Source organism: Neomonachus schauinslandi, chromosome 2 (assembly GCF_002201575.2).
Source record: "Neomonachus schauinslandi chromosome 2, ASM220157v2, whole genome shotgun sequence".
In the NCBI taxonomy this organism is placed as follows: domain Eukaryota; kingdom Metazoa; phylum Chordata; class Mammalia; order Carnivora; family Phocidae; genus Neomonachus; species Neomonachus schauinslandi.
In genome coordinates, this window is record NC_058404.1 from 139993564 (window position 1) to 140065652 (window position 72089).

A 72089-nucleotide genomic window follows, 5' to 3' on the forward strand; every position below is an offset into this window, starting at 1 on the left:
AAGAACATATGGTCCATATATACAATGGAATATTACTCAGCCATCAGAAAGGATGAATACCCAACTTTTACATCAATGTGGATGGAACTGGAGGAGATTATGCTAAGTGAGATAAGTCAAGCAGAGAAAGTCAATTATCACATTTACTCCTTTAATAATGGTTTCCATTTTAGTGTAAACAGACTACTACCCCAATAGTGAAAGACAGAGTTAGCCAAGTCTATGAGCGCATAAGAAGACATAAGTAGAGCTACTTTTAGGTAATATTTCTTCTTTTAAAATTTCTTTACAGAAGTTTAAAGGATATCAGTACTATTATTCTCAAGACGAGTGTTTTCCTTTAACTTCTTGTAGCGGTCACTACAGTATTAAGTCAATCAGCATTAACTGATAAAACAGTGGTAAGACTTTCTACCACACCAGTTTGAGTCCTGACCTTTAGCCTAAGACAAATCTGGCAGGCATTCCACCTTGAAAGCCAGTTCGCATCAAGATAGCTCTTTTTCCTGTTCTTCTATGAATGTGTTTCTAGGAGTGAAGTCACTGAGAAAGATCCATGTGTAGTCCCTAAAACACTAGGCCAGATCAAACCCCAAAATTAATCAGTACAAATTGATGTGAGAAACTTAAGAGCTGAAAGGAAGTGTCATGTTTAAATTAGATAAAGCCATTTATTCAGGGCTAATCCCGTAGAGAGGACCTGTGCTGGGCTCAGGGTTGGGGGCCTGGGGGAGGTTAGTCATTTGTATGTCATTGCCTGAAGGACTGTCAAGTTGGACTCCACAACATTGTGCCAACTATATAACTCTTACATAAGTGACTACTTAATAGATTTTCCTCACTTCCAAACCCTAATTTGTTCTTCTTCCTATGTCTTTTATGATTAACCATGGTTTTATTTTCATTTTTGTTCATTATCAATTTCATCACTGAAGATTGTCCATATTTCTTTAATGTTGTGACAGGAATTCTTTGCTGAAGCTAAAAAAAAAACAAACAAGAATGAAACAAGCTAAGAGAATAACACTGTATTCCATTTTTCCATTTAAAATATGTTACAAAACAGCTTTCAGTTTAAAAATTTTTGACAGTGTATATTCAATTCTTCAACTAACAGATGCATGCACATAAAATTATATGATTGAAATTCAGTGTCAGGGGCTTTAGTCATTTAATTTGGGCAAACTCAAGACATTGGTTTGTAATATAGCTATTGAAATATCTCTATTTAATAATGAGAGTGGGATTTCTAGAAAATGGTGATATGGAAGTGTTTATTGAATTTAAAATGGTAGTTTATGTGAATATTTTAAAAAGAAAATTAATATAATTTATTTCTTAAATCAAAAACTATTTTCTTTGTTTTTTGTTTGTTTGTTTGTAAGAAATCAATTTATGAGGAAATTGAGTGAACAATATATGTCTATTCAGTGAAAGAAGAAACCAAGCCTTGTATTAGGACTTCTGGTCCAGAGTTCTTCATCCTAAAATTTCAACAATTGATAATGTTTTTACTAATTCAGAAATATTAGAACCATTAGCTAATACTTAATGAAAACAATGAAGACACTGAGAACTACTGCTAAGGTATGCTTCATGTTCTTATCGAGATTTTGAGAAATATAGAGACTAAATGATCTTAATAAAAGGCAAGAGATACATGTTTTAGCAAAGACAATCCAGTAAGGAAAAGAGTTTTCAATTGTGAAGTCTAGCTTGAAAGTGGTCCAACGCAGTCTTACTCAAAGTGCAAGTCGGAGAATATAAATCAACTTTATCAGAAGCACAGTTTTCGATTCAGCTACTTTTTTTTTTTTTTTTTCACTACAAGACATTCTCAATAAAGGAAGCAATGTGATGATTTCCATTCAGAGTCCGGCTCCCTAGTGCATGATGGACTAGAATGTTTAGATACTGTCACCAGTTGCCTAACCACACTTTATGTAGCATTTGTCCAAGAAAAGATGATTTCAATGCATTGTCACTGTTAAATATTTGTTTCTAGTCAAGATTTTAAAATCACGTGTGAATAAAGTAGGGCTTTAAAATGGGAAAGTGATTTTTCTCAAACCAATTCTATTTGTACATACATAAGTAACTACAGGAGAGTTTTAAAAATATATACTACTGTTAAGAGAAAACTGTAGGAAAATAAAATTTAGGAAATGAACAACAAAAGATCAGAAGTTCACATGTACTGTTTTCAGTAATCTTCCCATAACTGACAGGCACAGGGTAGGGGTAATATTTATTTTCTCTTTTATTGTAGATTGAACCATTTTATTTGTATGTTTATTTATTTATTTATTTTAAAGATTTTATTTGACAGAGAGAGAGCACAAGCAGGGGGAGCAGCAGGCAGAGGGAGAAGCAGGCTCTCCACTGAGCAGGGAGCCCGATGCGGGCTCGATCCCAGGACCCCAGGATCATGAACCTGAGCTGAATGCAGATGCTTAACTGACTGAGCCACCCAGGTGCCCCTTAGATTGAACCATTTTATACCTGGGGTTACAGGTCAAGGAGTGTTGGCCATTTTCCACTTAGGAATGAGGAACTTTAGCTTGTAAGCACCTGCTTATATTAGCTTAGGCTTTCTTAATGACATCTGTCTTACTCAGTTTGGGATGCTGTAACAGAATACCATGAAATGAATGGCTCAAATAAGAAACACTTCTCTCTCACAGTCCTGGGGTCTAAGCCCAAGATCAAGATCCTGGCAAGTTCAGCATCTCATGAGAGTCATTTTTCTGGTTTCCAGGCAGCTTCCTTCTTCTCTCTGTGTCCTCAGAGAGGGAGGGCCTCTGGTCTCTTCTTATAAGGACACTAATTCCATCATGAGGAATCCAACCTCAAGACCTCATCTAAACTTAATTATCTCCCCAAGGCCCCACCTCCAAATACCATCACATTAGGGTGTTAACATATAAATTTTGTGGGGAAACAGCCCATAACAATAAAGTGAATGTCATTTAAATATAGTGCTCTCCAGATAAGACCAAAAATGTGTTTAAAATATTTTTGAAATAGAGATAGGTTAGGGTAACTCTAGAATGGAAATGCAATCTTCCTACAGGGAAACACAGACTATCCATTGTTCTGGTAATTTAGTAGGATAATTGAGAGTGTGCCACAGAAACCAAACACTCCTCGCATTCTCTTATCCTTTTGACTGACAGAAAAAAATAGGTACATCATTTATATAATAACTGGGATCATTCCAAAAGATAGCAATTTGGGACGTTCAGATCACTTCAATACAGAACAGTAACTAGGCGCCCAGAATCAGATGCCCTCGGTCCATGGCTCATCATGAGAGCTCCAACACTGATTGGGTAACCTTAGGCAAGTTACTTGGTCTTTCTCTGTCCAGTTTACCAATTTATAAAGCAGAGATAATCACAGGATTTATCTCTAGAGTCAGGATTATATGAGATAACCAAGTAAAGAGCTTAGCACAGCAACAGTGGTAAGCACTCAAGAGACACTACTATTGCTATTTAGATATGGTGATTTCACATAACCCAGGAGGCTTGGTTTTACAAATGTGTCAAGGTTAACTTAGATTCCAGTGTCCTAAGTGGTAGCAGGCATTATTATTTTTAAGGATGTATTGAGCTTAAGGAAATATGTTTTCCCTACAGACCCAACATGACCACTAAAAATTCCACAAGTATAATATTTTTAAAGAAAAAAAATATTTTACCCTTAGCTTCTGGACCTTTTGTTCAAGATAAGGCTCTATCAGAAACAATTGCTGTGTTATAAGACATTTTATTCTAGGAAAGGTGGTTTTGAATATTCAGTAGGGCTCCAGGCTAGTGATTTTGTGGTTAGGTTTCTTGTCTTCCAGGAAGCCCTTGACAAAGGTCACAAACAATTTGCTCGCTCTTCTTATTAAAATAAAGATGGAAAGCATTGATGATAACTCTGCCCAGCAGCTAACTTCATCATCTGTAGCGCTTTCAACATATGCTTGTGAGATAATGAAAAATATAGCATTAAATACGCTGGCAGATTGAATCTTGTTTCAGGGTAAATATAGTAAGTCATTTTTTTCCCTCTTCATTTCCTCAGAACCTGTTTAGCATTAGACTGTTAATATCATCACTGATACATGACAAAACCATTGCATAATATACTGCGTTTCAGACCAACCCCCACATAAGAGAGCAAGGAAAAACCATGAACATTAATCGGGCATTCAAAATAATGAAGTGCTTCAAGCCAACCCTCTTCTAAAGCCTTCTACTCCTAGTTTCGCAGGAACAAATAGTTTTATAAATGTGACATGCTTTTCTGGTCCCATTTTAATATTATGAAAATGTCATTTTTCTGAGCTACAGTCAATATTAGAAGTTTTTAAAGATACATTTTATAGCCAATAGTAAAAACATTCTGTGCAATCTTTATGATGTGATCTTTTTTAAGAAGCAAGTTTAGAATCTAAAAAACAAGTTTGTCAATATTGGGAAGGAAGGAAGGATTATTTACAGTTTAATCTTAAAAAACTAGGAAAATACACATAATAATTTTCAGCCACCAACATTTTGTCATGGTACATGGTCGCCAGGGGAAATTATAGCTATGTGAAGACTATATATATATTTTTACCTAATACAAATTTTAAATTATCAATAATAAAAAACACATAACTATTAATTTCAGAGAAACATCAAATAAGTTAACATTGATTGAATTTGTGATTGTATTAAGGAGCGTATCTCAGGAAAATTTTCTGCACACACACCCACAATTCCAAAAAAATATTTCATATTAAATTAAAATATGACTTGGAGCACCTGGATGGCTCAGTTGGTTAAGCCTCCAACTCTTGATTTTGGCTCCGGTCATGATTTCAGGCTAGTGGGATTGAGATCCACATCAGGCTCCATGCTTAGCAAGGAGTCTCCTTGGGATTATCTTTTTCTTTCCCTCTGCCGCTCCCCCCTCCCCGCCCCACGTGTGTGCACGTGCATGCGCACACTTGCGCGCTCTCTCTCTCTCAAATAAATAAATAAAATCTTCAAAAAATAAAAAATGATTTAAGAATGAAAGTATTTACTCATTTTATTAAGATAAAAACTGAATTAGAAGTTGACATTTTACTGATTTTTATCCTTTGGTTGGTACCTCTAGTAAAATCTGGGTCCTTCCTGCTTTTATGTCACAAGTACATTTCTATTGCCCATCCCCAGGCCCTTGCTCCTAGATGATGACCATGCTGCCTCTGTTCAGTTGTTTCTATTACACCAGAGGTCAGTCTAAGTTGCTCACTCTGAGTTGTCCCATCTATGCTGTTGCCACTATATGGCAACCTTTCAAAAGTAACGTCAGGACAAACATCTTCCCTCTATTGGCTCTGGTTTACAGAAGCAATAAATGGCTCAGCTGTAGCTATTGCTTCACGATCCAATTAAAACAAGAAATTGCAGATGCTGTGGATTTTTTTTATGCCTAATGATACAAACAACTGCATGGAGCACATATGTTCATTTCTATTCTCTGACAAAGACTACAGAGAACCTGAACTTGCAACAAGCATGGGATGTGGTATGTTCTTAAGTGTTATTCAAGGTCAAATGTTCTTAGAGGTAAAAACAGCAACAATTAACCAAGTGATTTCATGTATTGTAGTCTAAGATTTAATGTCCCATTTTATTTAAAGCCTGAAATCTATCAGAATATATCTAGCCCAAATCCACTTGGAATTATGCCTACATAGTCTTTCTTAAGGGAGTATTTTCCATGTGTTTATTTTAGACAGATTTCCATTTTCTTTTAACTATATTTTTGATATGAACTGAAGTATACATATAATATACATGAAAGCTATAAAGCAGAATAACAAAGAAAACACCTATGAACCCACCACCCAATTTAACAATGTTAACGTGACAAATATCATTGACATGTCTATTTTTTTAAGTTTTGCCATATTCAGTTCAAAATACTATCTAACTGCCTTTGTGATTTCTTCTTTGACCCTCCAGGATATTTAGAAATACACTGCATAGTCTCCAAGTACTTGGGTATTTTCTATTATCTTCTGTTACTCATTTCTAATTTAATTCCATTATCGTCAGAGCACATACATTGTATGACTTAAATCCTTTTAAGGGGCGCCTGGGTGGCTCAGTTGGTTAAGTGACTGCCCTCGGCTCAGGTCATGATCCTGGAGTCCCGGGATGGAGTCCCACATCGGGCTCCCTGCTCGGCGGGGGGTCTGCTTCTCCCTCTGACCCTCTTCCCTCTCGTGCTCTCTGTCTCTCATTCTCTCTCTCAAATAAATAAATAAAATCTTAAAAAAAAAATAAAAAATAAATAAAAAAAATTAAAAAAAATAAATCCTTTTAAATTTATTGACTTGTTTTATGGCCCAGAATATGTTCTATATTGGTAACTTTGTCATGTGCACTGTAGCTTCTGCTGTTCTATAAATTCAACTAGGTAAAATTAGTTGATAGCATTGTTTAAGTGTTCTGTATACTTACTGATCTGCTGTCTGCTTGTTCTATCAGTTATTGAGAGCAAAATATTGAAATTTCTGGCTATAATTTAAGATTTGTCTATTTCAGTTCTATCAGTTTTTACTTCATGTATTTTTTTTTTTTTTTTAAAGATTTTATTTATTTATTTGACAGAGAGAGACACAGCGAGAGCAGGAACACAAGCAGGGGGAGTGGGAGAGGGAGAAGCAGGCTTCCTGCCGAGCAGGGAGCCCGATGTGGGACTCGATCCCAGGACCCTGGGATCATGACCTGAGCTGAAGGCAGACGCTTAACGACTGAGCCACCCAGGCGCCCTACTTCATGTATTTTGAAGCTCTCTTACTAAGTCAAAAATCTTTCAAATTGTTCTGTCCTGTTGAATCTTTTATCATTATGAAAAGACCATCTTTATCATTGACAGCAAGTTTTGACATCTGGTAGATCATGTCCCCACATATTTTTCTTTTTCTTCAGTGGTATCTTGGTTATTATAAGCCCTTTGCTCTTTGATATACATTTTTTTCATATACATTTAAAAATCATCTTGTAAAGTTTCCCAAAGTCCCTAGTGAGGTTTTGTTAGAATTTCTTTGAAATTTTACATCAATTTGTGAAGCCAGGGACAAGAACCTGATAAAGGATATCTACCCAGAATATATAGTAAGCTCTATATTCAACAGCTAAACATTAAAAACTTCACCCCTGAAGTCAGAAAGTGGTTAAAGATAATGCTTATTACTACTTCTACTCAATATTGTACTGAAGGACCTAGCCAGCTCAGTAAGACATAAAAAGGCAATATCAAATATAAGAGTAGAAAAGGGGAAAAAGTTGTCATTATTAATTAAATGATGCATTTTTCCACATAGAAAATCCAAAAAGAAAAAAAAAAGAAAGAAAAACAAAAATCTACAAATAAATTACTAAAAATAATAAGATAATTTAGTGAGTTCACCGAATGTAAGATTAATATACAAAAGTTTTCAGAAATATTTAGTAAACTTAAAACTTACAATACCAATAAAAAGTAAAAAATCTAGGAATAAGTCTAATAAACAATGAATAAAACTTCAATGAAGAAATTATAGAAATTGGGGCACCGGGGCACCTGGGTGGCTCAGATGGTTAAGGTCTGCCTTCGGCTCAGGTCGTGATCCCAGGGTCCTGGGATCGAGTCCCACATTGGGCTCCCAGCTCAGCGGGGAGCCTGCTTCTCCCTCTGTCCCTCTCCCCTCTCATGCTGTTTCTCTCTCACTCACTCTCTAAAAAATAAATAAAATCTTTAAAAAAAAATTAAAAAAAAAAGAAATTGGGGCACCTGGGTGGCTCAGGTCATGATCCTGGAATCCCGGGATCGAGTTCCGCATCAGGCTCCCTGTTCAGCGGGAGGCCTGCTTCTCCCTCTCCCACTCCCCCTGCTTGTGTTTCTTCTCTCACTGTTTAAAAAAAAAAAGAAATTATAAAAATTAATTGAAATACAAATTCTAGTTATGGTGAGGATGTATACAAGAGAAATTATTTTATCTTAATGGTGGCTATGAATGGTACAACCATTTGAAAAAATTCAGCCAAACAGTACTGAGTTGGAAAACATAAAAAGAATTCCTGAAATTGCAAAAAAAAATAAACAAAAGACATATCCAAAAATATTTATTTATAGAAATGTTAATGTGGTAAGCAGAATTCTAAAATGGCCCCTAAGATTTCTACCCTCTAGTATATATACCCTGTAAAATGCCCTCACCTTGAGTGTGAGCAGGACTTGTGAACCTGATGAGATATCACCTCCATGATTATTTTAGATTCTGTGGCAGAAAAGATTTTGTGGAAGTAATTAAGATCTGTGATTAGTTGACTTTGAGTTAATCAAAAGAAATACCACTCTTGGTGGGCCTGACCTAATCAGGGGACCATGAAAAGAAGAAGACATTCAAAGCTAAACATATTTCTTTTGCTGGCTTTGAATAAGCAAACTGCCATGTTGCTGAATAGTTCATATTCCAGGGAAAGGTCAGTGGCCCCTGAAACTGAGAAAGTCTGCAGTTGGCAGGCAGGAAGAAAGTAGAGACCTCAGTCTAACACTACAAAAAACTAAATTCCACCAACGGCTTGGAAGAGGGCCCTGAGCCTCTGAAGAGACTCTGACCAACATCTTTATTTTGGCCTTATGAGATCCTCAGTAAAGAAAGCCATGCTGTGCCCAGACTCCTGACCCACAAAACTATAAAATAACTAATTTGTGATGTTTTAAGCCTCTAAGTTTGTGGTAAGTTGTTATGCAGCAATAGAAAAACAACAATTTGTAATGGCAAAACAAAAAACAGAAAACAAAAAACAAAACAAAATGAAGCCAAGAATAACCCACCTGTCTATGAGTGGCAAATGAATTAATGAATTATTTCATTATAGTCATAAAATGGGCTAAACCCTGATAAAATTCTTAAATAAACTATACCAACATGAATGGATCTCAAAAACCTTTTGGGCAAAACCATGCAAATCATAAAAGTATGCACACTATGACTCAATTTATATAATTATTAAAACAGGAAAAATTAAATGATACAGGATTTAGAGACACGTATCAATGAGAAATAGTTAATATACAATGTCAAGACTGAGATTACCTTTGGTGGAGGAAGATATTTGAGAGGGTTATAAAAGTGGCTTCAAAGATATTGTTGCTAGCCTCCTTCTGAGGCTCAGTGGTGAGTGTGTAGGGGTTTATTATTTTTAAAATTCTGCATATATGTTATAAATGGTCTTTGATATATGGAAGATTTACCATTAAGAGTATATAATCCTGTTACCAAAAAAAGTCCCCAAACTCTAGAAAGTTAATTTCTTGTCTTCCTAGATTAGAAATCGAGTAATAAGTTCATCAAGTGGAAAAAAATTATGTATGGCTCTCCAAGTGCATTGAAATACGGTAACAGTAGTAGCAGCCCCGGTAGTAGTCATCCCTTCACCCTAATTATTGATGGCAGTTGAGGCAGATTAGCAAAGTGAGCCAGGAGACTGGTGACCCAGGTGTCATCTTTCTTCTTCTGTGTTGTATGCTTTGCATGTTCAATCTGTGCTGTGTTGGGAAAGTGAAGCCAAGAGAAAACCCAAGCACTAATAACGGGGAGAGAGAAAAAGAGAAAGAGAAAGGCACAGAGGCTGAAAACAGGGAGAGAAAAATTTTAAAATATGCTTCACATTTTTTGGATTAATTAGAGTGTGAATCATAAACCAGTGTTTAACTGGCAACATGACTGTGGGTGAATTATTTATTCAGTTGAAACACACATCCTATGTTCACAATATTGAACTGTTCTGCTTATACATCTTGAATGGTGAATGAGGGGAATTATCTTAGGAAGGGCCCTGAGAAATTCCATGACACTTGAGCTCGTGAATCTTCCTGATGAAATCTTGAAAGGCCAGCCAGTTCTCTGCTTTTATTTTTTATTTTTTTTAAAGATTTTATTTATTTATTTGAGAGAGAGAGAGTGAGCGAGCGAGCGAGAGAGAGAGTGAGGGAGAGAGCAGGAGTGGGGGGAGGGATAGAGGGAGAAGGAGAAGCAGACTCCCTGCTGAACAGGGAGACTGATAGGGGGCTCGATCCCAGAACTCCAGGATCACGACCTGAGCCGAAGGCAGACACTTAATGCCACCCAGGCGCTCCTAGTTCTCTGTTTTTACACTAAGTTTCCAAATCGAATTCTACTTCCTTAATAGTAGTTTTGAATCTGATGACCACTGTGGGTAAGTATGTTATCTGACCTAGATGTGTGTCAGGAACACCTTGCAATAAGACTTTGTTTAGATGTACCGAATGTTTCTTGAACTCTCATCACTTATAACAAAGTGATGTTAATTCAGATTTCACAAAGCTTAATTCTTACAACCAGCTAGCAAGGATCACCGTGTATCTCTAAACTACTGGGCACTTTTAACACATTCTACTTTGCAAACTAATTCTAGCCTGGAACAATAGGAATGGGAATAAATAGGGTGGTACTGTACATACATGTTATTGCTGTGGCTTAAAAAAGAGCGACTGATTGATTTACTATAAAAAATAATCACTAACAATAAGGAAAAGAGAATCCACCAATTTTCCCCTTTTAGCATAAAAAAGTTTTAATAATCATTTGCTGTTAGGTTAGAGGAAATGATTTTCATTTAGTGAATTCCAACTTAATATTTAAGTATTATGACACCTCATCATCCCTGTCCTCTTTGACTCCCAGGAGCTCACGCCAACAATAAAATTCATCTGCGCTAGACTAACAGTCACAGAGTTTTAGAACCAGAGAAGATTCAAGATATGTTGTTCAACTGAACAATAACACTATATTTGACATGGTAGTTAAACAAAATTTCTTCTTGAAAGAAACACTAGAAAAATAAAACTGAATTTTTCCCATATACCATCACTGAGAAGGTTTATTAGCTCCCTGAGTTTGAGAAAGAATTCACTTTAAACAGCTGGATTTTGGCATACGTTCCCAGAATAATAATAATTAAGTCAACTATTTTCAAGGCGGACAGGACCTTGCAGCATGGAGATTATAAAGGAACAACATTTATAAATGTTGGCAACCAGTTGTACACCAGGAAAGCAAAAGCAATTTATGTAGGAGTTTGGCATCCTAAATTCTCTCTAAAATCTATGACTAATTTCTCAAGTGGTTTCATTTCTCATACTTAATCACTCTACTTCCTACTTCAAAATATAGATGAGAGCATTTGGTTGCATCCAATGCTCCAAAGGGATCATGGAATAAAAGGCTGGTTGTATAATTAGCAATGGAAAAACTTACAAGATTTAATGAAAAAATGTGAGATAAATCCGTTTTCTCTTCTTGTATCCTTTCAAAAGGATACTATTTCAAAAGACTATTATTCTCTTGCCTTTTTGTCATTCCAGGACTACTTTTATTTTTTTATTTTTTTTAAAGATTTTATTTATTTATTTGAGAGAGAGAATGAGCGGGGGAGGGGGTGGAGGAGAGTGACAAGCAGACTCCCCACTGAGCAGGGAGCCCAACTCAGGGAAGGATCCCAGGATCCCAAGATCATGACCTGAGGCAAAGTCAGATGCTTAACTGACTGAGCCACCTAAGCACCCCAGGACTACTTTTCTTAATCTAATTATTTTGGAACCCATTCATGATTTCTGCTATTCTGCACCTGCTGTATTGCCTTTGCCCCCAGTTTTTCTTATCAACTATACCTACCAGTCAGCCCCTTCAGGGTTTCAAGTTAACTTCTTCCATAGAAAAAATACATTTGATAATAATAATAATCTTTGCATGAAGCTCTAATATACATTATCCCACTTCATTCTCAAAACAAAGTAGCAGGGTTGATATATAGATTTCCATCCTGTAGAGGAGAAAAGAGAAAGCTCAGAAAAGTGAAGTGGCCTGCCCAACATCACAGCTAAATAAATGACTGAACAGGAATAGAAGTGAAGTTTCTTCTCACAATGCCCAGCATGATTTCCTAAAGCCACCTCTTCTCTTCAGATGCATCAGCTTGTCCCTGCTCATCACTCCTTCTCTCTTCTCACTCTTCACTCCCTCATCTATTTCCATGCAATAATGTTTATGAGCCTTCATCCAAACTGCTGTGGACACAATACTAATTACAAGGGACTTCTGGCAATCTCCAAAGGCCTTGTGGCGCCTGAATTCTAACTGGCACCGAGTACCAACTAAGACACTTACGTGGAAAGAGTATGGAGCTGATGCAACAGGTTTCTGGTGCTTTTGCTAGTAGTGAGTCTGTAAATTTAAAGAGGTTCTCCCTTCCTTTCTGAAAACAGTGAATCCACGACTGTCTCTAAATATTTTGCCTTGTTATCATTCCTTAGCGGCTGGAGTATTTACGTTCTATATGTCAGTCTGGGAAAATCATATACAATTTAAATTTACATTAAAAATATAGTCAGGGGCGCCTGGGTGGCTCAGTCATTAAGTGTCTGCCTTTGGCTCAGGTCATGATCCCAAGGTTCTGGGATCGAGCCCCGCATTGGGCTCCCTCCTCTGCAGGAAGCCTGCTTCTCCCTCTCCCACTCCCCCTGCTTGTGTTCCCTCTCTCGCTGTGTCTCTCTCTGTCAAATAAATAAATAAAATCTTTAAAAAAAATATATATATATATATATACTCAATTACTATCATTCCTCTCACTCAGGGAACAGCCAGGCAATTACTATCGGTAAGTTAAATTGAGGAAATTTAATACATAAGTAATGAGTGATGGAATTGCTGAGAAGCCAGTAGGGGATGGTGAAGCAATTGCAAGAAGGTACTACCACTTCTGGCACTTGAAGGACAAAGGGGAAAAATCTTATTATCAGAGACTGGACACCATGACTGGTGGGGAACACTAGAACTCAGCAAAGGCTGTCTAGTGAGGAGAATAAAAAACCACAGAGGACACCAGCCATTGCAGGAAGATGCCACCCAACGATAAGCTAGTAGAGGAGAAATATCCTGGCTTCTCTCATCCTTCTTCTCTCCCGTCTCCACTTCAACACCAGGCCTTGCATATACCAAATTTATCTAAAAGCCACTTGGCAAGTTAAGTCTGAAAAACATTTTGTGGGTGAAGGGTCAAAAATGAATATTAGTGGGCGCCTGGGTGGCTCAGTCGTTAAGCGTCTGCCTTCGGCTCAGGTCATGGTCCCAGGGTCCTGGGATCGAGTCCCGCATTGGGCTCCCTGCTCGGCGGGAAGCCTGCTTCTCCCTCTCCCAATCCCCCTGCTTGTGTTCCTGCTCTCACTGTGTCTCTCTCTGTCAAATAAATAAATAAAATCTTTAAGAAAAAAAAAAAAAAAAAAAAAATGAATATTAGTAAACAGACAATGACCAACCCACTTCCCAAGGCATAAGAGAGAAATTCAAAGCTGCAAACTGATTGCTAAATTATGTTCAATTTACTTTTCTTTTATATAATAAAAATCATCTGCAAATCTCTGAGTAGCCTAGACATTGTAGCATTTGGTACATAATGCAGTTGGTTAGTGAAAATCAGGCAAAATGTAGAAAGTGATGTAGCATAAGTACCATTATATTTTCTCATTTTATACTTTAAGCAACAATAATGGATATCATTACACAAAAATATGTACTATAATCATACAATTTATTTGGACTGTATAAAGAAAGGATTTACTTAGCCTGTCAATATATTTATACCTCCAATTACATATTCATTGTATAAGCATTCACTCAAGACCTACTATGTGGTACACAATTTGCTAGTCCCTAGAAAAGCAAGTCTTTTTATCAGACTGGGTCATGTCCTCAAAAAATAGAGGATAGGAATTAAGAATAAAGTAAATAATATACATACTACATAGATAGATACATAGAGAAGAGCACACAAATAAGGAAATAATTCGTTTTTCCAGGGGAAAAGGAGTCAAAGAAGACTACACAGAAGAGAGGATCTTTGAACCTAATCTGAAAATATAGGAAAAATCAAAGCAAATGCTATGTCTCTCTGAAGCCTTCCCACACACAAAATAATCTTACAATGATTGCTTGTAAACCACCCTCTGTATATAATGCTGTATCATCTGAATTATAATGCTGAATCATCTGCTTACTTCAAGAAAATGCATGAAAATAACCCCTCACATTTCTATCCACTTGGAAATGCAAGAAACCTAGCAGAGATATTCATAATTTTAAAGGTCTTTAAGCAGTACATGCTACAGCATGAACTCCTTTTTCTGTCATTCAAACCCTGTCCCCTTGCTATCCTGCTTCCTACATACTACCGAATATTTTACAGCAGTGGATCTTTGTTGTAACTTGTTTTCTTTCCCAGTACAACCCGAGTCATACAGATCTGCAATTCACATTGACCCAAATTCCTTGAGGCTGTAATGAAAGATTTTTTTTGTTCTCCACATTTGGAAAGGGATTCAGATAACATTTTGTATACTGGAAACTCTACACAAGACATTGATGAACTTGTTAGCCACTCTCTTACTGGAGGATGTGATACCTAAATCTTACTGTTTGTGTAGACCCTCTGTGTTACAAAGACTCTAAAACTATATGGTGATGTGTATCTCAGATTGATTACTTGGGACACTACATACCTATACTGCCAGGAGTGAGGTCATTTTCTGGGATAAAAACCAGTATCAAATTTCACAAATGTTTACCCTCTTGGGTACAGCTAGCTGTTGCATACATAGCATATTTCATAGCATAGCTTCTAATCCAAAGTTTCTATTGCATCCAATTTAAACTAACCTTCCAGATCCATGACCTTCGTCACAAGAAGCCAAAGAGGCTTTGTTCTCCTTTAAACCAACAACAACAAAAACCTTGTAGAGAATCTCAGCCTGAAATCTTCTTGGTAATCGTAAGCCCATATGTTTTTGTGCTACGAGGAAAAAGAGACCAGTTTAAGTGTGAACACAGATTCATGAAGACAAAGAATGGCCCATTGCTTAATGCGAGTCAGTTCTGCCCTGACTCGGTTCTTGTCTGCAGCTGCTATTCTGATTGAGGCTTCCTCTACTTTGGTCTAAAGCACCTCTCTGACTCGAGCTATTCCCACATAGTCACAGAATTCCTAAAGACACAATCACATTCTAATGCCAGTCTAAAAAAAATATTTTATTTTTCTTTGCCAACAGAGAAAGCTGGGCTTATATTGAACCCAGCCTCTTTGCTTCTGCTTCAATGCAAGGGGAATTTCATGACTGTCTTATGGCCACTGCCCATTGCCCACAAACTCAATGCTAACTTCAAAAACTTTTTTTCAAAATTGTTAATCTCATATCTTATGTAGATATACACTGTCACTAGCCAGAAAAAAGGTGGGTTTGGAATATGTAGTAACATGAGAAAGTAGAACATTTTTCTTTGCTATTGATTCTTGCTCACCCATATGACTGAATCTATAATCTTTGGTGTTGTTTATGATCGTGGACAGTGGAAGAAACAATGGGAGTTTATCACCTCAGTAAGTATAAAAAATACTTATTTGTTCATTCACTGATGATCTATTATATGTCACACAATTCCTTTATAATATAGCTGTTATTAGCTGTGTTGCTCTCCAAACAACTCAGGCATGGAAATGCTTTGTTCAAACTGCAACCAAAGTAACAGCTATTTCCCCTTTCTGTGTCCAACTAGTTGCCTCTGAAGACTCTTTTTGTTATTGCCTTACTCTAAGATTAGGCCTCAGATTCAGGATTAAACAGAACAAATCAAACACACAAGACCTACTCATTAATAAGGTGCCTCTTCTTCCCAAAGGTATGAGTTCAAGGGTCTTCTTCATTTTGCTTTCCTGGCCCATGGAATGAGTAGAATAAACAAAAGAGATGACAGTACCAATGATAGATAAATAATTTATGTGTGAGTTTAATTCTGTGTGAGTTGGTCTATTTTGTCACACTTAACCCACTTGTCAAGCTTATATTTTAGGAAGTCCCGTAAAGACACAGTGTTCCTATAGAAGAACACAATGTACTCATATTTTGGTAGTTCATGCCCTTTTCAGAAGAACCTATTATAAAACAATCAACCAACTGACTCTTCTGGTTTGTTTTTAGAGCTATATCATCTCAAGGCACATATCCCTGTCCACAGAATGAGGTATAACATAAAACAGAAATTTCTGGATGGGAATAATACTGGGAAATAATGTATAGAGTTGATCAAAACATCAAGAAACTAAAATCTTATCTTAAATCTTAAAAACTTTTTAGTAAAAACAGAGCTAACTGCTAAATTACAACCAAAATAATTGCTACTCAAGCTATGTTTCACAAATCACATGGCTCTAGGAAAGACCTGTACACCTTCATTGGAAGAAATGCCACATACATATTGCAGATGAGTTAGATATAAGTAGGACCTGGCTGATGATATAAGAAAAGAGACCAAATTACAACGGAATAAACTTTGGTGTTTGAGTCCCCAAGTGGAATGATATGCTAGAAAATTGGAAAGGGAAGTTGTACAAAATATATAGATTATTCTAGGGCTTATAGCCAGCTTATGTATAAGTGGTGCTAATAAAATGTGACTTCTTTACACTATCAAAGAAATACCCCAAATCTTGCTTTATCAGGATGGCATAAAAATTTCTTAATGTATCTAGAAATGCAATTTAGGATTTATTGAAACCAGTAACCAAAAGGTTAAGGGACTAATCTCAGTTGCAGACTGCTAAACCAGATGCAACTTTTACTCAGACCTTTCCATTTGCCTTTAAATTTTCCAGATTCTCCTCCTCCTGCTCTCCAGAGAGCCAGATTTGAGGCTTGCTCTCCTGTCTCCTTATTTGTCTGCCTCTCAAATAAACCCTTTCCCTGGTACATAGCTCAATGTCACAATGATGTCTTTGCTGTGCATCTAGCAGATGAACTTGGGTTCAGTTACATTATGACAAGGGCAACAATGCAATCCAGTGGAGGAAGTATGATTTTTTTCCCCAAAATTGTGTTAGATGAACAGAATATCCATACAGCAAAAAATAGCTGAATCTCGACCTCACAAATTACACAAAAATAAATTCCAATGGACTGCATATCTAAATATAAAATGTAAAAACAGTAAGGCTTTCAGAAGAAAACATAGAAGAACATCTCTGTGGCCTTAGAATAGGCAAAGATTTCTTAAACAGGACACAAAAAGCACTAACCATAAAATCTAAAAACTGGACAAAATGGACTATATTAAAAGTCCTACTTGGTATCAAAAATCACAGTTAAGAGAGTGAAAAATCAACAATTAGAGTAGGATGCTATTCACCATAATGTATCTGACAAAGGATTCTTATCCAGAATATATATATTTAAAAACTATTAAACATAATAGCAAGTGTTGGTGAAGATATGGGGATGCAAACTGGGGCAGCCACTGTGGAAAACAGCATGGAGGTTCCTCAAAAAATTAAAAATAGAACTACCAGTAATTGATCTACTGGGTATTTACCCCCAAAATATAAAAACATTGGTATACATGCACCCCATGTTTATTTTTGTTTTTAAAGAGTTATTTATTTGAGAGAGAGAGCACGAGTGGGAGGGGCAGAAGGAGAGAGAATCTCGAGCAGACTCTGTGCTGAGCACAGAGCCTGATGCAGTGTTCGATTTCAGGACCATGAGATCACCCTGAGCCAAAACCAAGAGTTGGCTGCTTATCCAACTGCATCACCCAGGCACCCCGCATCCCTTTGTTTATAGCAGCATTATTTATGATGGCCAAATTATGGTAGCAGCCCAAGTATCCATTGACAGATTGGATAAAGAAGATGTGGTATATATACACAATGGGATATTATTCAGACATAAAAAAAGAATGAAATCTCGCAACAACATGGATGGAGATAGAGAGTGTAATACTAAGTGAAATAAGTCAGTCAGAGAAAGATAAACATCATGTGATTTTCATTCATATGTGGCATTTAAGAAACAAAACAAATGAGCAAAAAAAAAAAAATAGAGGCAAACCAAGAAACAGACTCAACTATAGAGAACAAACTGATGGTTAGCAGAGAGGAGGTCAGTGGGGGGATGGGTTAAATAGGTGTTGAGGATTAAGAGAGCATTTGTGATGAGCACAGGGTGTTGTATGGAATAGTTAAATCACTATATTGTACACCTGAGACTAATATAATACTGTATGTTAACTAACTGGAATTTAACATAAAAAAACTATTAAACATTAATGAGATAAAGACATACACCTAATAGAAACATGAACAAAAGACTTAACCATTTCACAAAAAAGAACAGAGAATGGCTAAGAAGGATGTAAAAAAAGTGTTCAACTTCTTTAGTCATTAGGGAAATGCCAAATAAAACCACTACCTACACACAAGAACGGATAAAATGAAAAAGAGGGGAAATACCAAATGCTGATGAGAATGTGGAACTAAAACCATGCCCCACTGGGTTGACAAGGTTGAAACTAGCAGGAAGTTTAAAGCTTGTTTTTCAGAGAACCGTTTCTCCCTAATCAGCTATTGTGTCTTTTCAGACTCCACTAACAAATCCACTAGCTGTCTCAGGAAGCCTGGACTCAAGGTCAACTGGGTCCAGCCTAGGAACAAGCAAGGCCCTGCATTTCTTACCTGAAATAACAAGCCCAAGACTCATCTAGTTTACAGCTGCTCTTAGAGCATGCCCATAGCCCCTTCTCCTTGTCTTAAGATAACCTCATGATCTCAGGAGCTGAATTTAGCCTCCTTCTGATGTTGTCTCCAGGCCCAAAGTGAACATGAGATATGTTACATATACGTTTGTTCAATGCACATGTTCCATCTTTCCTCCTGTTTCCCTGCCCTTTTCATCAATATGCATAAATCTTAATCCCTATGATTATAAAAAACTTGTTCTTTCCTCCCTAGGGAGGCAAATTTGAGGATTGTCCTCCCATCTCCTTATTCAGCGGCTTCTCCAATAAACTTTCCTTGCTGCATAACTGATGTCTCAGCGATTGGCTTTGCTGCACATGGGTCAGACAGATTTGGGTTCGGTCACAGAGCAACCACTTTGGAAAACTGCTTGAAAGTATTTATAAAAGTTGAACATCATAATATCTTCTGATATTATGTAATTCTAAACCTGGGTAAATATGCATGTTTCTACAAAAGGCATGTTCTAGAACATTTAGCTACACTACTCACTGTATTCCCAAACTGGAAATAATACAAACCACCACAGTAGGATGGATGAATAAATTGTGACATATTCAGGCAATAGAATATCAAACAGGAAAGAAAATGAACTCCCAACTACACACAAGGTAGCTGAAACGAATAAAGTGGGAAAAACCTCAACAGAGAAAGAGTGTATGCACCATGATTCCATTTATACAGAGACTGTTAGAAATCTGGATGATGGTTACTGGAGTAACCAGAGAAATCTAGGTGATGGGTACTGGAAGGGGATCTGAGTGGGTATTCCTGGGGTGTGTGCAATATTCTGATTCTCGGTCTACATTCTGGTTATATGGGTTTATTCAGTTCGCCAAAGTTTACCCAGATGTATCCAAATTAAGAAGTTATAATTGAAACAAAAGAATAGTGACAGCAACAGACGAAACAGTACATTTAAAACCAAGGAGATCATAATGAACTCCATGTCCCCACCCCCTAAACCTTGCGCGCGCACCCACACAATAACATGAAAACCTCATTGGCTGGGAGTAGGTGGCGCACTTCCGAAAGCCGCATCTTAGCACCGCCCCTTCCGCCTCCTGGTCGTCCCACCTTCCCGCGTCTAGAGCGTCTGGCGTCACGACTTCGGCCCCTTGGACCAAGTTCTCCAGGCAAAAAGTGACTCTTGTGCTTGGTGGCAGCCTCTTTCCCGGTCATCACCATCCGATCCCCATTTGCTACCCGCCGCCATTATGAACATCCGCAATGCTCGGCCAGATGACCTGATTAACATGCAGCACTGCAACCTTCTCTGCCTTCCTGAGAACTACCAGATGAAATACTATTTCTACCACGGCCTTTCCTGGCCCCAGCTTTCTTACATTGCTGAGGACGAGGACGGGAAGATCGTGGGCTACGTCCTGGCCAAAATGGAGGAGGACCCGGATGACGTCCCCCATGGACATATCACCTCACTGGCGGTGAAGCGTTCACACCGGCGCCTCGGCCTGGCCCAGAAGCTGATGGACCAGGCCTCCCGGGCCATGATAGAGAACTTTAACGCCAAGTACGTGTCCCTGCACGTCAGGAAGAGTAACCGAGCAGCTTTGCACCTCTATTCTAACACCCTCAACTTTCAGGTTAGTGAGGTGGAACCCAAATACTATGCAGATGGGGAAGATGCTTATGCTATGAAGCGGGATCTCTCACAGATGGCAGATGAGCTGAGAAGGCAGCTGGAGCTGAAGAAGGGCGGGTATGTGGTGCTGGGCTCCAGGGAAAACCAGGAAACCCAGGGAAGCACACTTCCTAGTTCCAAAGCGGGTGGTCAGGAGAAGAACCCCGCCGCTGATGATAGTGGCAGTGACAGCAAGGAACCCAGCGAGTCTGCGGAGAGCACCGATGTCCAGAACAGCTCAGAAGATTCAGATTCTACCTCCTAGAACCTGTTTAAGGTATTCTGTCCTGATCCAATCCCTTCCTACCCTAAATCCCTGCACCATACATTGACGTGCGCAATCCCATCTTATCCCATTCTAGTCCTTCTGGACCACTGGTGACCTTGCAGAGGAGTGTTGAGTGGGTTGGAGGAAACTCATCGCTCACTAGTGGAAGTTAATAGGACTCCCACTCATATGCTAAAAGTAGATTAAATTCAGTAAAAGAAACCTGCATTTATCCAACTTTTTTAGTGTGAATTGTATTTTAGGGTATCCATATAGTTGGTGAAAGAATTTTTTTCTTTATAGAATTACAGCTAATAAATGCAAAAGAATGATAGAACTTTAAGATCACTATTTTGCAACCCCTGATGAAATCATAGATTTAGCCAACTGTTATCAGTGGCTGATAATTACTAGATGAAAATTGAAGCACTTTGTAATTATGGATCAGATTGACAACACTTGAAGTCACTGGGCAAGAGTAACATCACCAAAAGGGAGACAAATGTCACGTGCCTCCTAATGCAATACGAAGTGCACAGTAACACCTAGAAATATCCTTGCCAAAAGAAAATTGTATGTCTGTGTGTGAAATTAATCTTGAATCCAAACAAGGCTTTAGATGAGAATTTCTACAGAACAAATGACCTGATTTCTTCAACAAACAAATAAATAAATGTCATTTTTAAAAAGGGAGGAAGTTTATTAAAATAAACTTTAGAGGGGGCGCCTGGGTGGCTCAGTTGGTTAAGCGACTGCCTTCAGCTCAGGTCATGATCCTGGAGTCCCGGGATCGAGTCCCGCATCGGGCTCCCTGCTCAGCGAGGAGCCTACTTCTCCCTCTGACCCTCCCCCCTCTCATGTACTCTCTCTCATTCTCGCTCTCTCAAATAAATAAATAAATCTTAAAAAAAATAAAAATAAAATAAACTTTAGAGGTATATTAGCCAAATGCAACCATTGTGGACATTGTTTGGGTCCTGATTTAAACTAATCAAATACAAGACATTTTGAGACAGCCAAGAAAATTTGTGAGCACCGCCTATGGAATTGTCAGTGATTTTGCTTGGTGAGCGAAATGGTATTGTATTTTTTGACGTCCTTATCTGTTAGAGATACTTACTGAAATAATTAGAGGTGCAAGAATATGAGGTCTCAGATCTACTTTAAAATATTCCAGCAAAAGAGAGGGAAAAAGTTGGGGAGCGAGAAATGTATAAAATAAGAATGGCAACAGATGAAAATTGTTGAAGTTGGCAATGGGGGGTTTCAGGTTGGAACTTGGGGGGTTCATTATGCTATTCTTTACTCTTTTGAATGTGTGAAAATTAACATGAAAAGTCAACAAAAACAATTATTACACTTCCTAATACACATTAATGCTAATACTAAGCAGCCACTAAAAAGTAGTTTTTGTTTTTTTTTTTAAGATTTTATGTATTTATTTGACAGAGAGATAGAGAGACAAGTAGGCAGAGAGGCAGGCAGAGGGAGAGGGAGAAGTAGGCTCTCTGCTGAGCAGGGAGCCCAATGCGGTGCTCGATCCCAGGACCCTGGGATCATGACCAGAGTCGAAGGCAGCCGCTTAACCGACTGAGCCACCCAGGCGCCCCTAAAAAGTAGTTTTAAAAGGCTATTTAAATACAGGACTTTCTAACACCTTAAGAATTTCAAGGATCAATGAGCTACTGTCAATTTAGAAACTTTAACTTCTAAACCTGTCACCTTACCCTTACATGTGAAAAAGGGAACTTTCTCATAACAAAGTCCAGTCATGAGTGATAGACACTGTATATAGTTAAAATAAATGCTGTTTGATTTACTCATTCTTAAAAATTTTTACTTGCCAGGCATGAGGCTTGGAGTTGGTATATAATCATGATCCGGACAGGTTGATGTTTACATTATATAATACTTAAAGATTTTATTTATTTATTTGACAGAGAGAGGTCACAAGCCGGGAAAGCAGTAGGCAGAGGGAGAGGGGGAAGCAGACTCCCCGCTGAGCAGGGAAACCGATGCGGGGCTCAAAGGACCCCAGGATCATGACCTGAGCCAAAGGCAGGTGCTTAACCAACTGAACCACCCAGGGGCCCCCATTATATAACACGTAAGAATAAATGTACTATATTTATTACACCTTTTAATGCTGAAGCCCAAACTGTACTGCACACTAACCCTATTTTATTCAAGTATAGTTCCATAGGTTATAAAAATTTAGATAGAGTAATTTCATGGAGGTTAGAAAGAGTGTAACCTCAGAGGAGTCTTTGCATCTGGTTTTTAACAACCTGAACATTTCAAAATGACTGATTCATTTAGTCAAAGGTTAAGTTAAAGGCAACAAAACAATCTAAAAGGAAGGTAAAATTAAACAAAACTTAATGTCTTAAAAGAAGTGTTGTCAAATTTATATCTGCCTTAAAAACCCTGAAGGGGGGTGGGAGTTTGGTTAAATATGTGATGGGGATTAAGGAGTGCACTTGCTGTGATGAGCACAGAGTGATGTATGGAAGTGTTGAAACTGTACGCTTGAAACCCATATAATACTGTGTGTGAACTAACTGGAATTAAATATAAATTAAATTATAATTAAATTAAAATAAATTAAATAAATATAAATCAAAATAAAAAAGCAGGAAAAAAAAAACCTTGAGAGGCTCGTCAAGACTATTTTATTTAAATCAACAAGCCTTTAAAAAAATAACCAATCTTCAAATCCCCATATAGAAGGACTTATGTAATATTGATCTCATCTTTGTGGTTACTGGCTCCTCTTCAGTTGTTACACCATAGCTAAGAAGGATCTTAAGTAGAACCGAGCTAATTGAAGATTGCTTTAAAATAATGAATAAATTATGTATATTCACATATATTTTGTTATTTATATATTTTATATTATATATATTTACATGTATGTTATATATATGTATATATACTTTGATGAATTCAAAAGCGCTTAATACCTGCTATGAGAAACAAAAATGATTGCCACCCTAATAGGGGAAGAGAAAATAATAAATAATATGAAATAAGAAAATTATTGTGTGACAGTTATAAATCTCAGAGTCCAAACTCAGGGATAATTGAAATGTTTCTTTATGTTACTATTATTGAACTTTATTTCTAAATTGAAGGAGATGATTCCTGTACTTAGCATCACTATCCTTCCAGGTCGATATCTGCCAAGTCATCTTCATTGGCCACATCTGATCTTTGGTCTCACTCTTCACTTCTGGGTCCTTTCTACCCAGAGGCCTCGTAAGGTCTCTATACTCTGCCATGTTTGGGCCATTTTGGAAGCAAGGGGATTAGTCTCTGTAGGCTAACTGTTCGTAAAAAATAACCCCCAATCTCAGTAAGTTAACAAAATACCAGTTTATTTCTGACATCACAGTCCAATGTGGGTCAGCAGTGTGGTGGGGATATGCAGGGGAGAGGAAAAGCAGGGCCCTGCTCCATAAAGTCATTCAGGAATCCATCTAGAACAGTTGTTTGAACTTGTTTTGTTCCATAACCCCTCTGGCAATCTAGTGAAGCCTAAGGATCTCTTCTAAGAAAATTGTTTTTATAGGGCAGACAAATCATATGGGATTTCAAAGGAAATCAATTTTATTGAAATACAGTTATCAAGCTATTTTCAAATAAATTTGTTATGTATATGCCTCTTCATTATCATATGAAATTTAAAAATCAAGCAGTGGGTCTAGTAATTACTGTTACTTCAAGGAAAATTTGGTTGTAAATGATATTTTGAGAGACCTTCAACAGCTGTAATATAATATGTAAATACCTATGGTTTAGGTATTTTTGTTGGTGACAAAGCCACAAGTCATGCTAGTACTGTGCATTGGTGTCTATATTCATAATTGAAGGAAATGCCAAGTTTCAGTTAGAGGTTAATGAAAATACAGATTTTTTTGTTCCAAATCCAAGGTCATAATCTCCTAAATTCTATTATTAAATCTCAGGGTAAGAACCCCTGATTCAGTGACTCTGCATTTTCTAGAATCGTATGTCCCCTGCTGGTTCATATACATTCACAACATGCAGATAAGGGAAGAGACTGCATATGGAGGTTTATGTAGGTTTTAAAAGTCAGTACCATTTTTTCCAACTAACTGCAGGGGAAGCTAGGAAATGTAGTTTAGCTGTTTGCCCAGGAGGAAAAAGAATGAGTTCTGGTAACCAGACCGCGTAGTTTCTGCAACAGTGGGAAACATCCTAGTGGTGCTGTGGACCAGGAGAAATTCTGCTTCCCTGCCCAGCTAAGAGCTTAGGATGCTTCTGCTGCTCCCTCTTCGTAATGTGGCACGGGGAACTCTGTGAGGCTACCCAGGGCTATCTGCTTAGTCACATGACACATGTTTTCTGCTCTTTACAAACTTGGGTATGGGAAACTGGGATTCTGCCACCTTGCTGTCTTTATGCCTCTCACTAAAGCCTGGAAGAAATGACCCATTTATTCTGAATTCCCCCAAACTGCCTATGAAATTTCAGTTATCATCCCTCACCTCCATCCCACTCAACAGGGTTTCACTAGTATAAATGCTTAGTTGCCTGAATGGGAACAGCCTACTTGTGAGGACAAGAAAGAGTAGGAAGAAAGCATTTTAAAGGTTAATTATCTTGCCACAATTATGGCACACCCTCCTTGGAGCTAGAGTTCAAATATCTACAGAAAAAAGTCCTGAAATACTAACTTTCCATTTTCTTTTATCTCCTCCTTTGGGTCTGGGCAACAGAGACAGTTAAAGTTAGAGGTGATAGTGAGTAGGGCAGTTGGTGAAGGAGATTATCTTCATCTACAAAGTAATAAAAATTACTACTAAGAATATGAGAACTCACTATGTTACAGATACTATTCTAGGGACATCTATGAACAATCTCATTTAATCTTTCATAATAGCCCCTGAAGTAGGTACTGTTACTCCATTTTACAGATGAGGGCTGCATGACTTACAGATAATAAATGGAGAACAGGGATGCACACTATGGTAGTGAGACTCTGTGATGGTGAGAATCAAATGAGACAATCCCTGTGAATTGCTTAGCACACTACCTCACACACAAATATTCTGTAAATTTTAGCTCTTAATATAATCTGTAGTAATAGTAACCATTCAGCTTCTTTCCTTTTCTTCTGCACAGTAATCAAATGATAGAATGTGGTGTATGAGCAGCAACAGTTTGCAATCTTGGAAAGGAGATGCATCTTAATGATTAAAATAGCTTTCACTGACAAGATGAATGTCAAAGCATTCAGCTGAATCAATGCTAATCAACAGCAAAGTTTCTAGGGAGCCATAGCAATGAAGACAGGTCAGTTCAAACCTGCTAGTTGAGGCAGGACTACCATCAAACTGACACTTATCTCCTGACAAGAAATACGTGCTTGATGATTAATAACAAAAAAGAAAAAAAAATGCAAAATCTCAAAATTTTCCATTGAGCTGGCAATATTGAGTTAGCCAGGGTTACTTCAGTGACTCTCCTTTCTGGTTTATTCTTTCTGTCGCTAAGCTGTCATCCTAACAAAAAGTTGTTAAATGTTCACATGAGCATTCACTGAAATAGACTGTTCTTAATTTTACCAGACAACTAATTATAACTGGAATGATATAATGAAATATGGAAGAAAGTTAGAGACTGACAGGTCTGGTAAATTCCTAGTATAACCTTACCCCAGATATGCCAGAAACCATAGATTTCAAATGCAAATGCACCACTCTATGAAGATAAAGAGGGGGTTGGGAAGAGATAAAATATTGTTTTGAAATACTAATCAGATAGATACCATTTGTTGAATTATTTATAATCTCTAACAATGTCACTTTTCAATCAGTGTATGCTGTACAGTTAGGGTGAATGAAATACCAACTTTGTCAGGGGTAACTGATAAAAGCAGAGGTTTTTTCTAAATTGTATACTCTATCTGTGCTGCAGTATATAAATTTGAATATGAGCATTATGGTAGAAAATACAAGGAAGAGAGGATATTAAAAATTATGTGAATGGCAGTGGTTCAAGGAGCCAGAGGAAAAAACCTTTCTGAAAACATTCTGCAATGCCGTTTCTATAGACTAACATCCTCAAAACATCATAGGTTTTCTTTTCTTTTAAGGTAAAGCATAAAATTCTGTTTTGTGTTCATAAACCCATGTTAACAATTAAAATATTTCTCAGGCCAGGGGTGCCTGGGTGGCTCAATCAGTTAAGTGTCTGACTCTTGATCTCAGCTCAGGTCTTGATCTCAGGGTGGTGAGTTCAAGCCCTGTGTTGGGCTCCATGCCCCCCCCCAAAAAAATTATTTCTCAAGCTTCCATTGCCTACCCTTAAGAAATCCTGGTAATGAAAAAAAGAAAAAAAAAAATCCTGGTAATGTAAAAATTTGAACTTAATAAGCTAATTAATTAAAAGCTTTAATATTCATATTTTAAAAAGAATCACTATAAAAAGTTTCTGTACCCTTAAACAGTAAACTATCCTAGGGCATTTATTACATTGTTATTTGACTTTTAAAATTTAATGTTTTAACTATGGTGAGTGCTGTGAATTGTCTAAGACTGATGAATCACAGACCTGTACCCCTGAAACAAATAATACTTTATGTTAATTAAAAATTTAATGTCTTGGGGTGCCTGGGTGGCTCAGTCGTTGGGCGTCTGCCTTCGGCTCGGGTCATGATCCCAGGGTCCTGGGATCGAGCCCCGCATCAGGCTCCCTGCTCCGTGGGAAGCCTGCTTCTCCCTCTCTCACTCCCCCTGCTTGTGTTCCCTCTCTCGCTCTGTCTCTCTCTGTCAAATAAATAAAATAAATAAAATCTTTAAAAAAAATTTAATGTCTTAAAATTATCAAGCAATATTTACTGAGAAGATTAAAACAATATATAATATGTGGTTTTTATATAACTACTTTTGCATGCCTATCTTAATATTTGAAACAAATTGAAAAAGGTAATGATGATAGTCTTTCTCATATCTTATTACTCTTCTATTATAGCAAATACACTTTAAAAAAAAATAAGATTTTGTATTGTATGCTTCTCTCTGTCCCGCAACTTGATTTACTGTTGTTATTCTAGAAACTGACTTTTCTATCATTATGATTTTGTGGGAAAAATGCTTTTTAACCACTCTGTGCATAATAATCAACCTTTATCTTATTTTTATGTGCACTTGATAGATGAGAAAAATGCATCTTTACAGTTGTAAGGTTCTGTTGTCTTGTTTGTAGTTACTTAGCAATGGGCAGCAGTACTCGTCTAACTTTTCTTTAACTTATATATTCCATTCACATATCATTATAAACCATTCTACCTTATTAAGGATAGGGTCCATGTCTCATTTATCTGTTTCCTAAACTCCTGGCACATTATTCATTCATTGTAGGTACTCAGTAAATATTCATTGAGTGAATGAAAGAAGAAAGGAAACTCCCAAATTACCTATGCAGTAATTTTAAAAAGGAAAGTAGGGAAAATGTATATAAGGTACTACTTCCTATTACCTAATGTAATTAAAACACCTTAAAATTATGAATAAAGAGACATAATGGATATTTTGGTTTCATCTCCAGGTTTCTCAGAAAATATGACTTATAGAATTGGACACATTGTATCTAGCTTATCAAGAGCTAAAAAGGCCTTTCATTTCTTTAGAATTGAAATAAATTTCTTTTTGAATGGAGTAGGATGGGCTAGAATTTGAAGATGGCAAGCAAAAGTATCTTGGTTTCTCTAGGTTTAAAATAGGATTTTTGGGGGTGTTTCAGTATGCTCCCTCCTCCCCCTTCTCCTGGCAGAAGTGGATTTTAGGTACCAGGAAAAGTTCATGTGTCCTCATGGCTGGGAGGGGAGAGAGCCCCAGATCCACGTGTGGATCTTTGTGCTATCATCCGAATTCTCACTGGTGTCTATGGAGATAGATCTAGTCTAAACTGGTTACCGGTACCTTGTTGATCTGCTGCTGAAGTCTGTCATTGGTTAAGCCAATATTGTATTCTTTTAGAGTTTAGAACCTGTAGCCCTCTCTTGCTCACTTGCTCTCTTCTCACTTCTCAACAGCATTGCAGTTCCTCGCATCTCAGCCACGTCTGCCCTCTGAGCCCTGGCTTAGCCTGTCTGCTCTGCAGGCACCTTTTCTGGGGTCATCTCACAATGGCCCCAGTGGCTTCTCACGCTCAACAGCAACCGTCTGCATATCCCACTGGGATTATAAAGGAATACCTGGATACAAGAGCCTCCTGCACAAGAGCCAAGAAAGTTTGAGACCTGCTATCACAGAACCTTCTTTGGTCTACTCACACCATGCCACTATTTTACTCTGTAGTAGTCCTGTGTTGGGTGTGGTTGTCTTGCAAGGTTGTCTCCTCCTAGAATGCTGAACAGGAAGCAGGGCAAACTCTTGAAGCTCCTCAGCTTTCAGGTTTTGCCATTATTTATCTGGGTTTTCATTCTTGAGGGTGTAGTCAGGACCATCAAGTCAGACCTCATGCCCTCCTTCCTCCTCTTCTTTTCTGGAGGAAGTATTCTATTTTCTCTTCCTTTCTCTGGGAACTCATCATTTGTCTTACCCTCCCCTTTCTTGAGGTGGTATTCTCCTCCTCTTTCCCAATTGGAGGAAGTCACGAATAAGAGCTTCTACTACGCAATCAGAACTTGGAGATTTTAAGAAAAGGACAACCAGTGATTAAATTGCAGGATCTAATCTCCTTATTTGTGTCAATTTGTTTTTGTTTTTGTTTTTGTTAATGACACAACTTGCCATTTATTGAGTACCTGTGATATTCAGGTACAATGTAGGACTTTTATTAATGATATATTTAACTCTCTCAGTACCCCTAAAAGGTAAGTGTTATGATTCCTGTTTTATTCGTGACAAAACTGAAACTCAAAGAAGCAAAGTAAATATCTAGGATCTGAACCTGAGTCTATTTGAATTCAAGGCCAAAGCTTCGTTCACTTTCCCATTGCCACTCTTTGCATTTTATTCATAAAGGTGTGAAAACTATAGCAAAAAAAAAGGAAAATCTACAGTTTAAAATGTTCTGTTGACTTAATACATGGAAACTCTATGTCATTTGTAAGTATTTTTGTATAACCCATCATTATAATCCTGTTTTACTATTTTTCTCCAGTAAAGATAAGTGAAGACAAAGTGCTTTGACCTCTGCAGTGTGTCACCAGATAAATCCAGAGTTATCACTACTTAACGTTGTTTTTATATTCACTGAATGTGAATTACCATAGTATGGAACATTTCTCATGTTTAAATTTTTGTGAAAACTAGTGTATATGGTTTTAAGTCAAAGCCTTGACATTAACCATCTGATGACAAGAAGTAAATCTGTTCTCTGTAATCATAATCAGCCCTGCTAAGCACTTCTTACAGATCTGCCCCAATGCACTCTAAGAATGCCTACCTAATAGTAAATGATTGCCTGAGGCAGATATAAAAGTTTTCCCCCCCACACAATAAGGATTTGCTATTTCCTGTGGTAATACAAACCTCTCATCTCTCTTTCCATTTTTCCTTTTTTTCTTTTTAATTTTCTCTCCCAGCTCTAAAACTATTTTATTCCTTCCCCTCAAGCATGTGTTTATCTCTTTATTTTTAAATATTGCAGCTTTCTAACATCTGTCTCTAGGGCAGCATAATCTTACTGATGAAATATTCCATGTTTTCCTTGAGCCCTTGTCAATATGTCTTCGTGTTAACAGCTTAGCAGATGGAGAAACAGAAGGAGTAGCCTCAGCTTACCTGAATGATTTCTCTCCAGCACCAGGCACATTACTGTCTGTAGTAACTTGATGATAGGAATTGGAGTAATTGGAAAATAAGAAATGATATCTGACTTTTGCAGTGTTATTTACTAAAACTATTGGGTGCTTTTCTTTGTTACCATTATATCCTTTTTCCTAGTCTCCTACCAGGAGAAGGCAGAATTACAGCAACCCCTCTAGTTTGGACTGTACCACTTCAGATAATGCAAGTAAAATAAACAATAATACTAATATTGCTTTAGGCATAAATTAACATGTTCCCAAGTGGTTCCAGAGTAATAACGGTGATTTAGCAGCAGCAGTAGCTTTCTGTAACACTAAAATTGTGGGAACCTGTGACACTGCTGTTTGTAATAACATTGTTCTTTTTACATAGGACAGATTATTGGGGTTTTTTGTTTTTTGTTTTTTTAATGGGCTGCCTGCTTTTTACTGAAGTACAATCCTGGAAAGGCTAAAGCAAGGCTTTGAAGCAAGGATGTAGGATAGTAATGGTGAACACCCTTGTACTAGCTGGAGAGAATGACCCCCACCCTCTCCTTTACTTGCAGCTTTAAAGAAACTGTTGGGTGGGCTCAGGACTGTCAGAAAATTATTCAGAAATATTAATTATCAAGATGAAGAGTTTTCTTTGGCTGCGAGAGAGAAACTTGTGAATGAAGCCTGTGAGTTATCTAGTTGGAATTTGTGTGATTTTCCCTCTGGAAATGAGAACAAGGGGCAGGAGATGATCATCTAAAATAAAAATAATGAGGTGTGTGGATGTGTGGGAAAAGTAGGGAGTGGTGCTGGAAGTTAGTTCAAAGCTGGGAAAATTTGGAAAGGATCAGGACTCTGAAATAGCTGAAGGGAAGTTTTCTCAAATTTTTACGTGCAGATGAGTCATCTTGGGGATCATGTTAAAAATGCAGATTTTGTTTCAGTGGGTCTGGGGTGGGGCCTGAGTGTCTGCATTTCTAACCATTCCTAAACAGCACTGATGTTGCTGGTCTAGGAACCACACTTTGCCTAGTAAGGTTCTTAAAGCTCATCTCCAACCCTGTAACTAAGTCCAAAACACCTGTGATTAGCCCCTGGGTCAGTTTGGATTAGACACTAAGTAATTCAGAAGCCCATTCTTAAATACAAAGTCACACAAATCCTGTTTGTTTTTGGAATTTTGTTACATAGGGCTGATGACCTAATAATTTCAGTAAAAATTCCAGATATATTTCATCAAAATGTATACAACCAAAAAATTTATATATACAGTATATGAAATGTATTGATAATAATTGACGTTACATCTTCTGTTAGTGTTTTGATATTAATATTTCCTTACCTTTGATATCCAAACAAGTAAATAGTATATGAGATTTTTAAAAATTTCACTTTTCATTATCATTCAATTTATTGTGTTCATTGGTCCACAGATTACCCCAGACACTAATAATTTTTTCCATGCTGACATCTGACACAGAATTTGAAAATGAACACAACCTTTTGTTTTGTTTTAAATTGGAGCATCAGACATCAGATCTTTATGTGGAGGTGGTGTGGGAAACCCTTTCAAGAGAGGTTTTTTTGTTCAGGGATAAGAATTTCTAGCCCAGGAGTTCTCAACCTACGCATCCAAGTCACCCAGGTGCTGTGTTAAAGATGCAGCTCACATTGACTCCAGCTCAAATTTTTTCACATACTGCTATCTGAAAATCACCGACTAGTAGAAGGTGTTGAATTCCTTATAAAGGTAATTTGAAGGGCACTTTTGCCATGGTGATACTCTCCAGATTTAAATTAATTTGTCATAAGAAGCAGAAAACTCAGAGAAGTTATAACACATTTTTGTTTATTATAAAACATATATGGGAATGATTGAGTGGTATATGGGAACTCTGTATGTTCTGCTCATTCTTCTGTAAACAAAACTGCTCTAAAATGGCCATAATTAGAAAATAAAATGTATACACAGAATTTTACATAAGTGTGGTAATTTTATATATGTAGATGATTATACATATATTTTACATAAATGTGATTATGTCATGTGTATTATTTTTAGGGTGTTTTTTTGTCATTAATTGCCCCCCGTCCTTTCCCCTGTCCACCCACATCCCTTTCCCTAGCATGCTAACATAGTTTTATCCTGTATTTTCCTCCAAGTTCTTGTAAAGCAAACAATAGCTACAATGTAGCTGTTGTCATGTATAGCACAAGCTTGAAGAGGGAGAAAGCTCACATATCACACTGAAGTGTTCTTAATTTGTTTCTAAAACAAAAAGCTCAGATAATGCAAGTCCAGTTAAGAACCAGATACCAGGCCAGTCTGGAATCCCATGGCCTTCTACTCATGTTTCATTAGTTCCTCATATCCCATCATCATTTGGGTGTTCTGAGTTAGAACTTGTATTAACAGTACTCGGCCAAAAACCAATGAAACAGACCAAGTGACTTATCAAGATCCTAATTTATACTTTTTTTTAGACATGAATGCTTCTTTGAAATCTTAAAATTGATACAATTCATTTCCTTGAAGCACACTTGAAGGGTTATTTAAACACCATGTTTCCTTATATGGACATAGGAATTACTTTTTGTGAATTTCTGGGGGGAAAAAGTTCTTTCATTATAAATCATACCTATATTGCTTTCCTACCCAAATTTAGATAGATTTTGCACTTTAGGAGTGGGGTCATCACCTCAACTGCATATTATAAAAGCTTACCTAGAGAACATAGTCTTTAGCAAGTTGAACAATTTTCACAAGAGGTGGTTTAATAGAGTGGGAAATCACAGACGTCAAAGTCCAAAGGCTTAACTTTTAATCCTAGTTTGGCTTATTACTACCTGGATATCCTCTGGCATGTCAATTTCCTCATTTGTAAAATAGAGATAAAAATAACTTCCATGCCTTCAGGGTTATTGTGTAATGAGGTAGTATAAGAAAAACTGCATTGTAATTTGTAGGAACACATGTAAATGCTATTGCTAACTAACACTGCTACTTCCAGAGATTTTTTTTTTAAATATTTATTTTTTTTATTTTTTTAAAGATTTTATTTATTCATCAGAGACAGAGAGGCAGAGGGAGACGTAGGCTCCCCGCCGAGCAGGGAGCCGGATGCGGGACTCAATCCCAGGACCCTGGGATCACGGCCTGAGCCGAAGGCAGACGCTTAACCATCTGAGCCACCCAGGCACCCACTTCCAGAGATTTTTATCCCCACGTTCAAACGGGTGCAAAATAACATTGATCATTCATTTTCTTTTTCCGTCCTAGCCATCCAGAAAAAAATCAGTGCTTTGGCAATGATGAATGTGTAATGTATGTGAGTATTTCAAGGGGTGATGAAGGGAGTGGATTCCTATAAATGCAGGAAATTAACTGTATATTCATTTAAAAACAAAAGGGGCCTAATAAAATTGTTTATCTCTTGTTCTCTATGACCTAAGCATTCATACGTGGTAAGATTATTCATGTAAATCAAACTGTACTTGCCTCCCACTTGCATGGTTTTGAGGAAAAGAGACACACACACACATACACACCGTGACCAAAGTTTTCACATACTCAAAAGCTTCAGTAAACCGGTAGTGCATTAGGGCAAGCATCTGGTTGATTTTCCATGCCAGAGCCCTAAGCAAGGTATTAAGTCCCACAGTCCCTACTTTTTTACTGAAAGCAGATACAAAAGCTAAAGTTTGTTAAATAATAGATGTTGTAAAGAATCTTGAAAATTATGGACTCCCTCATATAAGGAGGTTTCTAGGAAGCAAATACTTCTAATTTCCCCTTGGCATCCAAGACATTTTGTGTCCTGGAACAGTGTACCCTACTTAAAAGATTCCTGATGAGTGAGAGGTAAACCTTTCTTTTGTAAAGTGGAAGAAAGATTAGTGTGAAGGAAAGGTAAGAAAGAACCAACACCACAGGAGTGCTTTTAGGCAGATCGGTCTAGGAAGATGTACATTGGAAGTTGAGGATACAGATTTTAAGTCCCTTAAAATTACTCTTGCCTCTGTATTCCTTGTGAAGCACTCCTCAGTATGAAAAGCAACGATTTGTGGTATATTTTCCAGCACTTCATACATGTTCTTAATTTTATTTTCTTCCTTAAAATTGGGGGTCTGGGGCAAGGGTTCGGTTAGTTTATACCCAGCAAGCATCTTAGGCTAAAGTGTCACAGCTTTTGTGGGCCTAATTGATTAGTATCTTTATCTCAACTGCCTTAAGTTAATGTGTAGTAGTATTGTATAGTGCTTAAGCTCACATATTGTAGGTTACACCTGGAGTTATACTCTGAGGCACCTGCTTTAGAAGTATTTAAATAATTCCATATACCCTGTTTTGTAAGGATGGCAACCCTATCAAACACTAAACCCTTCCCAGGCACCTGAAATAACTTGAAATAATAATTTGTCAGCTAATGATAAACATCAAAATTCAGAGAAAATCAGTTTAAGAGTAATAGTGTATAATAATGGAAGAAATGGTCAGCTGTTAGAAAGTCCAAGATTCTTCATGAAATTTGTTTTAGGTCCTCTATTATCCTTGTCCAAAAAAAAAAAAAAATATATATATATATATATATAAATCATTTTTTAATAACTGATTGCAATCCTATTTGCACAATGAGAAGGAGTAGTTTCAGAATAAAGAAAGAAGGCTGCATTTACAGTTTAAATTTTTGTATACCAGTAAAATTGTAGTTGGAAAACATTTGGGTCAGTTTCGCTAAAAAACAGAAGTTCTTGTTTTTGATGAGGAAAAAGCATAAATAGGGGCTTATCTTAGAATGTAAAGCTTTTAGAATCACCCTGTAATTCATGGCTTATCCCTGGGAATTCAAAGCTTTATAAATTATAAACCTTTTCCAGGACATGGTACACACTGTCTTATGTCAGATAGGGCTAGGCTAAGCCAAGGGCATAAATGAATTTTCACTTCTTTGCCCTGAATTCTTCTTCCATCCCTGATACTCAATATTCTATTATTCTTTTCTGGGCTTAAACTATACACCCCTTGCCTAGACTAGAATTCCTTCAAAATAATTCACATTCTTAGATAGTATTTTCAATTTTGTCCCTCTCTGTTCCTACTTCCCATAAATAAATAAGCAAATAGATAGTTGCAGATCCCACATCATAGCTGGTAATAAGCAGTTTTTTTAAAAAAAAATTCACACTAAATTATTAATAACTGGCAGGCTTGATCCTTTAAAGCATATACATGTATTTAATTCAAATGAATTTCTGATTGGTGGGATAAACCTGCTTTGTTAGTATCATTCTCATCTGGTCACTTGAAAGATCTAAATTGGGACTCCAAGGGGGGTGTCCTGGCCATCTTGGGCCACAGTTTTCAAAAGAAAGGGAGAATGCATTTCCTGTCTCTGAGCAAATGAAGGGATAGGGTACTAAGTAAGCAATGTTTGTTTTTGAAGCTCCAAAACTTTTTTTCTACATCTTTCCTCTAGTTCTTTCTATTCTTTCTCCCATTATCTTCAATAAAGTCGCAATTTCTACATCCATAAAATAGGAATAATTGTAGGATTTCTGTAAGGACTGCAAAATTGTTGTAAGGGTTAAATCAGAAAATTCATGTAAATTACCCAGCTCAATATTCAGAAAATATTAGGTGCATAATAAATACTGGTTCCAGCTACTTCCCTTCCAATTAGTAAGTAAACATTTTAGTAAGACTGATAATTCCAATATAGGATTATATGTTTGAATACCATTTTATGCAAAAAGAGTACTCAGTGATCATAAGCTGTTTCTGTCTGCCCGGTCTTTCTTTTCCATTCTCCTCTTATTTATCTCTGAGTGTGCCCAGGCAATAGCAGGTGCTCAAGTAAAAGCATGATCGAATGAAAAGGAAGGGTTCACAGATAAGGAGTAATTGAGCCAATGAAAAAATTATAACAAATCCCACTTTATATCAAATAATGGTAGAACAAGAGTCCTTTACAATCAATAAATCTTATTTTAAGAAGAAAACACTCCAGTGCAGTTTTATGCCAATACTGTTTTCAAATCTAAAAGCCAAATAATATTATCCTAACATTTCTTTGCACAAAACAGAAAAATAATAGGTACAAATGACTAAGAACACTTATCAAATCTCTTAATCAAGATGTGTTTTTCCAAATATAATAGCAAAAATTCATTTAAAGCAAGAAAGCATGATTATCAGTGAAAACCAGGACATTGCAAACCCGATTTGCACTTTGGAAGTAAAATTAAGTTAATATTTGAAATGTTTTTAAAATACCACAGTAAAATGTGTTTTTTATAGGTGTTTCTTTATGCTTTTGAAAGGGAAAAAAATGGCTAAAATACTGTTTCATTCTTTGTGCAGAACAAAGTCTGCACAAAAAAGTTTTTTCTACTAAAAAAAATAATAAATGAGCAATGATTTCCAAGAAATCATCTTGACCAGCATTAATGACTAGTTTGGTAGTTAACAGCCTGAGGCAAAGCCAGAGGCCGTTAAGGCTCTTGGGGGGGAAAAAGGTTGGGGGATTGTGGTTTACCAGTAATTAACTATAGGTATGAATCAAAACTTCCTAAGAAAAGAGATAAAAGTTACTTTGGATGATTCTATCAGTGTTTTTCTTTTCATTAACCCCTCCCCCACCTATTTTAATAAATAGGAAAAGAGGACGCTGCCATCATTTCACAAACCAGGTTGGATTGGAAATAATTCATTTAATGAAATGAGGACACTCAGGGGACCAATTAATGCCTTTTCAAGCTTAGACTATACAACTATAAGAACCAGTAAAAAAAAAAACCCTCAGTCTAACACATTAGTTGATTGTTGGTGAATTGAAACTCAATCATGAGATCATAAGGATTTTTTGGAGCTTCCCTCCCCCCCAGTTTTTAATCCTATCTCAATAAAGGTAAATACATAAGGATTATAAATAAACAAATCTGAAGTAATATAGATTGGGGGAACCTCAAGAGGGTCAGGAGATAATGAAGATTATACCTCAATATTGGGATTATGATGTTAGTTCTTTATTTCAATAAAAGTGGATAGAGATCTTTCATATCAGGGATAGGGCTTAGCTGTAAGGACAAAGTAATCTTCTGGGAATTATGCATACAGGCTTGACATCATTTTTATTGGATGGCTGATGAACTGGAAAACTCCAGGATAGCCAGGCTTTAATTTGTAATCTTAATTTTCATATAAATCGGTGCATTTCAGGGGGAGGGAGTGGGGGATGTGGGGGGGGCCTTTGACGCTTGCTAGCCTTGTGGTAATAAGACAGTGCTGAAACACAAGCTGCAGTACTAACTCATCCAGTATCTGATTCTGTCTTTTCCTCTATCCATCTGTCTTCCATCTTTACATCTATCATTTAAAGAAATTTACAGCCTGCAAATACCAGAGAAGCTAATGTTAGTGCAATCTTCCCTCCACCTCCTCTTGGAATGATCTATAGTAATCTACTTATCATAGACGTGCACACTATAATGTAAAATAATTTAGTCTTCACCCAGGAAAATGACTGCAATTGTTTTGCAAGTATGAATTCATAAGGGCTTTTTCCCCCTCCTTTTTATCTTTTTAGAAGGCCATAGGACTTGAGAATATACTAGTTTCCCTTCATAAAACAATTATCATGGTGTCTCCCATATATACTTTTATATCCATAGGATTACAGAGGGGCAAAGTTATCAAACTAGAACATAGTAGTGATTTATTTGGTCATACAACAACTTGGCCCATGTATTTCCAATATAGAATGCAGATGCCCTTCACATTGTAAAAGAAGGTGATTGCCAGTGAATGGAATATTTTAGAACTATATCGATAAAATATAATTTTTTCTCTAGATTGTTTTAGCCTCTTACATAAGTAAAATTGAATCTTCATGAAAAATTATTCTAATCAAAGAACATTTGAGTTGAATCAACCATAGAAAACAATATACAAAAGTGAAATGATTTCTTCACAAGCACATATTTTCTCTCTCCCTTTCAAATGCTTCTATAGCTTTGCAATTTAAATTTTTTCTGTTGGCCTTTTGTTATTTTTCTATTTTAATTCCTCATCCAAAATTAATATGTCTTGCCATTGACCACTTTCTATATGCCTTCTGTTGCAGAAATGCTGACACATAAGTCTTGTCTCTGTTTAGGCTGGAATGGTACTACAAATCTTAATCAACTAATTAATCCAACCATCCATTTATCCACTGTGTCAAGCACTGTATAGAGTGGCAGGTATACTCAGAGGGTACACAGTGTTTTACTTAAAGAAGTTCATGACTTACTGGGGAGTTAGACTTAAAATCAGAAAACCCCAAGAAGTCGTCCAGGAAGAAGTGATATTGGAGCTGAGACTTAAAGACAAAAAGAGGTTAGCTAAGCAAAAATAGTGATGGAGATAAAAAATGGGGTGGAATAACATTTGTAAAGGCAGAGCACATGAAAGAGAATTTGGCACATAATGCAGGAGTGAAGTTGACAAGGGTTTACAAAAATGTATGAGTTTAGTGAGGTATAACTTGATAAATGGTAGAACCTCAAAGGAAAAGATATTGATACAATGAAGGTATTAATCTTTAATATCCATTGGCATTTAGGTGAATAACTCCAATGATTGGAAATTCATTGCAATAAAGATAGCTGAATTTATTTGCAAAATTCTAATATTTAGGAAATTCTCAATATTCTAATTTTATAGAATTAGAAAACATATATAGCTATCCATTCTAGTTCTTGAACCACATGGACTATGATTAATCTTCCTTTCATATTAATATCCTTGGAATATTTGAAGACGCTTATGAAGTCCTTCAATGGTCGGTTGCTTAAAATGTTCCTTATCTATAATAGTTTTCACAACTTTTAACATTTTTATTTCTCTTCTCCAGATAAGCTCCAGATTTGTTCCTTTTAAAGTGTGGCATCTGGGACTGAAAGTAATAGTCTGTGTTTAGCATGACCCGTAGAGAGCAGAGAGGTAATATCCAACAACCTTTTTCTCATCACTGTATTTCTATTATTATGCGTAGAATGAATGAAATTTTTTGAGCAGACTTATATTAATAATTATTATACAGAACTTTTATTCAACTAAAATGCTAAAAGTCCTTGCCATGTCTGCTCCCATGTAGTCACATCTCTGCTGTGCTCTGTTACTATAGATCGGTTTTTAAAGAAAAATCCAGAGTATTACTTATATCCTTATTTAAGTTCATTACTCTAATTCATCCCTCCCCATATAACAAGTACCAAGAAGTCTTACCTATGCTACAGTATAAAATTTGCCAGAATAGGTGAATGGAATATTATTATTGTTAACAATAATTTATTAGTAATTAAACACAAGGGATTGAAGACATACAATACCCAATGAATATAAACAGAGTAAAGTAGCTCTTAAGTTCAATAAGTACAAATATTTAAATATTCAGATATTTCTCTTTATTCCTTAACCACTAAGTAGTAGATAGTGGGTAGATCCATTCAGAATTAAAAGTAGTTTATTCATTGGCATACTCTTCCTCAATATATATAGCAAAGATGTATAAAATATAAGGAACAATAACCAAAACAACTTAGCCAGGCTCAAGAGTAAGATGAATATCTTTGTGGACCAGAAACTCAAAGGATATGAGTGTCATGAGCCACAGGTCTGGAAGCAGGTAGTAATCGACAAGCATCTGGTGGGATGATAGGAAATTAAAAGGTCCCAGGGAAATCAGGAAACTGGAGTTAGTATCTCTTAATAAAAGGCTGAAAAGGGGGCACAGGGGTGGCTCAGTCAGTTGAGCATGAGACTCTTGATTTTAGCTCAAGTCATGCTCTCAGGGTCATGAGATCGAGCCCTGAGTCGGGCTTGCACTCAGCATGGAGTCTTCTTGGATTTCTCTCTCTCCCTCTCCCTCTACCCCTCCTCCCTGCTTGTGTGCTCATTCTCTCAACTAAATAAGTAAATAAAATCATTAAAAAAAAAGTAAAAGGTAAAAAAAAAAAGTGTTGCCAACTTGGTGGTTCAGATAACAGATTTATAGGGAGTTGAGTGGTGGAAGGATATAGTCTAATGCCTAGAACTAAGCCTAGCCAGTTGACATATACGAATGCCCTGGCAGCAGAAAGGAGTAGGCCAGGTTGTAGTCTTGTGGACTATGGATCTGTGTGGAGGCAGCTTCATTACTATCAGATCATTAGGAAGACAAGAATAAACAAAAATTTAATATAAACAACAAGAGTAACAAACAGAACTTGAATTCCCTCTAGAAAAAAATACAAATATATAAAATAGCATAATAAATAGAATTGGATGATCAGACTGAATTCATACACATAAAAATTTTTGGCCATATATTGCTTACAGGAAACATATCTAAACTATGTGTTGTAAAGCCTATTTCTCTAGTAACCCCAATACTTGCTCAATAGTTTCTTGTACGGAGTGTCCATATTGTCAAGGATGGAAGCTATGTATGGTCTCAACATAATTTTTTCTCTCAGCAAGGCTGGTCTGACTACCACCACTGCTGAGTGCCCAACATGTTTGCAAGTCCACACTGGATCCCTTCTCTCATGGAGGATATAACAGTTTGCCTTTATAGAAAAATAAATTTATTCTGGATATGGATTTCCCTCTCAGTCTGCAACACTTCTCCAATACCATTATTTGTGAACTTTAAGAACACCTTTTTCATTGCCCTGTAATGCTGCACAAGCAAGGAACCTTGGGCAAGAAACCTATTTTATAGCTAAGGAAATGTAGCAATGGGGCATGCCCATGGAATCACTGGTTTCACCCTATGTCCCATCTTCTAGAAATGGCTGGTATAAAACAGTGGAACTGAAAGTTCAGTGGCATTCAACCTAGAGAGTTTGGGAAACTTTCTGTAAGGAGCAGCATATACCTTAAACCAGGTGCCAGTGTATAGTGTGATGTCTCCAATAGTCAGAATATATTGGTTTGAGAGCTAGGGGTGGAGGTGGTAGTGGTCCTTATACTATATCTAATAACCTACTTAGTTTTTGCTTCCCAACTCGATAATCTTGGTTCAGTGGGTTTAGTGGTCCTGGTATTCTAGAGAGGAATACTTTATCAGGTCTATTAAATTGGAAGCTGTGACTGTCCCTGGCCATTTTTGGTTCCTCATGCTTCTGAACCGGCAAACCATTTTGACCAGGATAATTGATGCCATTTCCTGGAAGGAAACTTGTGTTGTTGTTATACACTTGCACAAAGAAGACTATGTCTGGAATCCAGGAGTTTCACCAAGACGCATCATAGTACTCTCTTGTTCAAAAGTAGTGGCCAAAAACTGCCATAACCTAATAACTCAGATCCTACAAGCATTAAGGTTTGTTCATCTTACTAGGTAAAGCACTTATCAGCGAGGGTCAGCAGAGGGAAAGGAGAGATAGAATAAGTGTGTTTTTGTGTGGCAGTGATACCCTGCTCTATTCCATTGAAGGCTGACCTCTATGAATTCCCTTAACTAGATTCCCTCCCCACTTCCAGTTTCTGGTTAGGATGGGTCAATGAAACCAAGTGGAAAGAGAAAAATTGAACAAGATACCTACTCCTCAGCACCCCTTTTTCAGCCACAGTTTTTAAATTTGATTTCCTCTATCTATGGCTCCAACTCTTGTCCAGCAGACACTCTGCCATGAGTGCTTCTTTCTTCATATCTTCATATCCTAGTCTCTCCACTTTCTCCTTTAGACACAGGGATGGAAATTAACGTCTTCTGATGTTTGCTACCTCATCCCTTATTGATCTCTTTTTTTCTTCTCAGGCCTTTATAAACAGACCTTCATTAAACCCTCTTAAATCACCCTTTTTGAGTGTGCCATCTGTTTCCTGATAGTACCAAAATCAATCCACCTTTACATCTCCAGATATCTGTATATCTCTATTAATTTACTTACCTGCTTTAAATAATATCTCTATCTGTTTGTGAAAAAAAGAGGTCAGCACATTTATTCCACCTCTTGCTGCTCATCTCAGGATATATAATTTCTATTTCTCTAGGTTTTTAACATTTACATTCTAATTTTTACAATAATTCTCATACTAGTTTTGATCTTAGTTACAGGGATTCAGTTCACACATCAATCCTTTTGCCAGTTTCTCCGTTCATCAAAGGAAGGCTGAAGTTAAAAAGAACTCTAAAAACTATATCCTGAGTTCCTCTATGTTAAAAAATGTTGCCTTTATGTTGAGTTGCAGTTTGGGTATAAAGATTCTTGAATCAGTCTTTTTTCAAGGACTTAATTGACATTGATTGTTCCACAGTTAACTTTGAGTATTGATAGAAGTCTGAGGCTATCCTGCATTTTTTTTCCTCCTTAAGTGTCTTAATCTTTCTATCTGGATGTAGAATATATATAAATATATATTGAAAGTATGAGATTTTACTAGGATGAATTTTTGTTTTGATCATTCTGTGTAATTTTTTTTTCTTAGATATGCCATATGCATCCCATCTGTAGATTCAAGTCTTTTATTTTTGGTAAGCTATATTGAATTGTATCTTTAAGTATTTGTTTGGTTACATTATTTTGGTTCTTTGTCCATGATACTGATTTGCCTATCTTCCATATCCATTATTTTCTCTCTTACCTTTTCAAACTATTTTAATTTCATTTTACATATTTTCTAATTCTCATCCTTAATTGTGCCTCTGTTCAGAAGGCACAATTTTCCTTTGTGCTGCCTCCAATCTGGCTCATTTTTATAGTATTTAATTTTTTCCCCTTCTATTTCATTGCTCAGCTTTGCCATTTTTCATCATCTTATCAGTTAGGATTTTTGCAGAAAAGAGATGGCACAGTCAGATTGAAGAAAATTACTAAAGAGACTTTTACAAAGGTGAAGGCAGAATGTGGGGTACCGTCAAAGATTAGTGCAGTACCCCCTGTTGGCCACGCCCAACTAGAAGCTAGAAAAGGGAACCTTTTGAGGTAATTCACAGCTCAGCTTCCTGGGGCACAGAGGGGTGGACAAGGGTGGGGAGTATATCTGGAGGGGCATTTTTCCTGAGCTCTTATATCTCTACTATGTCCTTTTATTTTTTCAGTTATGATTGTCTCATTAAGAGTTTTTTTGTTTTGCTTTGTTTTTTTTTACTAATTCTTGATGACCTATGTGGTTATAATTTTTACTTCCTCCATGGTATATTTTTCTTGTTGAATGTTCTTCACCTGTTATTTGTTTTTCCTGTTTCTTTACCTCTTTTTTCCCTTTGTAACAGTTTTATTTGGAGTCTGTGCTGGTTCCTGTTAGCATTATCATTTGGAGTCTGTGCTGGTTCCTATTAGCATTATCATTCACCTTTCAAATGAGTAGCCTTCCCATTAGCCCTTTGAGGAAGGTTTTGGTGGAAGAATGGTTAAAGCTGTGTTGTAGGCTCCCAGCAGTTCTGCTTATGACAGAGTTGCCTGTGTAAGCTATTTTAGGTTTTACATCTTCCCTGCTAACAAACTGCAGCACTGTTAGTAATATAAAGTATCCTCCTCCTCTTTCCTACAAGCAGAGTTACTTTCTGCAATCACGGATTGTTCATGTGATTCCTCCGTCAACCCTGACTTCCAGGCATCCAAAGATATTCTCTATTCCCATTGTTGCAAATAAATATCTATTATTTTATATTTCAGTGGAACATACTTGAGAGATTTGTGTTGAGCTTTTGTTGAGCTCTGTCACTACGCAAGTCCTCTTTTCACATGTTTTTCTGTCCCAGTTGGCCTTTTATTGTTTTTGGCTGTTAACTTTTTTCCTACTTTATTGTTATTGTTTTGAGATTTCATGTATCTCCCAGTTCTATCAGAGATCAAATTTGCATTAATTTTTCCTCCTTACTCTTTTTTGGCTTTTGGATGATTTCTTATAAAAGAAGGGGACAATTCATAGACCTCACTCCATCATGCTCAAAGCAGAAATCACATATAACCTTTTGATCTTCTAATAACCACATGTATAAAGAACACATAAGGCTCATATTCTACCATGTAAAAGAAAAAAAATCCCTGGCCAAAGCTAAAAATGCATAGCTCATTACACATAAGAACATTTCCAAATGCTGGGTATGTCTAAATGACTCTGGTTTATTTTCCTCATGGTTTAGAGGTGTTTTCATTTTTCAAAGACAAATAATCTGTTCCCAAGCCTGTTTTTCTTTGTTTGTGTTCGGAAGTCTTCCTAGATGCACAGTCCTCCGAAATGTCAAAATACTACCTTCAGAGTAGAAAATAGATTCTTCCAATCATATCTTATCCTCTTATCCTCCAAAGATCCCAATTTGCCAGTGAAGTAACATGAAAGTTGATACAGATATATTCTGTGGATCATAATCCCAATTGGTTGGCACACTCATCTCTTAAACAGTTCTGTCAACTTGGATTTATCTTCATGGAAGGCATATAAAGCATCGTTTACATAAATAACATGGAGCTTTGAGTTGGACAAATATCAGGGATGAGTAACTGCCCTGGAGTAGACCTATTAAATCAATCACTGGGGCTCAGACAATCAGAAAAGCATTGACTATAGCCATACAAAACCTGATCACAACATAATCTTCCTCTGCTTCTTGATGAGGTAACAAAATATGCCGTGCTCATTGAACAGCTGCTTTCATAAGGAGAGCAATAATGAAAAAAATCTCCCAGAACCTTCAGTACTTGCACATGGAAACAAGATTTCCAGTGAGAAAATTAAAATGCCAACAAGATTTATACTTACCTATGTAGATGTCCCGTGGTCTTAAACATGTTCCATCACTTTTACAGTGCAAGAAGGAGAAACAATGTCATTTTTTCAAGTACTGTTATTGAAATAAAAGTAAATAGGCATGGTTCCTATTATGTACTGAATTATGTCCCCCCAGAATTCATATTTTGACGTTCTAACCTATAGTACCTTCGAATGTGACTCTATTTAGACGCAGGATCTTTAAGAAGTTAATTAAGCTAAAATGAGAGTTGGCTCTAATCAATATGACTGAGCCCTAATCCTTATAAGAAGATGAGAACATGGGCAAACACCGAGGGAAGACAATGTGAAGATGCCCATCCACAAGCCAAGGAGAGACCTTAGAACAAACTAGTGCTGCCAATACCTCAATCTTCTCTAGCCTCCAGAATTGTGAGAAAATAAATCTGTGTTGTTTAAGCTACCCAGTCTGTGGTTCTTTGTTATGGCAGCCCTAGCAAACTAGTACAGTTCTCTTTCTCTTTTAAAGGCAAATAAGGAAATGAAGATAGAAAGGCTCAAAGTTAAGTCATTTCTACCTTGCTTAGACAAAATTCTGACACTTGGTGTAAACATCCAGGTTTTCTTCTTTTTTTAAAAGATTTTATTTATTTATTTGAGAGAGAGAGAGAGTGAGCAGGAGCAGAGTTGGGGGGGAAGAGGGAGAAGCAGGCTCCCCACTGGGCAGGGAACCTGACCTGGGGCTCAATCCCAGGACCCCAAGATCATGACCTGAGCCAAAGGCAGTCACTTAACCGGCTGAGCCACCCAGGTGCCCCAACATCCAGGCTTTCAATGGTTACTTAAAGAAATCAGTGTTCCCTTAATTGCTGAAACTTTGGTTTGTGAATATTCTTTTTTTTTTTTTAAAGATTTTATTTATTTATTTGACAGAGAGAGAGGGAACACAAGCAGGGGGAGTGGGAAAGAGAGAAGCAGGCTTCCCGCCGAGCAGGGAGCCCGATGCGGGGCTCGATCTCAGGACCCGGGGACCATGACCTGAGCTGAAGGCAGTCGCTTAACCAACTGAGCCACCCAGGCGCCCCTGGTTTGTGAATATTCTATAACATCATCTCTGTTAAGAGTGAAGTGTCACATAGCTAGTTGGAAAGGGGCTTGCCAGAGCTGCATAAAGAAAGCATGAAAGCATAATCCCATAGAAACATCCGTTTTTACAAGTGAGTTAACTCTGAAGAAGTAAACATATAAGTAGTATCTGCGAATTGATTTCAAAGTGGGTATAAAGAAGAAATATTTGTAAATTAGTAAGGGGAAAATGATGAAAAATAGCTTTTCAAGGATTATAGAGTTAAACTATTTCAGATTATTTTAATAGTACCTACAAAATGAGCAAAAGAAGCCTAGTTTGAGGTCTCTTATTAAGGTGACATTTTTTTTTCTTCCCCATACATTCTATCCCTTTAAGGGTCCTTATAGCGAATAAGTAAATGCTTCCTATCAGTGAGAGCAGGATGTGAAATAAAGCCTTTGGGGACCACAACATCACTCATATGAAACAAACATGTGTTGGCATCATACTCAGGTGCGCACCTTAGGAAGAAAGCCCTGTTCACTTGATCCATGCTGGCTTTTCTGGGGCATGTGAGCAATTTTCAAATCATTTCAGGTACAAACTCTACTAAATCTAGATCTCAGAACACTCAAAATGAACTAATGACCATGTGAGTATAGCAGTGGTAATGTTTTACTTTGGGAAATATATGGAATATAAACAGAATTTTTATTTTTTATTTTTTTCTTTTTTTTTTATTCTTATGTTAATCCCCATACATTACATCATTAGTTTTAGATGAAGTGTTCCATGATTCATTGTTTGTGCATAACACCCAGTGCTCCATGCAGAATGTGCCCTCCTCAATACCCACCACCAGGCTAACCCATCCTCCCACCCCCCTCCCCTCTAGAACCCTCAGTTTGTTTTCCGGAGTCCATCGTCTCTCATGGATCGTCTACCCCTCCGATTTCCCCCGCTTCATTCTTCCCCTCCCGCTACCTTCTTCTTCTTTTTTTTTCTTAACATATATTGCATTATTTGTTTCAGAGGTACAGATCTGAGATTCAACAGCCTTGCACAATTCACAGCGCTTACCAGAGCACATAAACAGAATTTTTAAAGAGCAGTTTGATGGAACGCCTGAGTGGCTTAGTCGGTTAAGAGACTGCCTTCAGCTCAGGTCATGATCCTGGGGTCCTGGAATCGACTCCCGCATCAGGCTCCTTGCTCAGCAGGGAGCCTGCTTCTCCCTCTGCCTGCCATTCCCCTGCTTGTGCTCTCACTCTCTCTCTGTCTCTGGCAAATAAGTAAAATCTTAAAAAAATTTAAAAAAATAAAAAGCAGTTTGATAATAATGGCTTTTTTTCCCCAAGATTTCTTATTGAATCTTTAAGATTCATGTAAGGCATTTTTCCCAGTTATTAAGCACCACTTCATTTCACCACTTCACTTCATGCATGTTGGGGGAGGGGGTTTCTATTTGAAGATAAACCACAGCTGGTAGCCTGGACCTATCTGGTCACGTGTCCGATGTTATCCAGAGAAGACATGGGTCAGTCCCAGTAGCAGTCTCTACATAAAGAACCAAAGAATGTCCTGAGAAAGAAAGAATTCAGCCCACGAGGAGAGGCCACTCCTGCTACGACAGAGATGAGGTACCGCTGCCGTGTGGTGGCCGTTTCTTAGTGCAGCATATGGGAGATGTGAGCTAGCGGAGGGAGAAAGAAAAGTAGGCTCTTTATTCCTGCTTCTACACTATTGTCTGTTTCTTGCCACCTGAAGCCTGGGCTGTAAGTATTCACCTTTTTATTGACAGTGCTTTTAATTTGCACCCAAGCAGGTCATATTACAGTGAAAGGCTTAGAATGGGTTCCTAAATCATTTGGTTTGCCTGAAGCCAGCTTTCCTTGGTCACTCCCTAGGTTTTGGTGTTGTGCTGAGTTCAAGTCCTTCATCACAAACCTTCTAGGGAGTAGGACCATATAAGAATCCCAAACCAGGATATTTTTGAGAATGAAATAGGGCACTAAAAGTAGTTAAAATTTTATAATTTCTTTTTTTTTCCAACACCTAGTTTTTATTTTTTTTATTTTTATTTTTAACATATAATGTATTACTTGTTTCAGGGGTACAGGTCTGTGATTCATCAGTCTTACACAATTCACAGTGCTCACCATAGCACATACCCTCCCCAATGTCCATCACCCAGCCACCCCATCCCTCCCACCGCCCTCCACTCCAGCAACCCTGTTTGTTTCCTGAGATTAAGAGTCTCTTATGGTTTGTCTCCCTCTCTGGTTTCGTCTTGTTTCATTTTTCCCTCCCTTCCCCTATGATCCTCTATCTTGTTCCTCAAATTCCTCATATCAGTGAGATCATATGATGCTTGTCTTTCTGATTGACTTATTTTGCTTAGCATAATACCCTCTAATTCCATCCACATCATTGCAAATGGCAAGATTTCATTTTTTGATGGCTGCGTAATATTCCAGTGTGTGTGTGTGTGTGTGTGTGTGTGTGTGTGTGTGTGTGTGTGTATGTACACACCACATCTTCTTTATCCATTCATCTATTGATGAACATCTAGGCTCTTTCCATAGTTTGGCTATTGTGGACATTGCTGCTATAAACATTGGGGTGCATGTGCCCCTTTGGATCACTACATTTGCATCTTTGGGGTAAATACCCAGTAGTGCAATTGTTGGGTCATAGGGTAGCTCTATTTTCAAATTTTTGAGGAACCTCACTCGGCATTGGGGAAATACAAATCAAAACCTCAATGAGATATCACCTCACACCAGTCAGAATGGCTAAAATTAACAAGTCAGGAAATGACAGATGTTGGCGAGGATGCGGAGAAAGGAGAACCTTACTACACTGCTGGTGGGAATGCAAGCTGATGCACCCACTCTAAAATTATATAATTTCTTCAAAATACACATGTTGACATACAATTTGGTTTTATTATATTGGCTATCCAAATGAAATATTTCTATTCAAAAGCTCGTTTCAAAAAAAAAATCTTGCTAAAAATATAAAGATATCTGTATACATTAAACAAACATAAAAATGCCTTTATATGAAACATTGAAAAATAAATAGTACATCCTGACATTTGTAACAACATAGATGGGCGTTAAGGGCATTATGCTAAGTGAAATGAATCAGACAAAGAAAGACAAATACTGTATGATTTCATTTATATGTGGAATCTAAAAAATCTGAACTCATAGAAACAGAGAACATATTGGTTGTTGCCAGAGGCAGGGGCTGGGAGAAATGGGTGAAAATGATCAAAAAACCATTAAAAAAAAACAAAAAACAAAGATAATTATTATTCTTGTATCATATACTATTCTTAGCTGTATCTGTCTGTGTTATTTGAATAATTTTTCTGAAGAATATACTTTTTTAATATTATGTTATTTTTAATTTTTAAATAAAGTTGCCTGTAAGTTTCTTTAAAATTACATTTTTGATTAATAAGATTAACATTGACTCTCCTGTGTAGACTACTTTTTTAGTTGAGAAATACTATCTGTAGGTACTGAGGCTATTGATAAGACCAGAGAAATTCTGCTAAATAGAGGATATTCTCAATACTAATTGTATTGAAATATGTAAATATTTCAGTCCAAGTATTTTACTGATTAAAAGACAAAAGAGGCTCAAGAACAGGAAAAAATAAATGGCAGATGAAGAAATCTAAGAAAAAGATTCCATGGAGCAGAAGAAAATTATGACCAAATATGTCAACATGAGTTTTTAAAAATTAATAAAACAATCATATCTTGAAAACAAAAGCATAATGTGGAGATAAAAGAGCTTGGAGAAGACATGGAGATTTCTTTCATAGTCTGGGCCATCTAGGTTCATCAGAGACATTCTAATCATTTTGATCCTTAAAGTGAAAAGGTCTAGGTTATTATACTCTTACTCCTAGAAGGCCACTTGGTCTTCCAACTTATCCCCAGCAACTTTTATACCAACCAAGGAGTATGAAAGAGATGCATTATCCAAGCCAAAAGATAGACCAAAATCTATCTGCTACAAGAAACTTTCCCAAGTTCACTGGTAGAGATAGAACAGCTAGCTACTTTCAATTTTCCTCTCATTTTCCCTCCCTAGATTAAGTCCTACCTCACCTAACACCCCCACTGTTATCTTTAGCACCATCGCTGTGATTAATAACAGTCAAGAAGAAATGATCAGATTTGCATCTGACAATAAAGTTTGAGAAAAAATGAGTGACTTTGCAATATTTTTTCAAAGATCTATGTCAGCAGTAAAAACTAACCTGTAAATTTACTTCTTTTGTCGTTTCTTCCCAAATTAGGGATTATTTTGCATGCTTTCAAAAAATATTTATGTTGGGAGGTCCATATGAAAAAAAATCTTTGAGGAAGGAAACTCTTTCCCTAAAGATCTCTTTTTACTCTTCCATTACCTTGGATGTCTGCATTAGATAAGGTTGGATCTAGTCCAAGTTCCATCTTGTAAGAATGGAGAAAGAGATGAAGCACAGGCAGGCAATTTCTTCTTGAAATCATGTTACTTGGAAGTTGCACTTAACACTTTCATTATGAGATAGTTAATGCCACAGGTAATGGCATATGATATATATGTATATACATATATACACATTTACATATATACAATACAAATAATACACTAAATGTGCAATAAAGATATATACATTATATATACGTATATTTATATAATCTTAGACAATGCAGTGCCACAACTAAAATGAGACTGTTGCAAAGCATTTGAGTGTTTTTATAGAAAGTATACTTAAAATCTGTCAGATTAACATTAGTCAGCAACTGCTTATCCCTTCTTATTTTGGCCTACCACCATTTTGATTGTTTTATAGATTTTTACCATTGCAAACCAAATTGAACAGGAATAAGTCATGTTTTCTTTGAGTAACCATCTTGTTGCATAGGAGTACTAAGAGTACTTCTCACAGAATAAAAAATCAGAGGAGACTGACGTAAGAGTGGATAGAAGGATGGAAAGAGCTATTTCAGGATTCTGTCAGCCCTGCCAGTTCAATTTTACCTGGAATTCCTTTTATGTGTTATCTCTCCTTACACAATCACACATGAGTTTGAAAATACTTATACTAAATGAACTAGAAGATACTAAATTGAACAAAAAAGAAATCATAGATAATTTGTTAAGTATGCTGCTTAAATCTTTTATGAAAAATATATAAAGTCATTACTGGCAGACATCTGCAATACAATTTCAAGACATTCTACTCTATTGTATCAATCTATATTTAAGTGCACATTTCAAAGCAAAATTCCTCTGATGCCCTTGTAGCCCACATAACACATTCATACTCTCAACATACTCCATATGTTGTTTTGTAAAATTACATATGTAGTTCTACTAATACGAGGCCAAATAAACCAACTCAATGGATTGAGAGGAAATTAATTCAGCCAATCTTTAATTTTTCTCTAGTTCTGCTACAGAAGCATCTTAGCATCTGCCATTAAAAAAAAAAAATAGAGATTCCTTGAGACAGCCCCCATTCCAAACAAATTAATTGTAATCCTCTTTTAAAATACGGTAAGTTGTGGAATAAAGATTAGCTACTATTAGAAAGGGTATCTTTGCCCTAAGAAGTTAGAATCAAATTCACATATTCTTCGTGGGTTATTATAGAATGGTCCCTAGAATCAACTGCTTCCTGCTTGGTTCCTTAGCCAGCTGGAGCCCTTGTGCTTGCTCAACCCCAGGTTGGAGCTCTTCTGCTTTTCCACTGGTGCCCAGCCCTCATCACCACTCTGTGCGGGAATAGTTTTAACTGAGTTTATTGTCCTCTTAAAGACCTTGAGGAGAGGATCTAGAAGTGGGCTCCAGAACCAAGAATAGAGTCCAGGTAAAATTGCTTTCTATGGTTAACCTGTGTTACAATTTCTCTGAGTTCTGGTAAATAGGAATTGACATAATTAGCAATATTAAGCAATCAACAAATTTTTATCATGGTCAAATGTGCAAGCTGATGCAGGTGAGAATACAAAGAAATATAAGAATGGAGAATACAAAGTAATATAAGAAATAGCACCAACCCTTAAGGAATTTACAAATTAATTGACATAAGGAAGGGAGCAAAATACTTCATAGCATAATGGGGTGTATGCTACTTTAGGAACTCAGACCCAGGAAAGATCACTGTGCACAGGACCATTCAAGGGCTTCTTCATAGTGGAAATGCAATTGAGATGGGCAGATTCCAACAAGGAAGAGAGGAAAGTGGAAAGAACTTCTTTAAAAAAAAAGTTGGGTGGGGAGGATATTCTGATCAAATTCTTCAGCCATCTTCCTTAAAACTCATCCACAATTTTAGTAATGCCAGTTAACACTTACTGAATGCTTACTCTCTGCCAGGCATTCTACAAGGATTATTTCCTGTGAATTCAAAACACACTTCTAATTTGGATGCCAAGGTAATTCTGTTGATGAGGACACTGATACATAAACCAGTTTATTAATTCATTTAAGGCAACAAAGCTAATAAATGCCAAAGACAGAATGCAAACCATGTCTGACTCTGGAATTCACATGCTTAATCACTGTAATATAACAGCGTTTTTGCAATGTTATTGGACCTCACCCCTTCTATCTCACTTCTACTGCCAGTGATTACCTTTGAGGCCCTTATCATACCCCACATGAACTGCTATTACAGCTTATCTAAAATATGGCTTCCCTAATTTTAATTCATTTTATTCTTCATAATGTCTACCCCATCTTCTGGTCATTCACTCCCTGTTCAAAACCTCTTAGAAACTCCCACTGCTTTAAACACACACACACACAAACACACACACACACAAATTAAACTCTCTAATGTCCTCATAACTCCAATTTACCTTTTTATATTTTGCCCTTCCCATTGCTAATTCTGCTTCATATCAGATTCATTTGTGTACTTGCATCTTTCCCACTAGATTTCCAGTTACCTAAGGACAGAAGCAATGACTTCTCCTCCTTTCTTCTTTAGTTTCTAGTAAAATTCCAAGCATATGGTGGACATTGAATTTTGCTGAATCAGCATGTTGTGAGCACAGAGAGCAGCATGTGTTGACTGGAGCAGGTGGGATGTGAAGGGAAAAAGTAACAGAAGTGGCAAGACAGGTAGACCAGATTGTGGGGGCACCTTGAATACTAGTGTGAGAAGTTTGGATTTTAACTTGAAATGCTCTTTGTGCTAAAACATGTTTTGAAGTATACAGCAAGGTATAAAAACAAATTTCATTGTATTGCTCCCTCTGTACCAATTCTTTTTTTCCTCATACAAACATGGGCAAGCATTTTGCACAACACCTTACAAAATCATGTGGCTGCATCATTCAGGAGAGGCAGTTCTCAATGTCATTCCATGTCATTATCACAACTTCCCAAATTGGTCTACTCTTTCAGTGTCTGGAAGTGCTTGCTCCTATGGGCATCAATGCCTCATTTAGAAAGGTACAGCAGATTGCTGTTAGTAGCATAACTGGACATGTTAAAGCATGACATCTCCATCACCTGAATGTGCATGGGGAAACCAAGCTGAACCAAGCCACGGCTCGTTGGCAGTGGTGGCTGGTTCTGCAGCATTGACTTCAGACTTATTAGCACCTGTCACTTGCAGTCTCCATTGCTAATGAAATTATACCTAGGATATCACAGAGTCACATTAAGAGGTTAGAGTTACCCTCTCTTTTTTTTAATTTTATTTTATTATGTTATGTTAATCACCATACATTACATCATTAGTTTTTGATGTAGTGTTCCATGATTCATTGTGTGCGTATAATACCCAGTGCTCCGTTCAGTACGTGCCCTCTTTAATACCCACCACCAGGCTAACCCATCCCCCCACCCCTCCCCTCTAGAACCCTCAGTTTGTTTCTCAGAGTCCATAGTCTCTCATGGTTCATCTCCCCCTCCGATTTACCTCTCTTGAGGAAGCAGGATGCCCTGGTATCTACCATCTGAGAGCAGTATCCCTCCTCGCTAATGTCCTGGCTAAGGTCACAATCCTAATATTGGCAGTCACTTCCTTTGAGATTCTTTACCCATAAAATGGGAAACAATACTTATCTAAGGTATCTGCCAGTTTTTGTTTTGTTTTTTTGTTTTGGGAGGGAGGAAGTGTCAACAAATATAACAGATACCAAAAAAAAAAAAAAAAGGTTGAAGTATAAACCAAGATTCAACATACGGAACTGATTTTTTTTTAAATAACCAATCTACAAAAACTATTGGTCAGAGTTAGCTTGACGATTCAAACCACAGTTCCAACATTAAGGTCTTAATACCCCTACCACCCTTTTTAGTTTCTTTCTGTTGGCCAAATCAGGGCAGGGCCTACGGGATAGTCCAATGCCATCTGGAAACTTCTAAAGTCCTTTAACTTGTTGTTATAACATTTTTTTTTTTATCTTTTAAAAATGTAGTGAGGCAACACTGGATAGCAAATAGGGCTCAGGATTGAGCATAAGCTATCATGAAGATTAGGCATTGGTGTTCAGGAAGTCTCATAACTTCTCCATGTCTCCGTTTTTTATTGGTAAATAAGGCAGGTACTGAATTCATTGCAGGAGTCTCTTCCTGCCAGGAAGTATAATGATTTTGTGATAGCAAATTTCTCAAAAACAGACCTCAAGAAAGAAAAATGACGGATACTTGGTGATAGTCTCATAGTTACACACATGGATTTTGTTTGTTTCATTGTCAGTTCTTAATGAATAAGATAAAATCCCTGGTCTCAAGAGGTTTATAACCTAATAAGAAGGAAAAGATAAAAGCGTTTACTATCAAGCAGAATGTGGTAAAGTACTATTAGGGGTTCAAAAGAGGGAGAAAATATAATCAAGTGAAATCAGTGGATAACACGTTACTAAAGTGTTAACATAGGATTTGAAGCTTGAAGAATCAATAGCCTTAATCATAGATGGTGATTAGACGGGGGTCTGAAAATCTCAGGAGCACACAACAGCAAAGGAAAAGCATTTGGTAGTCTGTGGATGAGAACAAATGTGAAATCACAGGGTATTCTATGACAAAACTGAGTGGTACAGTTAGGCATACTGAACGTGTGTTCAGGGCTGTGGTAGATAAGAATTAAGATAGGCTAGGGCAAAAAATAGAGAGCCTTGAATGCCAGACACAACAGCTCAGAAGTAATGAGGATCCATGGTAGAATTTTGAACAAGGGAATGAAATGAAATGTTTAAAACTGTACTTTAAACTGCTATCAATTGAAGGTCAAATGGGAGAAATTAATGAGGTGCTCTTACCCAGATGAGAAGGAACAAGATGTAGATCTGGCTGCAGAGATGAGAACTGAAAAGAAATGAAAGGAGGGACATTCTAGAGCTCAAAAGTGTTCAGTTTTACAAATTTCTTGTAAATGCCTACCAAGTACTAGGCACTGGGGCCAACGTGTGGGATACAAAGATGAACAAGATGTCCTCTCTCTCAAAGAATGGAGTGTTGCTTATTGGTTAAAAAGATGGCCTCTGGAAGTTGAAGCCTAGCTACATAGCTAATAAGCTATGTGACCCTAGGCAGGTTGCTTCTCTGTGCCTTAGTTTCCTCATTTCTCTGTGCCTTAGTTTCCTCATCTGTAAAATGGGGAGACTTAGTAACATTCCTGATAGCACTATTATGAAGATTAAGTGCATTAATATAAATGACTCACAACATTGTCATATAAGTAAGCGTTCTATTTCTACATAAAATTACACAAAATGAATTAATTTTAGAAGGGAGAATTTTGGTTAAATGAAGGAAAGAAATTTCAAATAGGAAAAAAGGATCTCCTTTAAAAGTGGTTTTTAAGAATCTAGTTATTAATATTAGCTCAGCTCAAGACTGAATACAAGCAACTAGAGGTTTCATCTAATCCAATAATTTAAAGACATGTTATCTCTCAGAGGAACAGAACTCTCAGGGCAGAAGGACAAATTATGTATTTTATATTAAATCAATAAGGAGAGTTCATGGTTATAATAATTCAATCTGTTCTGTATTACTTTATCAATGATAGAAATAGAAACTACTATAAGAAGAATACTTTATCTTCAACCATCTAGTTTTCTTAAGCTGTCTTTTCTCACTGAACAAGAAAGACCTTTCACAACGGAAGCTTATTTATACTATTCATTGGATATTTAACATTTCAAACATTTTTTTCTCTTGCTCCCCTCTCTACCCTATGTGACTGGGCTACCTCTTTGCCAGTCCTTGAAAACTTCAAATTTACCCAGGGAACCTAGAATATTGGAGTGATGCAGATTCCTAGTGTTTAAATTGGGCTATTATGATTTTAAACAATAAACTAGCTAAGAGTTTACACTTAATTCTTCCTTTGTGTCTGAAACTACTAATATACTGCTGTGAGCATCATTATCAAAGCCATTCCATTGTGCCAGCATTTATTTTAGCTTTCATTGTCAAAGATTATCCAATTCGACCTGAACACTCCTTAGTCACCACTCTCTTCTGGAAATCTACAATGCTGAAACAGATTTCTTAAACAGGATGGAGTTAAATAAAATACTCATTTTCTAGGATTTGGAACATTTGTCCTAATTTCACACCTTATGCTGCAGCTCAGTTAGTGCTTGTAAGGCAAAGCATGCAGCCAGAAAGCAAATTCCAACATCACCTCTTCTTTTTCGTTAGACCTTTTTGAGCCCCTTCGACAAAGGATGATGTATTGATATACCTGTTTGCTTTACAGTCAAGCACTGTTTGGAGGTCAAAATCAGAGACCTGGAGACAGATGCTTGATTTACTTTCAAACCCGTTTTTTAAAAAAAAAATTTATTTATTTGATAGAGAGCAAGAGAGAGAGCATGAGCGGGGAGAAGGGCAGAGGGAGATGGAGAAGCAGACTCCCTGCTGAGCAGAGAGCCCAACTCCAGGACTCAATCCCAGGGCGTTGGGGTCATGACCTGAGCTGAAGGTAGATATGTAACCGACTGAGCCACCCAGGTGCCCCAAACCCGGTTTTGAACCTTGTTTATTATATTCTTTATAAGCCCTTTTATTGTTTAAAAAATAATCTCCCAAATGGCTTCAGTGATGGAAAGCAGTTTATTTACACAACATTCATTTATTAAACATCTACTATGTGCACATCACTGTTATGGATATAGAATGGGGTGAGAGCATGGGGAAGGGGGAGTTGAGTAAATTATACAAAAATAGTAAATAAGAAGCTTTTTTTTTTTGAGGAGTTCAGAATCTAGTTGAAAAAACAAACAAGAATACATGAACTGTGCATCCCTAGAAAGTTATGGATCACAATTTTTCACATCAGATTCATTTTTATTTTTCAGATACACCGAAATGCTTAAATTTAAAATCATCTTTCATTAAGGATAGAGAGTAATGCTTGATTTCTTTATAAGAAACTGGGTAAAAAGACCATAGAAAGTGATCTGAATGAAGCCACCAGATACAAGCAAAAGAAAGGGATCTGTCCTAGTACAGGCATACCTTGGAGATCTTGTAGGTTTGGTGCCAGACCACTGCAATAAGGCAAATATTGCAACAAAGCAAGTCAAATGAAGTTTTTGGTTTCCCAGTGCATGTGAAATTTATATTTCTATCCTATAGTCTATTAAGTGTGCAATAGCAATTTCTAAGAAACTATGTCCATACCTTAATTTAAAAATACTTTATTGCTAAAAAATGCTACCCGTGACCTGAGCTTTCAACAAGTCATAATCTTCTTGCTAGTGGAGGATCTTTCCTTGATGTTGATGACTGCTGACTGATTAGGGTGGTGGTTCCTGAAGGTTGGGGTAGCTATAGCAATTTTTTTTCAATTTTAATTCCAGTGTAGTTAACATACATTATTTTATTAGTTTCAGTGACTCAACAATTACATATATTACTCAGTGCTCATCAAGATAAGTGTACTGTCAATCCCTTTCACCTATTTCACCCATCTCCCACCCACCTCCCCCCAGTGATCATCAGTTCTCTATAGTTAATAGTCTGTTTTTTGGTTTGCCTCTTTTTTCCTTTGTTTTGTTTTGTTTCTTAATTTCCACATATGAGTGAAATCATCTACTATTTGTCTTTCTCTGACTGGCTTATTTCGCTTAGCATTATACCTTGTAGATCTATCCATGTTGTTGCAAATGGCAAGATTTCATTTTTTTTTTTATGGCTGAATAATATTCCAGTGTGTGCATGTGCATGTGTGTGTGTGTATGTGTGTGTACACACTAGTTCTTCTTCATCTATTCATCCACCAGTGGATACCTAGACTGTTTCCATAATTTCACAATTGTAAATAATGCCAAATAAAATGCCAATAAAATGCCAAAAAATGCCAATAAAACATAGGGGTGCATATATCCCTTCAAATTAGTATTTTTGTTTTCTTTGGGTAAATACCCAATAGTGCAATTACTGGATTGTAGGGTAGCTGTGTTTTTAATTTTTTGAGGAACCCCCATACTGTTTTCCACACTGGCTGCATCAGTTTGCATTCCCACCAATAATGCAAAAAGATTCCTTTTTCTCCACATCCTTGCCAACGCTTGTTTCTTATGTTTTTGATTTAGCCATTCTGGCAGGTGTGAGGTGATAATTGTGGTTTTGATTTGCATTTTCCTGATGATGAGTGGTGTTGAACATCTTTTCATGGGTCTGTTGGCCATCTGTATGTCTTCTTTGGAGAAATGTCTGTTCATGTCTTCTGCCCATTTTTAAATTGGATTATTTGTTTTTTGGTTTTGTGGTTTGGTTTTTTTTATGTTGAGTTGATAAGTTCTTTATATATTTTGGATGCTAACCCTTTATCAGATACATCTTTTGCAAATATCATCTCCCATTCAGTAGGTTGTCTTTTAGTTTTGTTGTTTCCTTTGCTGTGCAAAAGCTTTTGATTTTGATATAGTCCTAATAGTTTCTTTTTGCTTTTGTTTTCCTTGCCTCAGGAGACATATCTAGAAAGATGTTTCTATGGCCAATGTCAGAGAAATTACTGCTTGTGCTCTCTTCTAGGATTTTTATGGTCTCAGGTCTAACATGTAGGCCCTTAATCTGTTTTGAGTTTATTTTTATGTGTGATGTAAGAAAGTGGTCCAGTTTCATTATTTTGCATGTAGTTTTCCAGTTTTCCCAACACCATTTGTTGAAGAGAGCTGGGCCATTTCTTAAAATGAAATAACAATGAAGTTTGCTGCATTGATTGACTCTTCCTTTCAAGAATGGTTTCTCTGGAGCATGTGGGGCTTTTGACAGCATTGTGCTATCAAAGTAGAACTTCCTTCAGTAGAACTTCCTTCAAAACTGGAGTCAGTTCTCTCAAACCCTGCTGCTGCTTCCTTAACTAAGTTTATGCAGCATTCTAAATCCCTTGTTGTCATTGCAACAATCTTCACAACATCTTCACCAGGAGTAGATTCCATCTCATGAAACCATTTTCTTTGCTCATCCATAAGCAGCAACTCACAAAAGTTTTGTCATGAGATTGCAGCAATTCAGTCACATCTTTAGGCTCCACTCGTAATTCTAGTTCTCTTGCTATTTATTTTTTTAAGATTTATTTATTTATTCATTTATTTAGAAAGAGAGAGAGAACAAGTGGGGGTAGGGGCAGAGGGAGAGAATCTTCAAGCAGACTCCCTGCTGAGCTGCTGAGTGTGGAGCCCTATGCGGGGCTTGATCTCACCACCCATAAGATCACAACATGAGCTGAAGCCAAGAAGCGGATGCTTAACTGACCGAGCCACCCAGGCACCCCTCTTTTGCTGTTTCTACCACATGAGGGTTGGAATCAACTTCTTCCAGACTCCTGTTAATGTTCATATTTTGACCTCTTCCCATGAATCAGAAATGTTCTTAATGGCATCTAGAATGGTGAATCCTTTCCAGAAGGTTTTCAATTTACTTTGCCCAGATTCAAAGAGAAATCACTATCTTTGGCAGCTACAACCTTATGAAATGTATTTCTTAAATAATAATAATAAGACTTGAAAATTGAAATTATTCCTTGACCCATGGTCTGCAGAATGAATGTTACATTAGCGGCATGAAAACAACATTAATCTCATTGTGCATCTCCATCAGGGCTCTTGGATGACCAAGTGCATTGTCAATGAGTAGTGACATTTTGAAAGGAATCTTTTTGTCTGAGCAGTAGGTATCAACAGTGGGCTTAAAATATTCAGTAAACCATGTTGTAAACAGACATGCTCTCCAGGCTTTGTTGTTCCATTTACAAAGGCAGAGTAGATTTAGAATAATTCTTAAGGGCCCTAGGATTTTCAGAATGGGACACAACATTGTCTTCAACTTAAAGTCACCAGCTGCGTTAGCCCCTAACAAGAGTTATCCTGTCCTTTGAAGCTTTTTTTTTTAATGAGTAATATATTTTTGTGTGTGTGAGCAAAAAGTAAATATTGTTGTAAGCACTGATGTTTTGTGACTGTTAGGCAGCATTACTATGGCAATAGATAAATGAAAAAATACATCCTTGCATAACAGATGCAGATATAACAGTAAAATCGGTATAAGGCAAGGAGCAAAACAGTAAATTGGAATGAATTTCTTTATCGGTTGCCACAGGATATGGAGACTATTCTTAATATTATATATATATATTTTTTTAATTTTTTTAATTTAAATTCAATTAGCCAAGGTATAGTACTTCATTGGTTTTTTTATATAATGTTCAGTGATTCATCAGTTCAGTGTAACACCCAGTGAAGCTTTGAAACCAGGCATTGACTTCTCCCCTCTGGCCATGAAAGTCCTAGATGTCATCTTTTTCCAATATAAGGCTGTTTTTTCCTACATTGAAAATCTGCTTGGGGCGCCTGAGTGGCTCAGTCGTTAAGCGTCTGCCTTCGGCTCAGGTCATGATCCTGGGGTCCTGGGATCAAGCCCCGCATCGGACTCCCTGCTCTGCGGGAAGCCTGCTTCTCCCTCTCCCACTCCCCTTGCTTGTGTTCCCTCTCTCGCTGTCTCTCTCTCTGTCAAATAAATAAATAAAATCTTTAAAAATAAAATAAAAGAAAAGAAAAGAAAAAGAAAGAAAATCTGCTTAATGTAGCCACCTTCATTAATTAGCTTAGCTAGACACTGTGGATCACCTGCTGCAGCTTCTATGTCAGCACTTGCTGCTTCACCTTGCACTTTTCATACTGTGGAGCGGGCTTCTTTCCTTAAACCTCATGAACCAATGTCTGCTAGACTCAAACTTTTCTGTAGCTTCCTCACCTCTCTCAGCCTTCCTAGAATTGAAGAGAGTTAGGGCCTTGCTCTGGATTAGGCTTTGCGTTAAGGTAATGTTGTAGCTGGTTTGATCTTCCATACAGACCACTAAAACTTTCTCCACATCAGCAATATGGCTGTTTTGTTTCTTACCATTCATGCATTCACTGGAGTAGCACTTTTAACTTCTGAGAACTTTTCCTGTGCATTTACAACTTAGCTGTTTGGCATAAGGGACCTAGGTTTCAGCCTATCTCATCTGTGGATGTGCCTTCTTCACTAAGCTTAATCATTTCTAGTTTTTTTTATTTAAAATGAGGGATGTGCAACTCTTCTTTCCACTCAGTACTTAGAGGGCAGGGTTATTAAATGGTCTAATGTCAATATTGTTGTGTCTCGGAATAGCGATACCCCAGGAGAGGGAGAGAGACTGAAGAATAGCAGGTCAGTGGAGCAGTCAGAACACACACATTTATTGATTAAGTTGACTGTCTTACGTTGGCATATTCATGGTGCCCCAACACGATTACAGTAGTAACATCAAAGATAACTAATTACTGATCACCATAACAAATATAATAATAATGGAAAAATTGGAAGTATTGCAAGAATTATCAAAATGTGACACAGAGACATGAAGTAAGCAAACACTGTTGGAAAAATGGTACCAATAGATTTGCTGGACAAAGGGTTGCCACAAACCTTCAACTTACAAAAAAAAAAAAAAAGCAATATCTGCAAAGCACAATAAAACGGTGTTTGCCTATAAATATCAGAAATTTCAAAGATTAAGTGAAATTTATTTTAATAAACAATGGTTATGTTACTTGCTAGTTTGCATTTAGACATGTTTGTAAACATTCCCTTTTTCAACTTGTCAAAGTTCAATTTGGTGTGTAGTGTCTCTACCTTTATTTAGCAATATATATATAAGCTTCAATCCTTCCTTCATCACCAACTTAGGAAAATCAGTATCTGCCCTCCACAAACATTGATCAATTGTTGGAGTCAAGTTTTCACAACTAAATTCCTTTTTATATCTCTGTTCCCCAAGTGTAGGGTGAGACCAAAGGGAAAGAAACTACATAGTAATGAGTCCAAAGACCTTATGGGTCACAGGCTAAATCCTTAGAGACTTGCACATGAGCAGTTTTTAAAATCTACAGATGTGGAGCCCATATCTGGAATTTCTATATTAAAAAGGGGAGTTTGGAAGAAATAAAAATATACCAGTTTATTCAATTTCTCACTTGGACTTTACCTTATTCCCATTAGATTGAGTTTAATTTATTTTACATACTTTTGGGTGGACCAGAAACTAGTGGTCTGACCCCATCAGCATAATTAGGGTAGTGATTAAAAGCATGGGCTGGAGCCAGGTTTCCCAGGTTTGGACCCTGTTTCTGTCACTCACCAGTCATATAAGCTTGCACAATTTTGTCACTTCTCTGTGTCTTAGTTCCTTATCTATATCAGGGAGCTAATAATACCAACCTTATGAGGTTACTGTGAGGATTAAATGCATTGATATATGTAAAGGATTTAGAATACGGCATGTCACATTCTAAGCATCTCTAAGGTTTTGCTATTACAATATTATTGTTCCTTAAAATAATATCAGGAACCCCTACTGCATCTTTCTACTCCCATAAGCACTTTAGCAGAAAAATAAAAATAAAAGCACCACAGGAGAAAAGAGTAGAGTGTCTCCTTCTGTTTTTTAAGCACTAAAATAACTGTTTTTTTAGTATCTAATTTCTAAGACCTAACCAGTATCAATATTCCTCTTTACTATGATTCAAATGAGGTCTATTTCAGTAGTCTCAACTTTGCAAGATGTCAACATAGGAAATAGAAGTCTTGGTACTAAGGAAACCTCCATTCTTATTTAAGTAACAGTTGATATTAAGTATCAATATTTTAAGTTGTCTATAAAATTATGCTTCCTTTTTTTCCTTTCTTCCATCAGTACGGCCAACAAATATAATTTCTTTTGTCTCTTTATAAATAACTAGAGAAATTTAACACTCTTCCTCTAAAATCTAAACATAAAATCTTATTAATAAAAAACAACAGGTTAATCCTGGCTTTGGAATCAGAGAAATCATATTAAAATGCATACTCTGTGATTCATTCAAAACCTGAATATAGCAATATAAATCCTATAAAGCCACATGGATTTTAGATCAAGGCAAAAAAGGTAAATCAAACCTGAAATGAACGGATTAGCAGAAACAGGAGTGCTACTGTAATGTTCCTTTGTATTGAGTAATAGAGAAGCAGATTTTATCAAATCTTGCTTTCTAATTCCCATCTGGAAAAGCCTTGCTCTGGAAATGAACAGGTTTGAAGAAATGCCTTTGACATCTGTAAAGTTAAAAAGCATCAATAATTGGAATGGGCTTAATCCCCCATTCAACAGCAGGTACTTTATGTACAATCATAAGAAGTGATGAAAGTCAGACACAGATGTACAAATTGTTAGATTTAATCAGATTGGGCCTCTACCCTAGTTTAGTCTACTTGCGTTAGCTTCCATTTAATGGGCTGATGATTGGATATGTAAAGAAGAAATCCAGGTCAAAAGTCAGGTTTGAGGTGTCAGATGATAACTTATTTTAACTCCATAAACCACCAAATACGGAAAGTTTTCACTGATACTCTTGTGTGTATCATTGTGCATATTCGTCTATGTTAAACTGAGTCTGTGAAATGGACATAGGATTTGCCCCTTTGAGGTTCTGAAATAAGAGGAGGAAACTGTGTGTCAAAGAGGAATAATGGTGGTAGAGTGGCCAAACTAAACAAAGTTAGGAGACAAGGGATTTAGTGGTTTAAAACACTGGCTATTTATGATGCCTAAAACGTTCTTTAGAGCAGCATACACATTTAGTTGCTCTGAAATCCATTCTGTGTTCACAGATCCAGCTGCTAAGTGTTCATTTCTTTTCCCAAATGGTTATATGAAGATAGAGGAAGGAAGATGAAAATTGTAATTACATAATCAAAAGCAGTATTGGTTTCACTAGAAATTTGTTATAAAAGTTATGCATATCTACAAACTTATCCCTAGTATTTTGGGGGGGTGTTTTTACTCTAATTATTTAATTATTCTGTTCTATTATAATTTAAAAAAAACTTGTAAATAGGCTGGAAAATATCTCACCAGTAACACTAAGCATATTATTATCTACCACAGGATTCTTTGTATAGTGCTACATATGCTCTTGTAAATAAATTAAACATTGGATAACTGATTATGTTAGAACTAATACTACTAGAAATGGTACTATTTTCTTTTGTTTCTTCATTTATATACTAATTTTTTAAACTAAGGACCATGAATGTGTTTTTAATCTCTAAACTACCATGTATGCATATTAGTTGTCAGTATTATTATATTTCCATACCTTACAATTAAGGGTATCATAATCAAATAAAGATTTATATTTAGAGAAAGTAAAAAATATCCTGTTCAGTTTTGTCTCATGTTCATGCAAATAAGAGAATTTTTTCCTTAATCTCCCATCTTCATTAAGTTTTAGTTTTAATATAAAAAAATCTACAAACTCCATGTGCAGCAACCTCTCTCCCTCTTCTGACCTCAATCTGCACAATCATAAAACACACAAAACTTTAAAATTGAATTATTTCTTACCATATGGGATCTGAGAATAAGATCAAACCCAACCTAGACAAATGCCATGCAAGTTGACAACTGTTCCTGGAGTCCTGGGCAATGCCTGGGAGAGTGCCTGCCAGGGCCTACTGTTTTCAAACGAGTTTCATTTCTCTAACAATTTAAATCTGCCAAGAGGAAACCGAGACAATCAAGCATCGTGCCAAAAAGCCCCAAGCTTAAGCTAGAGATGTATCCTCTCTTTAGCCTGCTGATGAGAGAGGGAGTAGAGGGAGAGGAAAGGATAAAGATTCATAATGAGTAGGACAGAGGCTCAAGTATGCATTTGGAATGCCACAACAGGACAATTTCTGGTCCTAATTATGTTACTTTGTTGAGCTCCATATCCAGAATAGAGAATACTTTCTTCCTTCCCTTTATGAACTCCCACTGTATCTGGGGTTGAATATTGTCTGGAACATATCATCTTCCTGTCTTCCCATCCTGGCCCTCCCAGAATGGTGTCACCAGAGAGGCATCCTTTCAGAGAGGTCCCTTCCCACTGGTTCAGTTTCAGAACAATGTTCTGGTGCCTCAAGGAAAGTTTTCCAAGGAAGACTCAACACTGCCCCTACTCCCAATTTTCTGGCTTTTTCCTTCTTTATGTCATCTCAGATTCACAGAAAGGAAGTTAACAAGAAAGTCACGCTATCATCTGGACTCCAGTTTGTGAGTAGAGGAGAGAAAATTGGGGGACTAGTGGTGGCTTCCTACACCAGAGAGCCATATGCACTAAGAAAGGATGAGAACCTGCTCTGCCAACCTGGCGCCAGCCTTCCTAGCACCTCATGTTTGAGAAATGAGACCCACTGTTTCTTAGCACGGGTCCAGGTGGTAGAAATCCATAGTCGATCCAAGCAGACACCTTCAATCATGATACCAAAATGACAGTAGATTGAGGGAAAAGGTGGTTGTAAATATACAAATAAGCTACAATATGTGATATTTGAAGGTACAGTACTTTCCGAATCACAAGTGTAAGATCTTTCCTGTTTTTTACAGTAGCTGAAATATGAACTTTTGAGTCAGGTGCTTCTGGATTCAAATCCCAGCTCCCCACCAACTAGCTGTGTGACCTTAGTCAGTTTGTTCATAAACTGTCTGAATTTTGGCTTCCTCGTTTTTAAAAGGAGCATAATAAACTTACTTCACAGGATAACTGTGAGGATAAAATTTAAAATAATTGATGTAAAGCACATAGAATTGTGGCCAAGTTATCACTGATACATGGTAAGCACTCAGTAAAGGATAGCTATTAGTAGCTTTCAATTGGGGATTTAAAGATATGATATTAAATGATCTTACTTATTTTGGTCTTAAGATAATCACTGGGAACATTTTGCTTCTGAAAGTCTTTCAAGAGATCTTGAAAAGACTTGATTGATTTTTCTCTCAATCATCTTCAATTAATCCTGGAAAATCCATTACTTACTACATGACATCAGAATAAAGAAGAGCTTTAAAATCACAACTGAGAGTGATTTTGAAACAGACACTGTGTTGGGGGCAAACTGAGATGACCTTTATGGAGGACAATTTGGCAATACCTGTGAAGCAATCAGAACTCCCATTTCTAGAAATGTGTCCAAAGTCTTGATCATGATATGACTCTAAGGATGAGTGTTGCAATTTGTTAGGAATTGGAAACCACTGTATGCCCATCCACAGAAGACTGCTTAAATATGTTATGTTATATCCAGTGAAGCATTATGTAGCCACTAAAAGTCGTAGAAAACTACTGAATGACATAAGGGAATAATCATATAATAAGTGAAAAAGCACACTGAAAAACAACATTGCAGTATCCCACTAAAAATACATATTTCCTAGAGAGAAAATATTGAAAGGATATACACCAAAATATTAACATCTTTTTTTTTTAAAGACTTAATTATTTATTTGAGAGAGAGTGAGAGAGCACAAGCGGGGTGGAGGGGCAGGGGGAGAGGGAGAAGCAGACTCTACACTGAGCAGGGAGCTTGACGCGGGGCTCAATCCCAGGACCCCGCATGACCTGAGCTGAAGGCAGATGCTTAACTGACCGAGCCTCCCAGGCACCCCCAAAATATTAACATCTTCATACCAGCACAGTGGGATTATGGCTCATTTGATGTTGGTGTTTTTATTTTTGCTTTTTTGAGATTGTTACTTTTTGCAAAACATGTATTGGTTAGTAATTTAAAAATAATATAAATGAATTTCCTTGAATTTTAAATTTTTCTATTTCATTGACAGTTTGGAAATGTAAATAATGATATCCATAAGTCTACACATACCCACACATATTTATTCAGTTTTTCCCCAAATGCCAATATATTGATTTACATTATGCTTACATAAAGGGTCATACTTCAGTGATAAATGAAAAACCCCTACTAATTTCTCATAGAAAAACCATGTATTTCTTCAAATATTCATTTAAAATCCAATTTTAAGCCCTATTTAAGAAACAGTTTCAGAATACCTTTTCATGCCTCTTCTTTGTAAAGTCTTCAAATGCTGCTGACCTTGCTTAATAATTTTTCCCTTACAACATATTAATTATTGTTCTGGCACCTCTGGCCTACTCATGAAATCAATGAAGTGTGAAATGCCTCTGTGCAGAGTAATATTTCATATTTGGTACTTTACGTATTAATTACTTTTCTGTTTTTGCTAATCTAGTCAGGAAAAAAAATAACCTACCTCATTTTGTGATGAACTGTCAATGAGAAAAGCAGGAAAACATCCAACAAGTCATATTTGCTGACCTATTAAAACCTGCTAAGAGAAGAGAGACTTCTACACTAGTACCCTTTTTATTGTCATACAGTCTTCTTATGTAAGTTCTGCTGCTTAATCAGCGAGGGTCTTTATAGCAGTAACTGGCTTTCTTATGCTTAAAAAACAGATGTGAAGTCCAAGAAGCAAGTAATCTAAATCATACCTCATGGTTTTGAGCCTGAAATAAAAAACAAAGTCCAAAATACAATCCAATTCAAAGTCAACAGGAGGTATACAGAGTGCATTGACAAATTTAACAATTTGCCAAATTGTAATCTGCAAAGAGAAACTATATGGGAAGATGCTCGTATATTAAAATTCTATTTAGTTGCCACTTCAGCTGCTCAACAGTTAAAATATAAATCAGTTTGACAGTCTGAAAGCAGGTTTAATCCTGAATTCTAGGAATGTATGCACTTTCTCTCTCTCTCTCTCCCCCTAATGCCAGTCATTCAGCCTGAACAAGAAAATTCAGGTGTGACATTTCTTGATTCAAGAGCTGTGTTAAGCAGTTATAAAGCTGCTGTAATTTACAGCAAAGAATAAAGCTAACCTAAGAGACCTCAGCCCCAATTTGCTAAAACTTATTACACCTCATTGGCCACTGAATAGCCAAAAGAAGAAAAAAGAAAAAAAAATTATCTGAATAGGAAACTTTACTAGCATTAGCCTAATGAGAAATGATTGGCTTAAAATTGCTCCGGCTACATGGATAGGTTCAGTTTAACACTATTTACGATGTTATGGTTTCCTATTTCCTGAGTTATATAAAAGCCAAAGCAGTTACTGAAACAATACTAATGAGTTGATAGATATTTTCAGATGTGTGTTTGACTCCTGAGTCTAGTTAAATGTCTCAGTATGATGTATGTAGTTCTCTACTGAATATCCCAGCTGTTGGATTAATATTTTAAGAAAATTATCTTAAGCTATAGTGACTTTGAGACTATAGATATACCAATTGTGTTGATTTTATTCACACATCACTTTATAAAGTACAATGAATATGCTAAATAAATGAATGTGTGATCATTAATAACTAGCTTCTTGTTAATGACGCCCCAAAGCTCTGTGAAGGAGAATGCACTACCTGGGTTTTGCAACACACCATATCTTCAATCCATGTTTTAAATGAGAATCTTCTGCTGCAAAATGTATTTTGCCAAAATGATTTGGGTAATGCTAAAGGCACAGGATAAACTCATGGCCAAAATGTTACTAAGTAAAAGAAAAGTAACAAGTGACTGGTTTGCTCTAAATTAGCATTCTTGATCCAAAATAATTCTAACATTCTCAGAAATTAACCCATATTGGTAAGTTTAGTTAGGTGACTTATTTCCCCACAATTTTCTAAAAGTTGCATTATGAATTAACAGGTATGTAACATATAATCTTTGTAGTACGAAACCTCCACAGACACTGATATTTCAACCCTGAAAGACAAGGTTCTAAGGAGTGATTTGGATGATTCATAATATTTTTATACATGTACTAATCTGTTGCAATATTACATGACTTTTGGGATTCTCAGATCTGATAATTTTCTAAAATATAGATCAGATACCAAAAACCATACCCATGGCTAAGAGGAAGGAAATATTTAAAGGTATTAAATATAGACAAATGTATAGCATATGTGTACATTAGAAATCTATAAAAACTTCCCTTAAGAAACATATAAAACAAAGCAAATCTCCCTTTACCTTAACACCAACCCCATCCTCATCACTCAAGAGGTTGGTGTGTGTTTGCCTTCTATTTTAGGTTGCTTGCCCATTTTATAACTCATATATTGGTAAAGCTAATTCAGTTATGGGGGAAAATCATGTATATATATTAGGATAATTTTAAATAAGCTGAAAAGCAAATCATTTCTTGCCCCTTTTTTTTTGGCTTGTAGAGTAAAATTGAGTTGATCTGAGAATCATTAAAGAAAATGAGCAACATATGTTCTGCTTAGAACACAGACAGTACAATTTCAGAGTAAAATCAGAAGACTGTTGAATAGAAGGAGGCCAAAGGTTAATGTTGGAAAGCAGAAATTACTTCTCATAAGTCGTTGGCTTATAAAAATAAAAGGCTTACCCTTTTCTTTTGTTCAAGGTGTAACTGTCCATCCCTGCTACTACCAATGGCAGTTAGATAATACACTGTTGGAAGAAAAAACAAAGAGTATTTAAATGCCCAAGGATGTATACAGTATCATTCTACCAAAGCTTCCAACACTGAAGTGTTTGTATTATTAACATCCTCTAAAATTTACTAGAGTGACTAATTTGCTATAGTCACTGGACAGAAATCATGTAGCATGATTTACACTACTACAAAATCTTTACTAACTTGGGCACCATAAATTTGATCATTTAATAATTTAGTGCTAAATCTCTTCTTTTAATGAAAGGAGAGTGATCATGATTATTATTAATGCTATTTTTAGTTAGTTTTAAATTATGCCATTATGATAAAACATTCTACTTAATTTAATATTTCAACTCAAAATTAATTTCCAAAGTCTTTAATTCTACTCAGCCTGCATAATTACCAGGTATTGTAATACTCTTGCAACTGAATCTCTGAAGTGCATTTAACAATAGAGAATGTTAAGTGGATATCTTATTTAGGTAGTACAGCTTAGACTTGGTCTTGGTTTTTGAGAATTCAAACAGAAGCATTCTAATTAGGAAATTAAAAATCTTTCATTCTTGAAGAAAAGATAAACAATTGATAAAGCTATTTATATCACATTCTGATACAAACATTGCATGATTTTAAATGCTGTCTTATAAATTTCCTATGATTTTTTAAAAAAAATAACGGTTAACATGTCATCTCAGAATGCTCTCTTGTGCCATCGTCTTCCAATTTACATCATCCAATGAATGGAAAAGTGAATTTTGACATTTTGTGGAAAGCAGTACTTATTTCACATGCTGACAGGTGTTACTGTAATAGCAACTTGCAATTTAAGACCACCATCTACTGGCTCTGCCCAATGCTGCAAAAGCTATCAGTGTAATCTCCAACTGATTTTAAATGCGCCCTACCAAAAAATCTACAAACTGCCTTTTAAAGAATTTACTAAACTGGTAACTTACCTCCTAACCAACACAAAAATATTCAGTTTGCACATTCTTAAAGGCATTCACCATTCTTCAAGAAAATGCAATAACTAGAATCTGTTGTTAGATGTTGCTACCTATGATGATTAACTGCAGATTTTTTTTTTCACATAATAAACCTGATACTCTTGAATCAGACTTGATTGATAGGCAGGGATATCAAATTTATGCCCTGCCACAGAAGATACTCTGTGACAGTCAGGATTCTATTTAGGAACTAAATAGGACACTTTGTTAATGAGGCTTCTTTATACTAATTCATATTGCCTTTAATTCCTTAAGAACCATGGTGGGATATTACTGTCAGAAAGGGGACATAATTGTAATCTAGGGTCACAACCTTCTCTGGAGCCTTTTAAATTACTCTGATTAGTCATTTCTAGAACTACATAAAAGTTGAGTTACATTTCCTAAGAGTTTCTACCTTATCTCTGCTTCCTCTCAACTGAACTCTTTTGTTTTAAATTTAGAGATAAAGCATTACATTTATGAAAGCATTGTTTCTTTCATGTACTATTTCACCTCTCCTGGAATAGTGTAGTTCCTTGCTTTCCAAGTTCTTCAAATCACTTCATTCATTCATTCATTCATTCACTCAAGAAATATTTATTAGGGCCCTGAACTCTGTGGCAGTTAATGGGGATATATATATATAGTGTCAAAAAGAAAACCATAGGCCTAAAATGTTTGTCACTTAGGTTAAGATACCAAGTCAGTAAGTCAAGACTTAATACCTACCCTAACTCAGTTTCAACACCCCAGAAAGGGATTCTTAACCAATCAGTTAGGGAATTCTCTGGTCAGCACCAATAAGGTAATCTGTCATGAGCCCTCTTCATCTCCCAAAGGAAGATGAGGTAATCCACCTACTAAAACCCAAATGAAGGAGATTGCACCTGAAATAATCCTTTTTTTTCTGTTTATAACTTCCTTGTCCTGCCTTTATAAACCTTTCCCTTTCTGTAGCCCTTTGGAGTTCCCTTCTGCTTGCTAGATGGGATTCATGAATTGTTTGATGAAGCCAGTTAGATCTTCAGATTTACTCCGTTGAAGTTTTTTAACAATTGGTAAGTAATTACCCCAAAGATACAAATGTAGTGATCCAAAGGAGCACCTGTACCCCAATGATCATAGCAGCAATGTCCACAATAACCAAACCATGGAAAGAGCTGAGATGCCCATCAACAGATGA

At 36.7% G+C, this 72089-nt stretch overlaps 1 protein-coding gene across 1 annotated transcript; it reads left to right on the forward strand.

Moving 5' to 3' along the window:
* The first annotated feature begins 19745 nt into the window (after window positions 1–19745).
* Window positions 19746–20566, forward strand: NAA11 (N-alpha-acetyltransferase 11, NatA catalytic subunit). Its single transcript, XM_021702426.1, has one exon. The coding sequence runs from the start codon at window positions 19877–19879 to the stop codon at window positions 20564–20566; it is 690 nt and encodes a 229-aa protein (XP_021558101.1). The 5' UTR covers window positions 19746–19876.
* Window positions 20567–72089: the final 51523 nt, after the last annotated feature.

What these genes read in the sequence shown, in the direction of transcription:
- NAA11 (XM_021702426.1), top strand. Translation starts at nt 19,877, where the DNA reads ATGAACATCCGCAATGCTCGGCCAGATGACCTGATTAACATGCAGCAC.